Here is a 72,089-nt window from a genome sequence, read left to right on the forward strand (position 1 = left end):
AGACACAGTAATTGTGTGAACCTGCTGACATTACAAACCTTGGCACGTGGTGAGAAAAGGAGGCCCACTAAGACCACTCAGTTGGGTGAAGGCGGTGCACCATTTTTCTTAGGATATCTGCATAGATGTCTTTCATCTTTATGCCAGGGACAATTTCCAGGCCAATATTTGTGTATAAGTCCTGTTTCCCAAAAGGAAAATGTTGGACAGTCTTAACCCAACAGCGTTCTGAGTTTAATGTTGCCGTTTTGCAGTTGACCTCTTTGTGATGCAGTACAGACAAGACGCATTCACTAAACAATGATTGATCTCTTTATGCACAGAGGTAGTGATAATTTGGACAGCCCCAACCCAACACAGGAGGAGACCACAAGAGATTCGGCAACACACACTGTTGCATCCCTTGCAGAAGAATAGCTTGAGGTGGAGGGAGAAATTGCTGCAGGCAGCAGCCGGCAGACAGCAGCAGCCACAGCCATTCCTCCTGCGCCGAGACATGGAAGGCCAACAACAGCAGCTGCTGAGAATTCTGTGAACGCAAAATGCTCCACAGGACTCATCTGCTATTTGCGGGGAACATGTGATTAGTGTTCTTCTAAGTATGCCTGAAAATCTACGCATGTCCACCCAAGGCGACATTCATTTTTTACTTGAAATGTCAACTCTGCCAAACACTCCTTATGAGTTGCATTATAGTATGGACCAATATCACTTGCGCCATACCCAACGGCAACTAGCAGCCCACGCAGCTAAGCAAGCACAGCTGGGCTCACACATTCTAGAGAAAAAGAAATATTAGACAACACAGAAGACAAAGAAAATTCCAAAAGAACAAAGGAAAAAAAGGATTTTATGATAAAAAAAAAGCATGGTAACTAACAATCTTGATCTTACCGCAGGGTGAGGAGCAGACGCTCCTCTGGGGTGATGCACCGTCGCATGCTGGTGTCGCTGTACATCAAATGGGGCCACAACTGCTCCAGTAATATGTCAACACTTGCCACTGTCAGGCGGCAGAAAGCAGTAAACTTATCCTCATGTCTGTGCAAGCCAGCGTACAGACAAGCAAAGTAACCCTCTTGAGGTCGCTGCTGCACATTAGGGTGCACCCACAACCTCCACTTCGTCTTGCTTTGCATTTCCCCCTCTTCCTTATGAGAAAACATGATTTCCTGCCCAGGAGTGGAAATCAATTGCGATTTTCTGCTCGCAGTGGAGAAATCGCAGCATGCTGTGATTTTTTTGCGAGCTACGCGCGGCCGGCTTCCATTGAAGTCAATGGTAGCCATCCGTTCTGTGGCCATTCTGCAATCATCATTGCAGAATGGCTGTAGGAGCCGCGGCATCGCCATAAAGACGGTGAGGCATCCTCTCAACTGCGTAGGTGCTGGCACTCCAGCCAGCACAGTCGCAGCAGAGGAGGCTGCATCATTGCCCTAGTGACAGCGCTGCGTCCTCTGTCCTGCACATATGCTGGCTGGTACATTCGCAGCAAAGGAGAAGACCGGCGGAGTGGTAAGCTAGGGGCCACTGGCCGGGCACCGGGGTTGAACTCCACTGCAGGAAACCCGCATGCGAGATCCGACCCGCCCGTGTGCAGGAGGCCGAAGGGGTTTGGCTATCTTTCTATTGGGATTGCGTTTTTTTCAAAAACCCTTGAATCCGCAAGCAATTAAAAATCATTTCCACACTGACTCGCAGGTCTTCCGCTGCCGAAATCCGCGCTGATGGAATTTATATCTCATCCAGAAATATAGCAACAAAAGATTTCCATTAAAACAAAAACTTTCCGTTCGTGTTTGTTTTAATCTTCTTGTTTCTAGTCTAGAAAGTATTTTATCTGTTCGATGACCACAGCAGTTCATCACTAGGCATCTATTTGCTACCAGCAGTAGAACATGAGTTACTGCTAGTACTTTAAGCATAAACTGGCAATTAATGAAAGAGCAATGCTGGAGTTTCTTCTGGGATTTGATTATGGCGCTTTTTGTCGATCAATTCCAGTATCTGTTTCCAGAAAGATTTAGTAGAATTACAAGACCATATGCTATATCTCAGGTCAGTTTATGATTGCTGGCATTTAGGGCATGCACTGAGAAACTTACGTGGTTTGAAACTCCCTCTCTCAGCTTCAAAAAAGGCTAGTTATTGTCGCACCCATGACACCTTCTCTCATCTGAGTAAAGAATTGAAAGTGTGTGCTATTTAAAGGTGTTCCCCGTTAAAAGCTGAAAAGCATGTGATCAATGTTCTTTTGTCAAGTCTTATATTCTGGGTTTTGTGAATACATTGTCAATAAACTAAAGGGAATCTGTCACCATGTTTATACTGCATTATCTGAGGGCAGCACGAAGTAGTGACAGGTACATTAATTTCAGCAGCATGTCTGTTATCTAAATACTAGTAATTATTGGGAAATTATCGCAGCAGTGTTTCTGGTTGTGCAATGCACCACACAGCTCTGCTACATGCACATTACACACATAGCTCTGCTACATGCACGTCACACACAGCTCTGCTATGTTGCTTTCGCATATGAACTACATGTGAATTACAAACTTCAGCAGCTTGCTGAGGAGACATGTTCGCTCGTAGCTTTTGCATATCTGCTGCATGTGTTTTACGAATTTCAGCTGGTGGCTGAAGTGGCATCGTGGCTTGTCGCTGTGTCATGTAAGCTACATAAGCTTCATGGCAGCGTTGAACCCTCTGTGGTGAAATATTTGCACGATAGCGACGGTCTATTTCAACACTGGACAATGGTTGACGATTAGATGAAGGCTGGACTGGTGTTGGCGGTATTAGCACTTGAGATGACATGATATCATGTTCAGGAGATGTGAAGATAGTAGGGAAGGACTATGCTTCAATGTTGTTGGTCAGTATGTACCACCAGCTATGTATGTGGACATTTGTAAGGTGCCATTTTTTTGAGTCTTCACACATGTGAGCAGCTGTCTCACAACCAGCTACAAACTGCCAGACTGAGTACTGCTGCATCCATAACAACTGAGGCCACAGGGTTTTGTGGGGGATGTAGTCTGCCCATAATTCCTCATTCACTGCAGAAGGAGGATAAAGGACCTGTGATAACGTCACCATTATGTGATCAGGGGGCAGAGCTAAGAGATGGAGTGAGGCAGGAGTCCGATGTATTCATGAGACAAAGGGATTCCTTTCACCCTCCTGCCACTATGCACAGCAATAAAGAGAAAAAGGTTAATCAGTAGAGATGAGCGAACGTACTCGTCCGAGTTTGATACTCGTTCGAGTATTAGCGTGTTCGATATGCTCGTTACTAGAGGCGAGCACCACGCGATGTTCGAGTTACTTTCACTTTCATCTCTGAGATGTTAGCGCGCTTTTCTGGCCAATAGAAAGACAGGGAAGGCATTACAACTTCCCCCTGTGACGTTCAAGCCCTATACCACCCCCCTGCAGTGAGTGGCTGGCGAGATCAGGTGTCACCCAAGTATATAAATCGGCCCCTCCCGCCGCTCGCCACAAATGCATTCTGACATAGTTCAGGGAAAGTGCTGTCTTGCTGGAGAGTGTTAGGAGTTATTTTAGGCTTCAAGAACCCCAACGGTCCTTCTTAGGGCCACATCTGACCGTGTGCAGTACTGTTGAGGCTGCTTTTTGCAGTGTTGCACTTTTTTTTTTTTGTATATCGGCCATGCAGAGCATTGCGTCCTCAGTCTGCAGAAATTTTACATAGTATAGGGCCAGTAGTGCTGAGGCAGGGACAGTGAAAAAGGTGAAAGACATATACTGTCTATATAGGCAGTGGGCTTTTCCAAAAAAATTTGGGAAAAAACATTCTATTTGGGCTGCCTGTGACCCTCCTGAGTTTACTGCATCTCTGCTGGGGGTAGTAGTCCTAATTAATACGTAGCCAGCTAAGTGTTACAGCAGGCTTGCGCAAAATTCTTTCCTGGCTCTGTGTTGCCCGTTACCTCACCGCTGTCATCCTTTCCAGAGGGAAACAGTCTGCAGTAATTTTACATAGTATAGGGCCAGTAGTGCTGAGGCAGGGACAGTGAAAAAGGTGAAAGACGTATACTGTCTATATAGGTGAGAAAGTACAGGCTCATAAAATGGAAGAATCTGTCTCAAAATGGCCGCTAGATACAAAATGGAGCATTATAAGACGTAAATAAGCTTGTGTGTAGTGAAACAATTATTCAAGCAGAAATAGCTTTAGAGCAGGAGATTCGTTGCAATGCGTAATGATGTGTCTCTCTGTTCTTTTTCATGAGAACCAAGTCTGGACACAGCTGTTATCAGGAAAAGTCCTCCCACACCTGCGGAGAGACTTGGACAAGGGAACTGACTGTACTACAGCGAGCTGAATAACAAAGTGAATACAAGGGAGGACCAGGGAGGACGAGATAACGCTGAAAAGAAACAGACGCTTGAGAACATAACAGATATATTCTCACTAAACAATGCATGATTCTTAATGTTTTTCTAACCTAATGAGATTAACCCCGTGACTAATGACGTATTCATTTCCTGTATTAGAAATATACCAAAGTGAATAAACTTTCAGTGTACGCGCCTTAAGCAGAGTGGGCTGTATATACTTGCCGCGGCTCATCTCTACATATCTGTGAGAGCTAATTACTATAAATCATATAGTTTTTGGCCTCTCTGATGCATCCAGGTATGAACTAATTTGGAGCCCAAGGCTTGAAAGGTTAATGTGACCGGTCATGTGTAACGGTCCTTAACAGTTGGCGTAGTCGGCAGGATTTACTCTTGACTCTTGTGTCACTCATCGGACGACGACATCGGACTGGGAGGACATATATCCACTGTGCCAAACCAGAGGACTGATCAACCTCACACACAGCCCGGTAAGTGTCATATTTATCATATGATGTCTGCCGTTGGTCTGTTTTGGCTCAGTTGATTGACAGACTCCTAGGTCAGTCGGATGTTTGATGTTTGACATCATAGTTGTCATCGGTAAAGAAGTTTACCTCAGGTCTTGGGTGGTCTATGACACCAGGGGACAGAATCTTTTAGGACGTTATAAATTGGATTATCGAGCATACTTCTCAGGGACTGCAGATCCCGGTTGAGAGACGGCTTCGAGGGTTTAGTTTATCGAGCATACTTCTCAGGGACTGCAGATCCCGGTTGAGAGACGGCTTCGAGGTTTAGTTTATTGAGCATACTTCTCAGGGAGTGATTGAGCAGACGGCATCGGACGTGACAAGTACGATCACGTGATTGAGCATACGGCTTCGGACTCCCGGTTGAGAGACGACTAAGAGTTTAGTTTCGGAACATGTTTAAATTAAGGTACCTGACAGTGGTCTGTTTGATCCTGTCCACTTGGTGTCATGTAGAGGAGGGAAGGAGTATGTGAAGAAAGTCAAGAAGTTATGTGAAACTGTTGGTATAGTCACTGAGCAAAAGGCTCAGGCACTTAGAGATATACTTCCCAATGTGTCATTGAGCATAGGGCTAGGCATACCCAGTTGGTAGTATGTAGAGTCAATAAGTCATGTAAAGTTGAAGTAAGATAATTGCAGTTTCAAGATGGCGATTATTCATATGCTTTGAGTTGAAGACAAAGGAAGGCAGTCCTTCTTCACCACATCTGAGGGCACCGCCCCGGCCGTGTCATGGACGATGTTTTTCTCCCTTTTGTCCTGCCCCTAGATGGCCGTGTTGTTATTGGGGCCAATACCAGTCGATATATCTTGATACGTGTCTAGTATGTAGTATTCCTGGACCCTCCCGTCACCATCGCCCAGTCAGGCCACGCCTTCGGTGGCCATTTCAGTGCCAGCCATAGCCCAGCGGCCATTTTAAGCATCTGTTGTAACAATACCTTCAGCTGCCGCTCAGACGTCATCTTAGCTCCGCAGCAGAAATGAGCTGGCCTCTGACCTCCCATCTATGTATGTTTTTACCCAGCATACCAATTCTTTGAACTGCAATGACGAGTGCCTTTTCTGAATTTTGCATAGAAACGTTCAAGTCCCCTCATCCCGCCTGCAAATAGCCTCCTCCCGATTATCTGTTCTGCAGTCTGTGTTTAGCACCCCCATCCCAAGTAGGTTTGTGCTTAAAATTTCCCATGAATGTAGTTGTTGCTGGAAAAATCTTTTCCACTTTGCAAGGGGGAAAAATGGAGGAGAAAGGGAATCCTCTAGTCTGTGTCCCCCTATGACATGAAGCAAGTTCAGGCAGAATCTGTGATCTATGTGACAATTTGTATGTCTTAAGGTCCCAACATTGTGTCATTGCTGTACGTGTTGTCCATTCCTCATAAGTCAGATACTGCTGAGAAGAAAGGTCACTATAGGTGCTAGGATCGCAGACGGCAGTAGGAAAGCTTATGGAACGAAGGAGAGGGTCAATATGTGATAATATATATAGATATATAAATATATAGGAGTACATAGAGGGTTTATGCTTGATCTATTAGAATCCGCAGCTAGGCCGGAGCAGGTCCTCCCCCCTGTCTCCAATCTCCCCCCTTCCCTTTGTTTTTCTCTTCGCTCTAATCTTTGGCCTTGAAAGTTAGATGGAGAACACAGGCCACTAATTAAGTTTGCTTGAACAGAATAGAACCCGTAATGAATCCAGCGAATCTTACTGTTTTTGCTGTTCTTTGTGTAAATGTCAGTTCTGTGACTGGTCGGACGTGTGCATAATTGCTAAATGTGTGTTCCTTTAATGGGAAAATATTAGTTTTACAAAGTGGTTGTTGTGGAATCTGGTATACTTCTCTAGTATTACAGACAGTTAAAGTTTGACTGCTTCCAGGGAGAGGTGGTAGTGATTGAATGCATTTGTTTGCAAGATGAGGACAGTTGCATCATACGCGTTACGTCCTGTGTGAACTCTTACTAACATTTGAATGAGAGAGAGACAGACTTGACTGCATGGATGGATGAGAGTTAATGACCCGTGTTCAGACTATGATAAATGTAAGATGTGTGATGCAGATATTGACTGGGGATACAAGTTTTTCTCCCCCCCCCCCCCCTTCTGCATATGCAGACTGTAAATTTTCAATGTGAATAGATGTTTGTAGAATATTCTTGTCTCTATTATTGGCACTGATATCTTACAGGCCTTATCTGCATCTATCAAATTCTCACCAGATGGATCAGTACGGGTTGAGACCTTAGGTGACAGCTCAGAAGAGTTTTGTAAACTAACTGCTCCAACAAACACCCCTCTTTTTCCAGTCCAGAAAAGACGCTGAAGGGTCAGCCAGGCACCTACCGCATGTAGGTGCTGTGTGCTGTCGGCGCTGTGTGATGTAGGTGCTGTGTGCTGATGATCTGGAAGCCTGCCAACAGGCCACAATTTCACTGTTAATTTTTCTTGCAGAAAATGTCTATAAAGCCTCTAAAGACAAACTCCAGTTCTGCAAAACTAAGGTTGTTCTCCTGGGTCATTGTTTAGGCCAAGGAACTGGACATCTGACATAGGAACAAAAGGCTGCTGTCCCGGCCATACCTGTACCTATATGCGTTGCCAAACCCCGCACCTTTCTGGGCCTTGTTTCATACTGCCGACCATGAATGCACTCGGTTTCCCTACTTATGCAACCACTCTATGACTGTCTTTCAATTATTCTTTTCTCTCTCACCTCTGAAGCAGCTCCCTCGTGTGTTTGTGCGGTGGCAGCAGTACAGGCAATGGTTAACAAATCTTCGGAGTTGGTATTGAACTAACCCCCCCCCCCCCATGACATCCGGAGCGTATACACGCAAGTGCAACCCAAGCACTTATTTCTGGCCCGTCAAATCCAGCTACAATGTGCTCTTGTCATTCTTCTCACTGTTGCTACTACCTTGAACTCGGTTACTCTCCCAATTAAGTACCCTAGTTCAAAGGGGGGGGGGGGGGGGGGAGAGAAGATATAGGTGATCTAGGTATTGCAGGTCAGCTATTTTTAAATTTTAAATTTTTTCTTTTTCCTTTTTACAATAAGGTTATGATCTATTTGAAATAAAATACCAGCCTGATTGTCTAGCGGTAATCGGTGCAAGGGGTTTCAGAAGTGCCAATTCAGCTGGCAGAAACTGAACCGCTTAAGGTAATGTTTAAAGGGTCACGATTCCTCACGCGCTTCCTTATGCTGGAAGGTCCTGAAAGCATATTGAGAATTGCGTGATGGGACCCTTGGGAGGTTGTATCAAACTTCACCTGTCCGGTGAGGCTCGTATACACCCCGGGTCTGAAAGTCACCCGACCTTATATCGGATGGCAGCAAACCAAGCGACACCTCTACCCGTCCTCACTCTTATGTACGCAGAGGAACAAGCTCTTAGCCCCCTTTGGTCCGTCAGTACCCCCTGACACATGTCCAGGAAGATGCAATTGCAGACACTGTCTCTTCTTTATGTTAACTGAAAGCCCTTGTTAATAATGCATATTCTGAGTTGTTTTTGTAGATGGTACCAGGGTAATTGACGACTCCACGCTGGATATGCAGTGGTCACGCAACAAGATGTCCTAAAAGCAGAATGCCTCCGCATGTCCCAGGACAGGAAGCGGAGTTACAGGCCCTCACTGAGGCGTGTGGAGTGGTAGAAGGTAAGACGGCAAACATTTACACTGACTCCCGGTATGCATTTGGCATAGCTCATGACTACGGCCTAACATGGAAGGCCAGACAGCCAATTAAGAATGGTGCAGCGGTGACAAAGTGGAAAGCTCACACCAATTCCTACAGCAGAGAAACAAGAGGCAACGCCATCACAGATCACACAGCAAAGGCAGCGGCCCTTAAGCCGTGGAAGAAAAGAAGAAAAGAAGAATTTAACAATAATTTTGGACTTTGATATAAACCTTGGACTTTGAATTACTTTGATACAAACTTTGGACTTTGATATGCTAAAGACTTTACAGTTACAAGCCAGCAATGAAGAAAAAGACAAATGGACTAAATATGGAAGCAGCAGAAATGGGACGGTGAATGGCGAACAGTCAACAGAACTTGCCCACCACGGTCCCTGTGTCCCATGATGGCCCAGCGAATGCATGGAAAGACACACCTACCAGGGGGTCCAGAGGTCCGCCTTGAGGTCGTGTCCTCTGGCCTGCTCCGTCACCTCCGGTGCCGTCCGGCATAGCGTGCCCACAAGGGTCTTTCTGACTTTATTCCTGATGATGTCGCCTCCTGTGGCTAGAAACGCGTTGACGCCGAAATCTGCAATCTGCACGGAGCCGTCTCCACCCAGGGGAATGTTTCCAGCCTTAACATCCCTGTGGATCTGGCCGTTCTTATGCAGGTACTCCAGGCCTTCTAGCACCTCCTTCAGCATGGTGGCGATGCTTGCCTCATCCAGCACCCCGTTCAAAGCAGCAATGATGTCGACGCTTGAACAAGGACGGGTGGCTCCTGGGTTTTCTGTAGTTGCTGCATCATCACTTGTCCAATTTTGCATGATCTTTGCCGTAAGCAACAGGGCAGAAGTAAATTTGCCACATAACACTTGCCGGGGCCACTCTACCCATTTCAGGGATTGCAAATTGGCTACATTCAGCTCCCACTTGTTGGGAAGTATGAATATGTGCTTGTTGTTGTTGATTTCTTTTCAGGTTGGAGACCTACCCTGTTACCAAAGTAAATAAGCAGGTAACCGTACAGAAGCTCATGAATGAGGTAATCCGCAGATATGGGGTACCGGAAGTGATTGAGTCAAACAAAGGTACAAATGTCACAGGTGAAATAATGCAACACATCATGTCTGCTTTGGGTATATTCCAGGCTTTTCACACACCCTACCGTCCACTGAGTAGTGGGAAAGTAGATCCATGGGCAATGAAGGAAACGGGTAAATCTTGAACTGAGTGTCTTTCATTAGTTTTTCTTTTTTCCGGAGGATACATGCCACAGTAGCCAAGTTTGGGAAATGATTCTCTTGTTAATTTTGTCATAGGTCTCTCCAAGGAATTGCCAATAACGCATTCTGTGGTCTCTGTTTCTCTCTCAGGTCCTACAGACGAGCGTCACAATCTGAAACCAGGTGGCAGGTTTGATCCACATGTGTATATATATATATAGATGCAATCAGAGTGCCAAGGGGGGTGCCAGATGAGTTTAAAGCCAGGGATCAAGTTAAGGCCGGATTTGAGTCCCTGTTTGGAATAGTAACCATCAATAAGAATGTTTGTATATATATTACAACCAGCAGGGGTTCGTGAGCTATACAAGAGATGCACTTTAGGGGCTTGCTGATCAGTTGGGCCCCACGGCCACCATGGCTTTCCAGAACCGAGTGGCTCTGGATATGATACTAGCCGAGAAAAGTGGTGTTTGTAAAATGATTGGTAAAAACTTGCTGTACATATATTCCAGATAACACAGGCCCCACAGGTAAAGTGACTATCGCAATAAAGAAATTGGCCACATTGTCAGAAGAGCTGAAGCGTAATTCTGGGATAACTAACCCCTGGGATGAGTGGTTTGTATGGACCGGACAATGGAAACAATTCTTGGTGCAGATAGGTATAGGGATTCTGGTTACTCTTATCATACTCCTGCTACTTTCTGTCTGTATTGTGCCCTGCATAAAACGCTCCTGTGCTAAGCTTACAGATCAGATGGTACCTGTCGCCCCCATACACGTAGATGTAGAGACCCCAGGCGATGGCTATATGCCTATAATACAACAGAGCGATTTGTCCCCTTATGGATCTGTCTCAACAGAAACAGGGGTGACCACTCTAGTTTCCCAGCCATTAGAATAGAGTAGCATGTGTGTTGTAGATCCCTTCTGTGTCTATTAGGTCTTCGCGTTTAGTTAGCTAGGATTAGTTGTCGGGGAAGGGATTAGCCCTTGGACAGCTGACCAACAATGATAGGTAGGGCATAGATCATAAACTAGAGATAGGGAAAGCAAACCTTACCCCGCCCAGTAGAAGTTATAAAGTATCGTTTATTTTGAGACAGTTTCTAGGGGGAATTGAGAAAGTACAGGCTCATAAAATGGAAGAATCTGTCTCAAAATGGCCGCTAGATACAAAATGGAGCATTATAAGACGTAAATAAGCTTGTGTGTAGTGAAACAATTATTCAAGCAGAAATAGCTTTAGAGCAGGAGATTCGTTGCAATGCGTAATGATGTGTCTCTCTGTTCTTTTTCATGAGAACCAAGTCTGGACACAGCTGTTATCAGGAAAAGTCCTCCCACACCTGCGGAGAGACTTGGACAAGGGAACTGACTGTACTACAGCGAGCTGAATAACAAAGTGAATACAAGGGAGGACCAGGGAGGACGAGATAACGCTGAAAAGAAACAGACGCTTGAGAACATAACAGATATATTCTCACTAAACAATGCATGATTCTTAATGTTTTTCTAACCCAATGAGATTAACCCCGTGACTAATGACGTATTCATTTCCTGTATTAGAAATATACCAAAGTGAATAAACTTTCAGTGTACGCGCCTTAAGCAGAGTGGGCTGTATATACTTGCCGCGGCTCATCTCTACATATCTGTGAGAGCTAATTACTATAAATCATATAGTTTTTGGCCTCTCTGATGCATCCAGGTATGAACTAATTTGGAACCCAAGGCTTGAAAGGTTAATGTGACCGGTCATGTGTAACGGTCCTTAACATAGGCAGTGGGCTTTTCCCAAAAAATTTGGGAAAAAACATTCTATTTGGGCTGCCTGTGACCGTCCTGAGTGTACTGCGTCTCTGCTGGGGGTAGTAGTCCTAATTAATACGCAGCCAGCTAAGTGTTACAGCAGGCTTGCGCAAAATTCTTTTCTGGCTCTGCGTTGCCCGTTACATCACCGCTGTCATTCTGTCCAGAGGGAAACAGTCTGCAGTAATTTTACATAGTATAGGGCCAGTAGTGCTGAGGCAGGGACAGTGTAAAAGGTGAAAGACGTATACTGTCTATATAGGCAGTGGGCTTTTCCAAAAAAATTTGGGAAAAAACATTCTATTTGGGCTGCCTGTGACCCTCTGAGTGTACTGCATCTCTGCTGGGGGTAGTAGTCTTTATTAATCCGCAGCCAGCTAAGTGTTACAGCAGGCTTGCGCAAAATTCTTTCCTGGCTCTGCGTTGCCCGTTACATCACCGCTGTCATCCTGTCCAGAGGGAAACAGTCTGCAGTAATTTTACATAGTATAGGGCCAGTAGTGCTGAGCCAGGGACAGTGAAAAAGGTGAAAGACGTATACTGTCTACATAGGCAGTGGGCTTTTCCAAAAAAATTTGGGAAAAAACATTCTATTTGGGCTGCCTGTGACCGTCCTGAGTGTACTGCGTCTCTGCTGGGGGTAGTAGTCATTATTAATACGCAGCCAGTTAAGTGTTACAGCAGGCTTGCGCAAAATTCTTTCCTGGCTCTCCGTTGCCCGTTACATAACCGCTGTCATCCTGTCCAGAGGGAAACAGTCTGCAGTAATTTTACATAGTATAGGGCCAGTAGTGCTGAGCCAGGGACAGTGAAAAAGGGGAAAGACGTATACTGTCTATATAGGCAGTGGGCTTTTCCAAAAAAATTTGGGAAAAAACATTCTATTTGGGCTGCCTGTGACCGTCCTGAGTGTACTGCGTCTCTGCTGGGGGTAGTAGTCATTATTAATACGCAGCCAGCTAAGTGTTACAGCAGGCTTGCGCAAAATTCTTTCCTGGCTCTGCGTTGCCCGTTACATAACCGCTGTCATCCTGTCCAGAGGGAAACAGTCTGCAGTAATTTTACATAGTATAGGGCCAGTAGTGCTGAGCCAGGGACAGTGAAAAAGGTGAAAGATGTATACTGTCTATATAGGCAGTGGGCTTTTCCAAAAAAATTTGGGAAAAAACATTCTATTTGGGCTGCCTGTGACCGTCCTGAGTGTACTGCGTCTCTGCTGGGGGTAGTAGTCATTATTAATACGCAGCCAGCTAAGTGTTACAGCAGGCTTGCGCAAAATTCTTTCCTGGCTCTGCGTTGCCCGTTACATAACCGCTGTCATCCTGTCCAGAGGGAAACAGTCTGCAGTAATTTTACATAGTATAGGGCCAGTAGTGCTGAGGCAGGGACAGTAAAAAAGGTGAAAGACGTATACTGTCTATATAGGCAGTGGGCTTTTCCAAAAAAATTTGGGAAAAAACATTCTATTTGGGCTGCCTGTGACCGTCCTGAGTGTACTGCGTCTCTGCTTGGGGTAGTAGTCCAAATTAATACGCAGCCAGCTAAGTGTTACAGCAGGCTTGCGCAAAATTCTTTCCTGGCTCTGCTGTGCGTTCCGTAAGCGAAGTCAGCCTCCAACCACAGGCCAATAAGCGGCACATTTAATTACAGCGTTCTGTTTCTGCACTACTGGTAATACACCATGCTGAGGGGTAGAGGTAGGCCTAGAGGACGTGGACGCGGGCGAGGACGCGGAGGCCCAAGTCAGGGTTCGGGCACAGGCCGAGCTCCTGATCCAGGTGTATCGCAGCCGACTGCTGCGGGATTAGTAGAGAGGCACGTTTCTGGCGTCCCCACATTCATCTTACAATTAATGGGTCCACGCAGTAGACCCTTATTAGAAAATGAGCAGTGTGAACAGGTCCTGTCGCGGATGGCAGAAAGTGCATCCAGCAATCTATCGACCACCCAGAGTTCTGCGCCGTCCACTGCTGCAACTCTGAATCCTCTGGCTGCTGCTCCTCCTTCCTCCCAGCCTCCTCACTCCATTACAATGACACATTCTGAGGGGCAGGCAGACTCCCAGGAACTGTTCCCGGGCCCCTGCCCAGAATGGGCAGCAATGGTTCCGAATTCTCTCCCACTGGAGGAGTTTGTCGTGACCGATGCCCAACCTTTGGAAAGTTCCCGGGGTCCGGGGGATGAGGCTGGGGACTTCCGGCAACTGTCTCAAGAGCTTTCAGTGGGTGAGGAGGACGATGACGATGAGACACAGTTGTCTATCACTCAGGTAGTAGTAATTGCAGTATGTCCGAGGGAGGAGCGCACAGAGGATTCGGAGGAAGAGCAGCAGGACGATGAGGTGACTGAGCCCACCTGGTTTGCTACGCCTACTGAGGACAGGTCTTCAGAGGGGGAGGCAAGTGCAGCAGCAGGGCAGGTTGGAAGAGGCAGTGCGGTGGCCAGGGGTAGAGGCAGGGCCAGACCGAATAATCCACCAACTGTTTCCCAAAGCGCCCCCTCGTGCCATGCCACCCGGCAGAGGCCGAGGTGCTCAAAGGTCTGGCAGTTCTTCACTTGAGTGCAGACGACCGATGAACAGTGGTGTGCAACCTTTGTCGCGCCAAGATCAGCCGGGGAGCCACCACCACCGGCCTCACCACCACCAGCATGTGCAGACATATGATGGCCAAGCACCCCACCACCAGCCTTACCACCACCAGCATGCGCAGACATATGATGGCCAAGCACCCCACAAGGTGGGACAAAGGCCGTTCACCGCCTCCTGTTTGCACCGCTGCCTCTCCCCCTGTGCCCCAACCTGCCACTGAGATCCAACCCCCCTCTCAGGACACAGGCACTACGTCTCCTGGACTGCACCCACACCCTCACCTCCGCTGTGCTCGACCCGATCCACCAATGTCTCTCAGCGCACAGTCCAGCCGTCGCTAGCGCAAGTGTTGGAGCACAAGCGCAGGTACGCCGCCACGCACCCGCACGCTCAAGCGTTAAACGTGCACATAGCCAAATTTATCAGCCTGGAGATGCTGCCGTACAGGCTTGTGGAAACGGAGGCTTTCAAAGGTATGATGGCGGCGGTGGCCCCACGCTACTCAGTTCCCAGTCACCACTACTTTTCCCGATGTGCTGTCCCAGCCCTGCATGACCACGTCTCCCGCAACATTGTACGCGCCCTCAACAACGCGGTTACTGCCAAGGTCCACTTGACAACTGACACGTGGACATGCACAGGCGGGCAGGGCCACTATATCTCCCTGACAGCACATTGGGTGAATTTAGTGGAGGCTGGGACAGAGTCAGAGCCTGGGACCGCTCATGTCCTACCCACCCACAGAATTGCGGGCCCCAGCTCCGTGGTGGTATCTGCGGCGGTGTATGCTTCCTTCACTAAACCACCTTCCTCCTCCTCCTCCTCCTACGCAACCTCTGTCTCGCAATCAAGATGTGTCAGCAGCAGCACGTCGGCAGCAGTCGGTGTCACGTGGCACGGCAGCACAGCGGTGGGCAAGCGTCAGCAGGCCGTGCTGAAACTACTCAGCTTAGGAGAGAAGAGGCACACGGCCCACGAACTGCTGCAGGGTCTGACAAAGCAGACCAACCGCTGGCTTGCGCCGCTGAGCCTCCAACCGGGCATGGTCGTGTGTGACAACGGCCGTAACCTGGTGGCGGCTCTGCAGCTCGGCGGCCTCACGCACGTGCCATGCCTGGCCCACGTCTTTAATTTGGTGGTTCAGCGCTTTCTGAAAAGCTACCCATGCCTGTCAGACCTGCTCGGAAAGGTGCGCCGGCTCTGCGCACATTTCCGAAAGTCTCACACGGACGCTGCCACCCTGCGCACCCTGCAACATCGGTTTCATCTGCCAGTGCACCGACTGCTGTGCGACGTGCCCACACGGTGGAACTCTACGCTCCACATGTTGGCCAGGCTCTATGAGCAGCGTAGAGCTATAGTGGAATACCAACTCCAACATGGGCGGCGCAGTGAGAGTCAGCCTCCTCAATTTTTTACAGAAGAGTGGGCCTGGTTGGCAGACATCTGCCAGGTCCTTGGAAACTTTGAGGAGTCTACCCAGATGGTGAGCGGCGATGCTGCAATCATTAGCGTCACCATTCCTCTGCTATGCCTCTTAAGAAGTTCCCTGAAAAAGCATAAAGGCAGACGCTTTGCGCTCGGAAACAGAGCGGGGAAGACAGTATGTCGCTGGATAGTCAGAGCACCCTCCTGTCTATATCTCAGCGCGGTGAGGAGGAGGAGGAGGAGGAGGAAGATGAGGAGGAGGGGGAAGAGACAGCTTGGCCCACTGGTGAGGGTACACATGCTGCTGGCCTGTCATCCTTTCAGCGTGTATGGCCTGAGGAGGAGGAGGAGGATCCTGAAAGTGATCTTCCTAGTGAGGACAGCCATGTGTTGCGTACAGGTACCCTGGCACACATGGCTGACTTTATGTTAGGATGCCTTTCTCGAGACCCTCGCGTTACACGCATTCTGGCCACTACGGATTACTGGATGTACACACTGCTCGACCCACGGTATAAGGAGAACCTTTCCCCTCTCATACCCGAAGAGGAAAGGGGTTCGAGAGTGATGCTATACCACAGGACCCTGGTGGACAAACTGATGGTAAAATTCCCATCCGACAGCGCTAGTGGCCGAAGGAGCAGTTCCGAGGGCCAGGTAGCAGGGGAGGCGCGGAGATCAGGCAGCATGTACAGCACAGGCAGGGGAACACTCTCTAAGGCCTTTGACAGCTTTCTGGCTCCCCAGCAAGACTGAGTCTCCGCTCCCCAGTCAAGGCTGAGTCGGCGGGAGCACTGTAAAAGGATGGTGAGGGAGTACGTAGCCGATCGCACGACCGTCCTCCGTGACGCCTCTGCCCCCTACAACTACTGGGTGTCGAAGCTGGACACGTGGCTTGAACTCGCGCTGTATGCCCTGGAGGTACTTGCTTGTCCTGCGGCTAGCGTCTTGTCAGAGAGGGTGTTTCGTGCGGCTGGGGGAATCATCACGGATAAGCGTACACGCCTGTCAACCGACAGTGCCGACAGGCTTACACTCATCAAGATGAACAAAGCCTGGATTCCCCAGACTTCTCTTTTCCACCAGCGGACAGCAGCGATACCTAAACAATACGTAGGCTGCACCAGCGGATGGAAGCATCGTTCTCTATCACCATCAAAAACGGGGACCTTTTAGCTTCATCAATCTGTGTATTCTATTCATCCTCCTCCTGCTCCTCCTCCTGAAACCTGACGTAATCACGCCGAACGGGCAATTTTTCTTAGGCCCACAAGGCTCAGTCATATAATTTTTGTAAACAATTTTTATACGTTTCAATGCTCATTAAAGCGTTGAAACTTGCACCTGAACCAATTTTTATTTTAACTGGGCTGCCTCTAGGCCTAGTTACAAATTAAGTCACATTAACCAAAGCGATTAATGGGTTTCACCTGCCCTCTTGGTTGGGCATGGGCAATTTTTCTGACGTACATTAGTACTGTTGGTACGCCAATTTTTTTGGGCCCTCGCCTACAGTGTAATCCAATTAATTTTTTACCCACCTGCATTAAAGCTGACGTTACATCAGCTGTGCTGGGCACTGCAATGGGATATATTTATGTACCGCCGGTGGCTTCCTGGGACGCACCCATGCTGTCGGTCCACATGGACTTCCCATTAGGGAGATGTACGTACCTGTGTATACTTATAAAAAACTCGAGCCTGACTGGGGCATGCAGTGTGGCCCGAAGCCCACCTGTATTTAATCAGACGTTAACTCTGCTGTCCAGGGCACTGCAATGGGATATATTTTCGTACCGCCAGTGGGTTCCAGGGAGCCACCCATGCTGTCGGTCCACACAGACCTCACATTAGGGAGTTGTACCTGCCTGTGTCTATGTATTAAAAACCCCGGTCTGACTGGGGCATGCAGTGTGGGCCGAAGCCTACCTGTATTTTATCTGACGTTACCTCAGCTGTGCAAGGCAATGCAATGGGATATATTTATGTACCGCCGGTGGCTTCCTGGCACCCACCCATGCTGTCGGTCCACACGGAGTTGTAACTGCATGTGTCTACTTCTAAAGAACCCCAGTCTGACTGGGGCATGCAGTGTGGGCCGAAGCCCACCTGCATTAAACATGACATTACCTCAGCTGTGCTGGGCACTGCAATGGGATATATTTATGTACCGCCGGTGGCTTCCTGGCACCCACCCATGCTGTCGGTCCACACGGAGTTGTAACTGCATGTGTCCACTTCTAAAGAACCCCAGTCTGACTGGGGCATGCAGTATGGGCCGAAGCCCACCTGCATTAAACATGACATTACCTCAGCTGTGATGGGCAATGCAATGGGATATATTTATGTACCGCCGGTGGGTTCCAGGGAGCCACCCATGCTGTGGGTGCACACGGAATTCCCATTGCGGAGTTGTACCTGCCTGTGACTATTTATAAAAAACCGCGGTCTGACTGGGGCATGCAGACACCTTGACAGAATGAATAGTGTGTGGCACATAGGTTCCCCATTGCTATGCCAACGTGTGCAGCTCCTGATGGAGGTGGCACATGATTGGATTTCTCATTGCTTCTGTACAGCATTGTGGGCTATCGCCCCGCCCCTTTTAAAGAGGGTCGCTGCCTAGCCGTGCCAACCCTCTGCAGTGCGTGCCTGCGGTTCCTCCTCATGGCAGACGCACTTATAAATAGACATGAGGGTGGTGTGGCATGAGGGCAGCTGAAGGCTGCGCAGGGACACTTTGGTGTGTGCTGTGGACACTGCGTCGTGCGGGGGGGGGGGGGGGTCGGGCAGCATGTAACCCAGGAGAAGTGGCAGTGGAGTGTCATGCAGGCAGTGATTGTGCTTTGTTGGAGGTAGTGTGGTGCTTAGCTAAGGTATGCATTGCTAATGAGGGCTTTTCAGAAGTAAAAATTGTTGGGAGGGGGGGGGGGCCTACTCTTGCCGCTATTGTGGCTTAATAGTGGGACCTGGGAACTTGAGATGCAGCCCAACATGTAGCCCCTCGCCTGCCCTATCCGTTGCTGTGTCGTTCCCATCACTTTTTTGAATTGCCCAGATTTTCACAAATGGAAACCTTAGCGAGCATCGGCGATATACAAAAATGCTCTGGTCGCCCATTGACTTCAATGGGGTTCGTTACTCAAAACGAACCCTCGAGCATCGCAAAATTTTTGTCCCGAGTAACGAGCACCCGAGCATTTTGGTGCTCGCTCATCTCTATTAATCAGCCCTCAGAGGGTGGGGAGATCTCACGGCTCAACCACTCATGAGAGGGATTCATTTGAGGTAAATTATATTGTAAAGATTTTGGAAGAATTCCTCAAACATTTTTTCTATCTTGGATGGGTGATTATTTTCGTGCCATTTCAATCAGAGTTTGTATTCCTGTTTGAACCCTGTCAAGGTCTATGTTTGCTTTGGTAGATGGAAAAGGCTTTGTATACTTGTCTTAAGTTGTGATTGTGTTCTTTTTTCTTGAATTAACACTAGTCTTTTTTAGCTTTACAACATAGGACATTAAATGTCTCCTGCTGAAAGAACTACTGAGAGGGGAGTTTGCAGCAGTACCACCACACCAAGCTGAGGAGGACCACAATCCATAATGGCCAACAGACAAATAGAAGAGTTTGGAGTAGCGCTCCTGACCTTGAACAATGCCATGGAAGGGAACTGGTTGGTCAAAGCAGCATCTTCCTCACAATGAACCGAAAGTGAGGCCTGCCTCATTTAGGGACTGTAAGTGTGCACTCTGATAGAACTAGAGAGACAGTTAGGGAAGCCAGGCTTCATGCAGCATCGGTAGTACGTATAAGGACAGTGAGAGACAAGTTGCCACTACTTGAGCATTATGTACCACGACTAAGAGATTCTCCAAGGTAAAAGGGTTTCGGAGGTGTAACCACCTTTGTTCAAAGCGAGACTGTGAACCACATTCCATAATTTTTGTTTCCATTAGAGTCTACTAATCATAGTTAAAGAACATTGCAATTAGGCCTGACATATTATTACAGTATAGTTTATAATATCTAGAGTCTACCTAAATTCCAATAAAATTGTTTGCTCACTATTATCTGCTTATTTTTATTTCTGTGTCTGTAAATAAATATTGTTTACTTTGGTTACTCCATCTGCTGTATTGTATCCTGAATCCTGCATTGCTATATCTCCAACCACAAAATTATTTGCATAGTCAGCAGGATACGATTTCAGAGATTGAGGGTCACAGTTAGTGTCCAAATGGCAACAGCAGTTACCTCAGCTAGTAGCAGAACCCTTGCAAGTGCACTATGGGTAGAAGCTATTTTAACATAGTAACGTAGTATGTTAGGCTGAATGAAGACAATGTCCATCTAGTTCACCTCACTAGATTTGATGAGAGAAATATGATTTTTACAGACTGGGTAGCTAGGTTGCAGAGTACTGTTTGCCTATATAATGCCACCTCCAAGATGGAGGTAATTTTAGAAGGGAAGGAAAAAAAAGGATTACCATGGCCTGAGCTGAAGAACAAAATAATTGAGAAAATTATTAAGCACCTCAAAGATAAATATGAGAAAACTGCTAGTGCAGGCAATTTGAGAACTCAGTACCCATAAGATGAGGATTGAGGATTTTCCTGAATATGCTAATGGCGTCCAAGAGATTTTAACTAGGTTTCAAAAGAAAGATCCATATGGGTTGAATACAATGGGACATATAGATCTGGTTCTAAAAGATCAGTTTATCATTGAGATATGTGGCAGCCTTATAGGATGGGAGTTATGAGAAAGGACCTTGGTTGACCCTTTGCTTACTTTCCACAGACTGCTAACAGAAGCCATTGTAAGAAGCAAATATGAAAGTTATAGCCCATTTGCTGCGAGACCTCAGACCATGGGAGGCGACTTTATGCCAAGATGGGAGGAAGCTTGAGAGGAAATGAACTGGCAGCTGCAGTAGGACCGATGTTCCGCGAATGAAAACTGCCCGAAGTGAAGGCTCAAATAGAATCGCTTGCAACCAAAAACTTGTATTATGAAGATTCCTGATACCTGTCTAGAATGCTACCCACTGCTAGGAGACAAGAGCTTACCCAGGTGAACATGCAGGGTGGAAGGAGCCTCAATGCTGGCAGTGTGGAAAGAGAGACCATCTTGCAGGTGCAAGAATACTGATTTTGTAACCTGGGAAGTTGGTGTCCTGAAATTCAAGCATAAGTAAGGATGGACATATTGGTGTACAGATTTGTGCAATCTATTCTAGATGAGCAATTATAGGCATGTGGGAAATGGGTGAATTCTCTTCCCTCTGGTTAATCCTCCATGGATCAAAGTATTTTAGAAATTGGATCAACAACGTTTCAATACTTCTAGGGGTAGTCAATTTGCCTGAAGGGGTTTTTCTGTTTTTTTGGGGGGGCATGCCATTATGTTAAGGTCACCTAAGACAATTATAGGTGTTTTGGGTTCTAATTCAACTTGTCTTTTGGGGTTTTAAAATAACAGAACTTCCTGATAGAGGCAAGCAAATACATTTCTCCATCATGGAACAGTAAAAATGAGTTTTTGTTATTAACAGAGAAAACCTCAAACTGGTCAAACTTGATATCTATAAGAAAATCAATATACTTTATTATATAACATGTAGTCCCGCCCCCCAAAAAAGGAGAAGTAAATAATGGGTGAGATTTAGTAAGCTAAGTGCGTTGGAATTCTGCCTCAATTTGCACCAAACAGAACTGACATACATGCCTTGTACCACATTTAATTGTGTTTCGTCACTTCAATGAATGATTGTTTTAAAGGGGTTGTCCCGCGCCGAAACGGGTTTTTTTTTTTTCAACCCCCCCCCCCCCCCCCGTTCGGCGCGAGACAACCCCGATGCAGGGACTTAAAAAAAAAACCGCTCAGCGCTTACCTGAATCCCCGCGCTCCGGTGACTTCTATACTTACCGGTTGAAGATGGCCGCCGGGGTCTGCTCCCTCCGTGGACCGCAGCTCTTCTGTGCGGTCCATTGCCGATTCCAGCCTCCTGATTGGCTGGAATCGGCACGTGACGGGGCGGAGCTACACGGAGCCCCATTGAGAAGATAAGAAGACCCGGACTGCGCAAGCGCGTCTAATTTGGCCATTCGACCATTTTAGACGGCGAAAATTAGACGGCAACCATGGAGACGAGGACGCCAGCAGCGGAGCAGGTAAGTGAAAAACTTTTTATAACTTCTGTATGGCTCATAATTAATGCACAATGTACATTACAAAGTGCATTAATATGGCCATACAGAAGTGTATAGACCCACTTGCTGCCGCGGGACAACCCCTTTAAGTTAAGCTGAAAATTTCATGGTCATACATTCCATAGAAGTTTACCCTCATGATATGCAGAGGTGAATTGTCTTCCCAGTTTGGAGAAGCTTTATTCTCCATCATGTTGGCACCCTTGGCCACTGCACTGAATGCTTTTGCTTAGAATTTTAGCTTGCTCTGATTCCTCTTTAAGTACAAACCAGACCATACACGTTTTATGCCTACTGCAGGTCCTGATCCTGTTCATGAATGTTGATTACAAGATTTGCTGGGAGGTGGTGATATACAGAGCTAACAATATGTGCAAGCTTTACATGATGGCACTTAAATGGGAAGTCCTGGTGATCACTTACAGTACTGGGCAAAAGTTTACAGCAGGTGTGGAAAAAATGCTACAAAGTAAGAATGCTTTCAAAAATAGAAGTGTTAATAGATTTTTGGCCAATTAACAAAATGTAGAAGGAATAAACAAAAGAGAAATGTAAATCACATCAAAATTTAGTGTGACCACCCTTTGCCTATTATCCCTCAATGTTGATCCAGAGGAAGGCAAAAAAAACCCAATGTGGTCGAAGCCAATTTTCCCCATTAAAGAGAAAAAATGCCTTCATGACTCCAATCTGGCAAATGGAATAATCTCTGGATAACCAATCCTTCTGAAGTTAATAATGATTGCAACATATAATATTGTATCACTCAAGAAAGGCATCCAGGCACCTCTGTGTGTTGTGAGACGCACAAACTTGCACTAATATGAACTCCATGCACTTGAATGGACTTACTCATATGAGCATTTTTTTCAAGAATATAAATCGCAGTATATCGTATCTTTGGGCGTTCCGCGGAAAGCCTCACCCATTGTACCTTAAAGACATTGCATGGCACTTGCATGCTGTGTGATGTGCACACGGGTGTGATGCATAGTTGTCCATTGAAATAAGTGAGAAACACTTGTGATTCTCTGACGTGCATTAAACACGTGCCAGAGGATCGCAATTTCACATGAATGATCGCGATGTCTGGCCGTGAAACTGAGCCTGATATCGCGCTCGGGAACACCTAAAATGTGTAAAAAAAGACTTCAGACTGCTGTTTGGTTTGAGTTTTTAAAGTTATGATTTTTTGCTTCTGCAACCTACATACTGTGTTTCCCCAATAATAAGACCTACCCCAATTTTCAGGAGGGGGAGCTTGAACTATAAGCCCTCCCCCGGAAATAGGCCCTAGCTAGGCTACATGTAAAAAAAACAAAAAAAAACAATACTCACCTAGCAGCCGGCAATCGGGTCCCCATGCTGGGCTGCGGCTCTGCTGCAGGCTGCCGTGTCCTCCTTTACCCCGACAGAGCAGTTCTTCCTGGTAGCAGGGCTTGAATACCCGGCTTCCAGCAAGCTACTGCTCTGATTGCTAAATCCAGCACTGTGTCAGCCAATGAAATCTGGTGCTGGATTAACCAATCATAGCCATTCAATGATGTCATTCAATGGCTGTGATTGGTTAATCAAGCGCCGGTTCTCATTGGCCGTTATGGCACTAGATTAACCAATCAGAGCATTAGCTTGCTGGAAGTGGGGTATTCAAGCCCTGCTTCTAGGAAGAACTGCTCTGTTGGCGTGAAGGAGGACTTAGCAGCCTGCAGCAGCACCGCAGCCCAACGCGAGAGACCTGAACGCTGGCTGCTACGTAAGTATTATTAGACATGAATTGAAGACAGTGTCTTATTTTCAGGAAAACACGATAGTAGCTGAACCCAAATCACTTACTCTTCATTTGTTTACTAAAATATATCAGTCTAGAAAGTTTACAAATTCTCTTTAAAAGTCGCTTCCACTCAAAAAGCATCTAAATTGAGAACATCTTTTAAGATTCACATCTAAATGCCAATTATAATGCAATGTTTCATAGGAAATACTATATAGCCTTAAATAATTGTAGCAATTAATTAACTACAAACTCAAAGGTTAAAATGTCTGAAATGATTTCACACTTTATATTTCATGTAAGTTTACCATCTGCCAATACTACTGATCTGAAATTTTTAGTGCATCATTTTTCTCAGCTAGATATCAGCATATTCAGTTCAGCAATCCCAAAGGCACATGGAACAATTTTAATTACCAGCCAACTTTCTTCTGTGTTTACTTAATAGCAGCTCTTAATGACCGAAGCAACTTTCTACATTTTCGAGATACATCTGTTATCGTAAACACACATCAGGAGCTAGTTAGCGCTCCTTTTTAGGCCAGATTCACACAGACAAGTGTGATATCGGTCTGAGAAACTTGAACCGATATTGCATTCTTTAACATGCAATTTTCTATGCGGGGGCAATGCATTTTTCAAGAAAAACATATTGCATTGCATCGCTCTTCATGCGATTTTCACATGTGTTTTACATGTGCGTAAACATTGCATGTAGAAATGAGCGAGCGTACTCGGCCACGCCCCTTTTTCGCCCGAGTACCGCGATTTTTGAGTACTTCCGTACTCGGGTGAAAAGATTCGGGGGGCGCCGTGGGTGAGTGGGGGGTTGCAGCGGGGAGTGGGGGGGAGAGGGAGAGAGAGGGCTCCCCCCTGTTCCCGCTGCTACCACCCGTGCCGCCCCGCCTCCCCCCGCCCCCCGGCGCCCCCCGAATCTTTTCACCCGAATACTGAAGTACTCGAAAATCGCGGTGCTCGATCGAGTAATTACTCGAAACGAGTACGTTCACTCATCTCTAATTACATGCTATTTCAATAGGAAAGAAAATTGCACTCTCACGAAAATAACATCTGCAGGTAAACCTAGCATAGATAATAATTGGCAAGATCACTGCCACAAATTTCATATACTGCAATCTTTCTATTTCGCAGTTTGGCTGTGGGAGAAAAATCAAATAATAATAATCATGTTTAATGGATTTTATTTTTGGGCGCGTTTCATGTGTCTCACAATGCTCAAAACTTGTGAGATTAAAATGCTAATGTGAAGGAAATTTTCAGGTGCATTCACATGAAGGGGAAGGGACTTGCTACTTGTGAAGCACCAACTAATTCTGCAGTGCTTTCAGGTAATTTATTTATTACCCCTATCAAGCTGGGTACTCATTTTACTGACCTCAGGGGGATGCAAGGCTACCTGAGCCATGTGGAGATTGAACCCACAACCTTCAGGACTGCATACTGCTGCCTTAACACTCAGAGCCACACAAGGCCCCAGTTGTGTGGATCCACAAGAGTGGATTCACGGGTGCATTCACATGTTGATCGGTTGGGGTTCACCACTCAGGACCCAGGCTGATTAGCTGTCCCGCTGTCAGCAGAGGTAAGTACTGGGGTCAGAACAGAAGCCACTGCTTCAATCAGAGCCATGCCTGAAATTACAGTCTTCGGCCATTACACAGAGGTTGGAGGAATGGCTTCCACTCCAATCCTCTGTGTCCTATGAGGAACGGTTAAAGGAGCTGGGAATGTTTAGCTTGCAAAAAAAAGGCTGAGAGGAGACTCAATAGCTGTCTACTAGGGATGAGCGAGTATACTCGCTAAGGCACTACTCGCTCGAGTAATGTGCCTTAGCCGAGTATCTCCCTGCTCATCCCTAAAGATTCGGGGGCTGCCGCAGCTGACAGGTGAGTTGCGGCGGGGAGCAGGGCAGAGCGGGCAGGAGAGAGGGAGAGAGAGATCTCCCCTCCGTTCCTCCCTGCTCTCCCCCGCAGCTCCCCGCCCCGCGGCGGCACCCGAATCGTTCGGGATGAGCGGGGAGATACTCGGCTAAGGCACATTACTCGAGCGAGTAGTGCCTTAGCGAGTATACTCGCTCATCCCAACTGTCTACAAATATCTGAAGGACTGTCACAGTGCAGAGGGATCATTTGCACAAAAAAAGACTAGAAGCAATGGGATGAAACTGAAAGGGAGGAGATACAGATTAGATATTAGAAAAATTTTCTGACAGTGAGGGTGATCAATGAGTGGAACAGGTTACCACAGGAGGTGGGGAGTTCCCCTTCAATGGAAGTCTTCAAACAGAGGCTGGATAGACATCTGTCTGGGATGATTTAGTGAATCATGTATTGAGCAGGGAGTTTGACCAGTCCCTTCCAACTCTACCATTCTAGGATTCTATGTGCAATAAGGGGCAGGAAGGAAGAAAACTTGTCACAATCATTTATTGTCAATATTGTGATTTTATGCTAAAATGGCAAGTGCATATTTTGAGGGCTCAATGACCAGTATGGAAAGCTAAAATACTCCACATTTTCTTAGGAACATAGTGTTACTTTTGTGTGAGCAAACAAACACCGTGCCCACATGAACGTGTCCAAACATGGGGGTATAACAAACAAGGAAACCTAAGACGGACTTCAGACTGGACGTGCTGACGGAAACACCAACTGAACAGAGAACTACATATTGCGGACTGGACTGACGGACAGACATAACATAGAGACTGACAAAAAAGTATTGGTTCGTATATTGGCCAAAATGCTTAAGCTCACAAGCCGCGATCAAGGCTCCTCGTTGTCTTGCGGGTCCCAAACACACAGCAAGCTGCAACAGACAAGGTCACTAAACACACAGCAAGCTGCAAATCATTTCCCACCTGTGGGCTGCTAGAAACCATAGTACTACAGGCTCCAGCAGCACAACCTAACAGTACCTCCCCTTTAAAAAAGGGGCCTCTTGCCCCTTTAAGCATAAAAAAATTATGCAACGCCTGCAAACCGCACACGTGTACAGAATTTATCTATGAAGTCCTTGAGACCAAGGCAAAGATGGCAAAATGGGAGAGTAACAACTATTCCACCTAAAACAAGGACCACTGTGCCTTACACTAACAGCCTCAGTCAAAGTAGCCTGCAAGGAAAAATACACTAGTCCAGAGGGGAAACATGGCAACCCTCCTACTGACACAATGACCCATAGGACTTATGCATATGGGACTATTACCAGACGTACAGCAGGAGAGGGCCAACAACACAGGTACATACAACAGGGGTCTGCAGCAAACGGTTAGGCTGGTCCTTTTTATTACATCCGCTGGGCGCACCTCACCACAGCACGGACACTGGGACAGAATTCAAGCTGCAAAATGCAGGATGGGTAACGGACAGAGCTGGAACTCAGAACACAGAATGGGAGACTGACCCTAGGCTGCAGGGAGAATGGCAAGGCCCTAGTTATAGGAGGAGGAATCGCCTCGATAAAGGCGGCACCGCACTGGAACCTCAGACCTGAACATCCCTGAAAGAGTGATACATGGAACAAAGCCCTAACATCCGCCTACCAATGGACAAAGGGATACAGATCGGGTGGAAACAGACAGGGCCCTAAAGTCCGCCTACCAACGGACAAAAAAAAATAATGTGTTACTTTGATATAGCAGACTTTTATGGATGCAGCCTTACAAAATATGTTTTTTGTGTGTTTTTATTTAACCTTTTTTATTATGAATATGGGAAATTGATTTTTTTAACCTTATACTACCTTTTATTTTTTAATAACTCATAAAACTTTTTAAAATTGATCTTCAGCTCATTCACAGTGTAATTTAGCCAAAATTGCTAAAGCGTTCAACACTGCTAGCATGACACTTGGAGGTTACATATTGCATCTTCAAAGGTCTACACGTATAACCGTGCACAACTCATGCCAAAGGCTAGATTACTTATTTATTTCCTCAAACCATATGGATATGGTAAATAAAATTGAGATAGGTCCCACAACTATTTCTGATCATGCTCTGGTATTTGCAACACTTCATTTTAATACCTTACCAAGTAGGGACTAGATTTGGAAACTGAATGAAACATTTTTAGATGACCAGGCCACAATTAATTCCTTTAATGAAAAAGTGAAGCTCTACTTCACCACAAATGAGACAGAAGAGGTGTCTCAATCTATAATATGGGAGGCACATAAAGCCTTCATTAGGGGAGAATTTATTGCTCTGGGAGCTCAAAAAAATGAAAAAGCCGAAATATTAAACTCGTTCCTTGCTCAGATATATGCCCTGGAATTTATTAATAAAGGACTAAATCTCTACACATCCAGAGTGAATTAAATAACCTCCTATGCCAGTTACACAATCATTTGAACTTTAGAGCAGCAAAACTGTTTCAGATTGCCAAGTTTTGATATTATGCCCATGGTGATAAGGAAGGTAAAATAATGACTTGGTTATGGAAAAAGGAGAAAGATGCTTCATTCGTTTACAAATTAAAAAATGCCTCTGGTAGTGTGGTTTTGGAAATTGCACCTGAGTTTAGGAAATTCTATCATGCACTTTACAATTTTGAGTCTGAGGTGGAGGGTTGTTCACCTAAATCCATGCAGGAAATTGATTATTTTCTAAACGACCTTATCCTTCCAACTCTTGATGAACAAGATTATCTAATGCTTTTATCTTCAATAACTGAGGCAAAGATAAGGGAAACTATTTTTTCTATGAAAATAGGTAAAAACGGGTCCAAATGGACTCTCGATTTCTTACTCTAAAAAATGTATCCCACATTTCTTGCCACAATTAGTTAAATGGTGTGCAGCCCTTAAAGAAGGTATCAACCTCCCTTAATTCATCTCTAGAAGAAATATATAGCTATCATTTCTAAGGAGGGAAGATTTAGAAAACTGTGGAAATTACTGGTCCATGTGAATGTTAAGATTTTGGCAAAATTACTGGCCAGGCGACTCAGCAAGCTCCTGCTCAGATTAATAAACCCAGAGCAAATTGGATTTTTTCCACATAGGGAAGCATAATTCTAATAAAATTATCCACTCCATTCATTACGCTATTAAATACAGAATCCCACTAATAGTCCTAAAAGGCTTTCGATACAGTGGCTGTGATATATAGGAGGCAAACACTGAAATTTGGTTTTCCTACCACGTTCAACTTTTCTCTTTACGACAACCCAACAAAGAGAGTCAGAGTAAATGGCTCTTATGGACTCCAGTATCTTAGCAGGTCCATGGGGAATTAACAAACTAGTAAAAATACACAATTATATCAATAGCATGTTAAGGGCATTCTGGAAACCAAACTCCTCACATAGGTTAATATCTAACCCTTCATCCCATGTTCCAGCTAGTCTTATTCCCTGTTTGCTGAGACTATCAGCCATTCTGGAATAACTGTTTCTCACTAAAAATTGAAAAATCATTTAACTTTTAGCAATTTGCCGACTTCAACTAGTCATGCAAAGCTTTTGTGACTCGTTTCCCAGCTGCACAGGACCTGACTTGGTTGGAAAAGCTCATGGATAAAGATAAAATACCACAGAAATTGATGTCCTTGTTTTACAACCAAATTACTACTTTTCATCTTTCTGGGAGTCCTGTGTTCATTAGAGATTGGGAAAGAGACTTGGATAGGAAATTATCAGAACCAGAAATTACATGTATTTTGTCTCGATTCCAGGGATTTTCTAGATGTGTTCGTATCCAGGAACACTCATACAAATCATTGACTAGGTAGAACAGCACGCCTCCTTTTTGAAATCAATAGGATTATCAGACACAGATTTATGTTGGCAATGTGAATTGGAGGCAAGTTCTCTGAAACCCATTTTCTGCTTATGTGCGAGAGTTAATCCCTTTTGGAAATAGATTGAGATATATATATATATCTGCTCACTCTATCCAATTAACTCCTGAATCAGTGTTGCTCTGGCTCCCATCTCTTCCCTGGATCCCCAGAAAAAATAACCTTGCAATGCAATTAATTGAAGCAGCAAAACTGCTTATCCCTTTGAGATGGAGAACAAAAGAATCTGCTAAAATCAATGCTTGGATAAAGACAGTGGAAGAAATTTACAGGTTTGAGGAACTGGTCAGCTGGGAACTGAAAATGCATGCTCAGTGTCTCAAATTATGGAAGCCATAGAAAGAGTTCAGAGAAAATGGAAATAATGATGTGGCATAACACATGTTACAATATTTCTGGCTATCCATGGAGATTCATTATAGACATGCTAATTTATAATGGTCTACCTGCTTATTTTTCATCCTCCTCATTTTACCCCTTTTTTCTTCTCTTTTTGCCCTTTTTTCTATCACATTTGAATCTATTCTTATTCTTTTGACTGTTCAACTAAACAATGGTTGTAATATTGGTCTAGACTCAAGACTCCATCAGACTCCATTGTAATGCAGGTTGGACCTTAAATTTTGAATTTAAAAAAATTTAAGAAAAAGAGAAAATGTCCAATTAAGTTTGCTAGGTCTGCATATGTACCATGCACACACATAGGATTTTCTTCTGTGAATTTTTTTTCAAAGTATAAAGAAATTCTATGGCAAAGTACATTCACTTATCATTTCTTTTCTATATATAAATCAGTAGTACATATAACTATATAAAACTGAAGTACAGTACATCCCGTTAGGTGCAAGCAACATCTTCATCATCTTCCAGAAGCCTGCAGTTCCTTTTTCTCTGCCCTTTTTCTGTAATTGTTTAGAAATTTTCTTAGTCACCAAATGTAATGTTAAATACTCTCATAAAAAAGATAAAAAATATTATAGAGGTGATACCATTATTAGCTAAGCCCTCTCCCACAGGTGCTTTTTACCACAATTAATGCAGCATTTTGAACACCGTGGTCATATCGGTATAATGCTCCCACTGAAATCAATAGGGCCTTGTAGATGTGCTTTCGATTGCGGCACTGGCCATTTAGTGCACCTCATCACCCATCACAATGATGGCCGGCCAAAAACAAAAGGTGCTTTCCTGTGTCTATGTGTGAAAGAGGACTAACCAGAAAAATTATATATGCAAGCCTTCAAGGCTATTAGGATTTTTTTCAGGCAGGTGCAACAACATATATCTGAAGACATATATCAGAGTAGAGACATAGTGTGGTTAGTGTCAGGTTGTACTGCTGGGATCTGTTATTCTATATAGGTTTCCAGCAGCACAGCTCCTTGGTGTGGGATAATTGAGCTGGCTGGGGGTGGTGTTCTCCAGCTATCTAATTCTCCTGGTCTGCTGCTCATATATGCCAGCCCCTCTGGCTAGAGGATGCTGGTTTCCCTTCACTCTAGGGTTTTGCTTTCTTGCATATTTGTTCTGTGTGCGTCAATAGTAATGTGTTCGTTAGGTCTACATGGGTGGCTAGACTAGGTGTATGAACAGTCTTGTTCTGTGCTGTGTATGTGTGTGTGTGAACAATGAGGTGTTCGCTGGGTCTACACAGGTGGCAATACTAGGTGTATGAACAGTCTTGTTCTGTGCTGTGTGTGTGAATAATGATGTATTCGTTGGGTCTGCACAGGTGGCCAGACTAGTTGTATAAACAGTCCTGTTCTGTCTTGTATGCAATCACTGGTGTGTTGCTGTGAACTGTGTCCTTTCTGTTTGGAACATTTACCATCAAGGACGAGGTAGGTCTTTAGGTTCCAGCATGGAGCCGTCACTATCAGGACGATCACCCCATATGCTGGCAGGTTTCATGTAGAAGTTGTATTGTGAGAGTAGAGACCCACAAGACAGTGAGAACCCTTGTTTACGGGTTTATGTGCTTAGGTGTCTTGTCCAATTCATGAACCAATGCCTTGTACTAGCAGTAGCTAGTATAACCATCAGGTTATGTGTGCAGATTTGCTTGGTGCATGTTTTGGTCATCAGTTCAGTCCTTATGTTATGTCTGCCCATGAGTCCAGTACGCAATTGTTCCCTTTGGTGTTCCAGTGTACATTTGTGTAGTATCTTTAGTCTCCAGCCAGCGCGTCCTGTTTGGATGTGACATCATCTTGTATCCTTGCTGAGGCGATGTGTGCTCAGTGGACGTAATAGTTAGTTTGCATTAAAAAAAATATGGAGAAACCAAAGTCAAAGGACTAAGGTTTGTATATAAGAAGAAAGGGGAAGAGGTAATGACTAGGGAATGACAGCTAAGGTTATGGGTGGGAAGTGTCCAGGTAATGAGACATATACCCAGGTGCAGAATTTATACCATGTATTAATATTTAGAATTTTCTTATCAGTTTGAATTTTCAGTCATCAAATAAATTGTTGAGCAATACAGTAAATAGAAGACAGTGAGGAGGAGAATGGAGCTGCAGTAACTCTCTGTCAGCCCATGTTTGAGATTCCTTGCTGTGAAGGACGAGGAGGAGCAGTAGGACATCCAATTGTCTTAGAGCACATGGCACAGCTCTTACAAAACACCAACTCAGCAGAAATAGAGAGAAAATGTGCAGAAGATCAAGGAAGAATATCCAAAACATGCAATAACGATCCGGGGCCTAATTTGATAACCCTAATTAACTCTACTTTATGAAAGTATTAAGTTACATCTCTAATTAGTACTACTTTATGTCACCATTAACATTTTTTACCCCACTTCCCCAATAGGAATAATTGAGAATGAAAAGATTATAGCAAGGAGCCCCATGCTGGGAACATTTATGATACTTTTAATATGAATTAATTCTAGATGGATTTTTATTTATAAAATTCAAAAATGACTGTATGCAGATATAATAAAACTGATAAATGTGAATACATCTAGCAATCACTGTAAAACTAGCTAATTATCCCTTTATTCTAATATTTTATTAGATTACAGAATTATTCCTGTAATGATTATTTGGATTTTATATAATAGAATTCTTCCTGTAATGCTGGCATTTAGATGGATGTACAATATCCTAGAGTCTGCTTTATAAAGCAGGGGACATTAGCAATAAGGTCAAGCCAATCTAATTATGGAAATTGTTTAGAAAATTAGAAGTTAGCATCACTAGAATCTCTTATTCTCCTATTATACTCTGTTAGTTCATTCTTACTTTACCTTTGCAGTCATTATAGCTTTTGATTAGATGTTCATGAATTTAAAGCAATTTCGCTCTTTCATCTATTATGTGTGACAAAAACTCCCTTTTCTTGAAAATGAATGGGAGGCTGTCACTGGGTCACCTCTGTTACTAGCATTAGTAGTAAGACCTCTTATATAAACACATAATTACAAGTTAATTACACCCATGAACTTTCATCTCAGTAATGCTCAATGTCCTTCTACAAGAGATGAATGAGAGCAACAGATCAAAAAAGCATGTGATTATCTATATGGTTATTTATTACACTAGCCTAACATTAACTCAACTGTCATATGCTATTAAAGGTCTACATATTATTAATCTACTATGTCACATTGAGAGCAAATGGACTAACACAATACACATTCTCCTCATATATAAAGTCTTGTAGTCTCAGGGTTACTGTAGCTATTTGTTTGTAGTCTATGCATTTATCAATGTACTTGAAGGCATTGTCTCATCGGAGACAATCCCAGGAACTCCTGGAAACTCCAGCCCCCACCCCAGCAACTACAAGGGAAATGTAGTATTACAAGATGGCTATCCAGATGAATGGCTATCTTGTAATAGAAGGGTAACTCAAAGTCCACCATAAAGGGAGTGGTTCTCTGTTCCAGGTTATAGAGGGGGTGTTTCCCCAGTAGAGAACTCTAATCTATGACACTCATATGCCCAACAAGCCATATGAATGGGGGTGGGGGTGGGGGTTGGCACTACCTATTTAGGCATTAGTTAATTTATTTAATTATGGCGATATTCATATAGTACAGTGGATATAAAAAGTCTACAGACACTTGTTAAAATGCCATGTTTTTGTCATGTTAATAAATCTGACAAAGATGAATAATTTCAGATGTATTTCCACCTGCAGTGTGACCTATTATCTGTACAATTCCATTGAGAAACAAACTGAAATCATTTAGAGTGAAAAACAAATCTTAAATAATGTAGTTGCATAAATATGCACACCCTAAAACCAATGCTAGATTGATGTAACCTTTGACTTTATGACAGCATTCAATCTTATTGCTGATAGGTGTCTATCAGCATGGCACATCTTGACTTGACAATCTTTGCCCACTCTTCCTTGCAAAATTGCTCCAAATCTGTCAGATTGTGAGGGCATCTCATGTGTAGCTTCCTCTTCAGGTCAACCCACAGATTGTCAATTGGATTTAGGTCTGGGTTCTGGCTGGGCCATTCCAAAACTTTGATCTTCTAATAGCAAAGTCATTCATTTGTTGCCTGGGAAATATGCTTTCGGTCGTTGTCGTGCTGAAAGGTGAAATTCATCTTCATCTTCTGCTTTTCAGTAGAGGTCTGAAGCTTTTGTGGCAAAACGGACTGATATTTGGAACTGTTCATAATTCCCCCCATCTTGACAAAAGCCTTAGTTTAAAATGCAGTTAAATAGCCCCAAAGCATAATTCTGCTTCCACCATGCTTCACTGTGGGTATGATATTCTTTTGGGGATGTACAGTGTTGGCTTTGCACCTAACATACCCTTTGGAATTATGGCCAAAAAGTTCAACCTTGGTCTCATCAGACCTTAATACATTCTCCCACATACTTTTGGAAGACTTGATGTAGATTTTGGCAAAACATAGCTGGGCATGGATGTTTTTCTCTGTTAGAAAAGGCTTCTGTCTTGCTACCCGACACCACAACCCAGACATATCAAGAATACGGAAGATAGTTATCACATGAATACACAACCAGTACTTGCCAGAAGTTCCTGCATCTCTTTAATGTTGTTGCAAGACTCTTGGTAGTTTCCCAGACCACTTTTTTTCTGGTATTTCCATCAATTTTTGAGGGATGTCCAGTTTATGTTCACTGTTGAGCCAAATTTAATCCACTTCTTGATGACCGTCTTCACTGTGTTCCATGGCATATGTAATGCCTTGGACATGTTTTGGCTCCCTTTTCTTGACTGATACCTTTTAACAATCACATCCCTTTGAGGTGTTGTAAGTTCCTTATGGACCAACTAGGAAAATCCTACTTGAAGAGCTGAACTTTACATGAGGTAAATTCGAATCCCTTTAAATAATGGCAGCAGACTGCTGACTACTATTTAACATGAGTTAGAATGTGATTGGCTAATTCTGAACACAACCACATCCCAAATATAAAAGGGAGTGTATATTTATTTATGCAACCACAATATTTTGTTTTGTTATTTTTATTTTTTAACCATAAAAGATTTTAGTTTGTTTTTCAATAGAATTATTGAACAGATAACGGGTCACATTGAAGGTAGAAATCTGGAATTATTCATTTTGTTGGATTTTTTAACATGACAAAAAATGGCATTTTAACAGGGGTGTGTAGACTTTTTATATCCAATTTAAGTCTATATAACTCTGACTCCTTTTCATTACTTGTTAAAAGGATTGTCTAGGATTTGAAAAAAGTGCCCACTTTCTTTTCTAGAAACAGCTCAATGCTTGTTGGCTGTGTCTAGTATTTTAGTTCGTAGCCTATATAGTTTATTAGACCTTTCAGCCAATTTTGCAATGAAAATGGTCAAGGGCCCCATGTTCCGTTTGTATCTTTTGCTTTATCCTAGTTCCAAAAATATGAAAAAGGTATAGTATTAAATATACCGTGAACACTGCGGAGCTGTTTAACACATTGTTGGGCCCAGTATAAAGTTTAAAGTGTTCTTATCTCCGCACAAGTGTAATAACTTACACCACAAAAACATGTAAGTAGCCAATTTTGTGGTGGCATAACAGCACTTAAAGGGGTTGTCCCGCGGCAGCAAGTGGGTCTATACACTTCTGTATGGCCATATTAATGCACTTTGTAATGTACATTGTGCATTAATTATGAGCCATACAGAAGTTATCAAAAGTTATTCACTTACCTGTTCCATTGCTGGCGTCCTCGTCTCCATGGTTGCCGTCTAATTTTCGCCGTCTAATGGCCAAATTAGACGCGCTTGCGCAGTCCGGGTCTTCTTATCTTCTCAATGGGGCTCCGTGTAGCTCCGTGTAGCTCCGCCCCGTCACGTGCCGATTCCAGCCAATCAGGAGGCTGGAATCGGCAATGGACCGCACAGAAGAGCTGCGGTCCACCGAGGGAGAAGATGCCGGCGGCCATCTTCAGCCGGTAAGTAAGAAGTCACCGGAGCGCGGGGATTCAGGTAAGCGCTGTGCAGATTTTTTTTTAGGTCCCTGCATCGGGGTTGTCTCGCGCCGAACGGGGGGGTGGGGGGGGGGGTTGAAAAAAAAAAAAACCTGTTTCGGCGCGGGACAACCCCCTTAAAATACACCATTGCCAGGTTTAAAGTTTTCTTAATAATGCCTATTCCTTAGCAATTCCCTTTTTCCTAATGTTTCCTTAACAGTGTGTGCCAACTATATATGCCCATAGAATAGTGTTTTGGCTTTAAATGTCCCCATATGGTAACTATCCCTCAAATGCCTCTTCAAATTTCACTAAGAACAGAGTGCCTGCCACAGACACATCATCTGACCCCTTTCCTGGTGGCCTGCAATGCATTTATTGCTCCGGAGTGCCTATCATGAATGTATCACTTGAGTGCCTACCACAAATTCACCTTCTGCAGAGTGCCAGACACATATATCACTTCCCAGAGTACTGTTGCAGGTTACCCCAACCTAAGACTGATTACTTATGGTTACGTGTGGAATTCACAGGATTTAGTAATCCTCTATCTCTGACCAATATTATGTTTTTGTTGGTAGCCACTTAGTCCTTCACAACCCTCGGTGACTCTAAAGGCGAGCTCCCTCGATGTTTTTTGATTTTGTACTGCTTTTTTTCAGTTGTTTGATATCCATGCCAGTATCAGTTTTGACAGTATCAAGTCATCATATTCTTTGATGGCCAAGTCTTCTTTTGCCGCTGATCTGTCCAACCATTAAAGATTTTTCTGGTGACTGTTTGGCTGGTCATCTTGCCCTCCAGTGATATATTGGGTCTTATACAATTCAGGACTTCTCTGTTAGTTACTCTCACCGTTTTTTCTATCCTGCGTTTAGTTGCTATGTCAATATGCCTACTTTTCAAGACTTTGTCCAAGTTTAGCATCGCGCTTCACCCCAATGCTATCCTACGTTATATCTCTGACATAGATTCTCCAGCCTAGTCAATTTTTGAACCAAGGAAGATGAAATTCCACATAAATTCTATGGCCTCTTTGGTAATTTTGATTTGAATTTGGCCATTTTTTGCAGTTGTCATAATTTTTGTCTTCTTTAAATACAGTTAGAGGCCCATTTTTTTCATTTTACGTTTTCATCTTACATATCAGCTGCTTCAGACCTGCTTATGATTCTGAAAGCAGAGTTGTGTCATCCATCTAATGGAGATTGTTGATGTTTCTGCCACCTATTTTCACGCTTGTTTCCAAATCGTCAAGTTCTGTAGGTTAAACAAGAAGGATGAGAGAATGCAGCCCTGTCGGACGCCTTTGCAGATTCCAAACCAGTCTGTGTCCACATACTGTGTTCTCACAGTGACTTCTTGAGATTTTATCAGCTTGGCTAGATGTGCTGATATGCCCAGCTCTTGTAGAGCATGCCATAGTTTGTCATGATCAACGCAGTCAAAGACCTTGATGCAGTTGATGAAGCACATGTAGATATTCTTTTGGTTTTCTTGAGCTTTTTCCATGGTCCATCACAGGCTTGCAATATATTCGCGGGTGCCACGTCCTTGCCAGAATCCTGCCTGCACATCAGGGAGCGCCACTTCAACTACTAATCTCAAGCTTTCCTGTATAATTTTGAGAAGTATTTTCCTTTTATGCGGAATTAGGGCTATTGTTTGGTAGTTGGAGTAATCCCGGGAGTACAGTCTAGATCCACAAAACTACCAAATAAACACAACTACCCCTTTAAATGATATTTGGACAGACATAATAGGTTCAAGTCAATCTATTTAAACACTGGCAGTTAAAAAAGTTATGTAAGTTATAATTACTTTTACTAAAGTAAATTGCTGGTACAGAAAAAGCCCTCGATCTAATAGGCAGAATAATAACACTTGCATAGAGAAGTATGGTAATCCTGCACTTTTGTGCAGTCCATTCATCATATTTCATTGTAATAAATCTAATATTTTTTAACAAAAGTCATGACTTCCAAGCCACATTATGATACATTCAGGAAATTACACTCTTTGTAAAAAAAAATCAAACACCTAGGAGGAATTGTCATTTTGCTGCAAAACTCTATCAAGCAGAAATGCAAATGATTAAAGTTGTGGTGTAATGTGAGGAACGGTATTGCCACCTGAGGCCCTTAAAGTGGTTCCTCGCTTGACCTATAAAAAGGCTCTCGGAGGCTCCTTGTGTGTAGTGACCTCTTTTTCCGCTTGTGTAGAGCTTGTTGACCACTAAACATGGCTCTACGATGCAATCAAAGAGATTTCTCCAATTTGGCAGAGAGGGGGCGTATTATTGGAATCTGTGAAGCTGGATGGTGGTATCTACAAATTTCCTACAATCTGGGCCATTCTGACCAGACTGTTATGAAGAGTTGGGACCAGTGGTTGCATGAGGGTGTGAACACAAAGTGATTGGGCTTAGGATGCCTTCAATGGACTACCAGTAGAGAGGATTGTCTGATCATCTGACAAGCATGAGCAGCTCCAACAGTTTGGTTGACCACCATCTATAGCCAGGTGACACCATTGTTACACGCCCTTTTGTCTGTCAGAACAATGTCCAAGCGTTTGACTAAAGGACATTTGGTCTCATGGATCCATTATATTTATTGCCTTTGACACCCACCATCACCTCCATTTGCAGTAGTGTCATAAACGATGAAACTGGACTGCTACGGAGTGGAAACGGGTTGTCTTCAGCAACAAATACAGGTTTAGTTTGGACACTACTGATGGTCATGTTCGTGGCTGCATACGTAGGGATGAGTGCCTCAATCCTGCCTTTGTCGTAGAGTGGCTTACTGCCCCCACTGCTGGTGTCATGGTGTGGGGCACTGGTGTACCACTAGAAATCAGTGAACAGGTGCCCATGGACCGCTGTCATATACTGTTTTATCGTCCCAGTGTTCATCTCCCTGTTTGTAGTGCTATGGACCATGCTGGTATAACCTGCGTATCTCCTGTATATAATTACTAGCGTACCCGTCGCGCGTTGCTGCGAAGACAGACAGACATACATACATTCGTTTTTATATATCTAGATGACGGCAGCAGCGACCACTGAGGTTTTGTAGGCCGCTGCTTCCCCCTTGCAGGCTGAATAAAATAGCCGTTGTGTGGAACATCCAATTTATCCGGCTGCTGTGGCTTCTTGGGAAGATAGCCTAGTACATGTTTGCCCACTTCCAACTCCAATGGAGACTGACTGTAAATGGCTGGCGTGCTCTAGTATTTATGGTTTCAAGCTGTACGTGTCATTGCATACAGTCTATCTATCTATCTATCTATCTATCTATCTATCTATCTATCTATCTATCTATCAGGGTTATTGCATACAGTCTATCTATCTATCTATCTATCTATCTATCTATCTATCTATCTGGGTTATTGCATACAGTCTATCTATCTATCTATCTATCTATCTATCTATCTATCTATCTATCTATCTATGACATCAGGAAATGAGAGAATTAGATTCCGTACGTAAAATTTGAACGCTAATTCTTTGGCGCTTTGAATTGAATAATCGAGTTGGGACCCATTAACTTTTCCTATTTATGACATAATCAATGCTCGAGCCAAATTTCAAGTTTCTATGACATTGGGAAATGAGAGAATTAAATTCCGTACATAAAATTTGGACGCTAATTCTTTTGCGCTTAGAATTGAATAATCGAGTTGGGATGAGACATAAGGCCTTGCCCATAAGCATTCCCCAACCTCCAAGAACTGAACCTACCTACCTGAATGAGATTTTGTAGGCCGCTGCTTCCCCCTTGCGGGCTGAATAAAATAGCCGTTGGGTGGAACATACAATTTATCCGGCTGCTGTGGCTTCTTAGGAAGATATCCTAGTACTTGTTTACCCACTTCCAACTCCAATGGTAATTGGCTGGCGTGCTCTAGTGGTTCCAAGCTGTACGTGTCATAATAGAGCCTTAATGACATCACAATGCAGCTTATGAGAACATGTTGGGGCATGTTCGCGCGTTGCTGCGAAGACAGACATACATACATACTACGTTTTTATATATCTAGATGACGGCAGCAGCGACCACTGAGGTTTACCGCTGGGGTATGTCACTCTTATTACTAATGGGGGGAGTGTCACTATTATTACTGCTGTGGGATGTCACTATTATCGCTGGGGTGAAGGTGTCACTATTACCGCTGGGGTATGTGTACATGTGGCAGAAATGGGCAGGGCTCTTTCAGAATAGACCGGGTGCAGATTTTGACTGCTTTTTAGATGCGGAAATGCTGCAGAATTTTCCACAGAAATCTCCGCTGAGCACATTCTGCAGTATTTCCGCGTCCAAAAAGCAGTCAGAATCTGCACCCGGTCTATTCTGAAACAGCCTTGTCCTTTTTAGAACGACGGGGGTAAAATCATACGTTGTGATAAGCCCCGCCCCCTGACGTGTTGGCACTTTGCGATACATAAGTGGGTTTTGGGTTGTAGTTTGGGCACTCGGTCCCTAAAAGGTTCGCCATCACTGGCCTAGTACATGTTTGCCCACTTCCAACTTCAATGGAGACTGACTGTAAATGGCTGGCGTGCTCTAGTATTTATGGTTTCAAGCTGTACGTGTCATTGCATACAGTCTATCTATCTATCTATCTATCTATCTATCTATCTATCTATCTATCTATCTATCTATCAGGGTTATTGCATACAGTCTATCTATCTATCTATCTATCTATCTATCTATCTATCTATCTATGACATCAGGAAATGAGAGAATTAGATTTTGTAGGCCGCTGCTTCCCCCTTGCGGGCTGAATAAAATAGCCGTTGGGTGGAACATACAATTTATCCGGCTGCTGTGGCTTCTTAGGAAGATATCCTAGTACTTGTTTACCCACTTCCAACTCCAATGGTAATTGGCTGGCGTGCTCTAGTGGTTCCAAGCTGTACGTGTCATAATAGAGCCTTAATGACATCACAATGCAGCTTTATAGAACATGTTGGGGCATGTTCAAGGGCGTCCGATGTTGATGACATCAGTGATGACATCACAATAGCAGGTGGCTTACTTATTCGATCTACGTGGGGGGGGGGCGTAACTTTCGACGACGCTCGCGCGCCATTTATCGTAGGATATTTGTACTATGCCTATAATCTTCCCAGGAGTGTACTCAACAACTTCCCAAAGTTTCATGGCGATCGGATGAATGGTGTAGTAGCGCATAAAGGACAAACACGCACGCAGACACGCACGCACGCACGCAGACAGACATACATTCAATTTTATATATATAGACTAGCGTACCCGTCGCGCGTTGCTGCGAAGACAGACATACATACATACATTCGTTTTTATATATCTAGATGACGGCAGCAGCGACCACTGAGGTTTTGTAGGCCGCTGCTTCCCCCTTGCAGGCTGAATAAAATAGCCGTTGGGTGGAACATCCAATTTATCCGGCTGCTGTGGCTTCTTGGGAAGATAGCCTAGTACATGTTTGCCCACTTCCAACTCCAATGGAGACTGACTGTAAATGGCTGGCGTGCTCTAGTATTTATGGTTTCAAGCTGTACGTGTCATTGCATACAGTCTATCTATCTATCTATCTATCTAGGTTATTGCATACAGTCTATCTATCTATCTATCTATGACATCCGGAAATGAGAGAATTAGATTCCGTACATAAAATTTGAACGCTAATTCTTTGGCGCTTTGAATTGAATAATCGAGTTGGGACCCATTAACTTTTCCTATTTATGACATAATCAATGCTCGTGCCAAATTTCAAGTTTCTATGACATTGGGAAGTGAGAGAATTAAATTCCGTACATAAAATTTGGACGCTAATTCTTTTGCGCTTAGAATTGAATAATCGAGTTGGGATGAGACATAAGGCCTTGCCCATAAGCATTCCCCAACCTCCAAGAACTGAACCTACCTACCTGAATGAGATTTTGTAGGCCGCTGCTTCCCCCTTGCGGGCTGAATAAAATAGCCGTTGGGTGGAACATACAATTTATCCGGCTGCTGTGGCTTCTTAGGAAGATATCCTAGTACTTGTTTACCCACTTCCAACTCCAATGGTAATTGGCTGGCGTGCTCTAGTGGTTCCAAGCTGTACGTGTCATAATACAGCCTTAATGACATCACAATGCAGCTTTATAGAACATGTTGGGGCATGTTCAAGGGCGTCCGATGTTGATGACATCAGTGATGACATCACAATAGCAGGTGGCTTACTTATTCGATCTACGTGGGGGGGGGGCGTAACTTTCGACGACGCTCGCGCGCCATTTATCGTAGGATATTTGTACTATGCCTATAATCTTCCCAGGAGTGTACTTAACAACTTCCCAAAGTTTCATGGCGATCGGATGAATGGTGTAGTAGCGCATAAAGGACAAACAGACACGCACGCACGCACGCAGACACGCACGCAGACAGACATACATTCAATTTTATATATATAGATATATGTACAGCTGGCATAAGTTATACATCCTGTATATAGTGACAAAGAGCACGCTGGTATAACCTGAGTAGCTCCTGCACCCTTTACACACAATTAAAAAATGCATCAAAAACCTGCACTTAGTTTTTAAAAAAATGCATGTATTGTTTAAATTCACATGCGTTTTTAATAGCGTATGCAGTTTCCTAAAAACGCATTTGGTTTTTGAATACTGCATGCAGGTTTTTGTGTTTTTTAATTGTGGTTTAAAAATTCAACAAAAAAACATCAACACAGCCAGAGGGGCTTCAAACAAATTTTCATGTAATCCAGGAAATTAGTCATTTTTGGAAAGCTTATGCCAAATAGCTAGATTATATATGTATAATATGCAAAAAGTCAGGACAGCGCTTCCAGAGTATATCGGTGCATCATATCATACTCATATAAATTATATTAAATCGCACTCACCCGGTGCATAGTGAATATCCTGTTTGTGGGATCCTCACTTACACCCCTTATCCGGCTCATCTTATATGTGCTGTGCCTCTGTTTCCCTGGTGTCCTGCTGGGCCAGTCAGCTGGGGAGCCGCGTTCGTCCTCCGTCTCTCAGCCTGAGAGCCGCTCAGTAAAGTCCGTGTATACAAAAAAAATGATCCGCGCTCCGAGAATAGGCACTTACAACAAGTTTTATTTACACAACGCATTTCATCCCTACGTGGGGACTTTTTCAAGTGTCTTTCAACACTTGAAAAAGTCCCTATGTAGGGACGAAACGCATTGTGTAAATAAAACTTGTTGTAAGTGCCTATTCTCGGAGCGCAGATCCATTTTTTTGTATACATAGATTATATATGCATCAAAGAATAGAACATGTATGGGATCATCTATGACATGGACTTTGACAGCCTACAGGTTTGCACAATCTAGAGGCTCAGTTACAGCAAATGTGGACAGATATGCCACAGAATACTATACGGAACCTGTATACCTCCATGCCTTCCCATATCACATCTAGTATCCAAGCTAGAGGCGGTACAACAGGGAACTAAAGCCTTCATGCCCCCCGTATCACATATTGTATCCAAGCTAGAGGCAGCCCAACAGGGTACTAGAGCCTCCATGCCACCCTCTTCCCCCCCGTATTACATCTTACATCCAAGCCAGAGGTGGCACAACAGGGTACTAGAGCCTCCATGCTTCCTTGAATCACATCTTGTATCTAAGCTACAGGCAGTACATGAGGGTACTGGAGACTCCATACCCCCCGTGTCACATCTTGTATCCAAGCTAGAGGTGGTACAATAGGGTACTACAGCTCCCCCCCCCTCCTCCCCACACATATTACATCTTACATTCACGCTAGAGGCGGTACAACAGGGTACTAGAGCCTCCATGCCCGCCTGTATCACATCTTGTATCCAAGCTAGAGGTGGTACAATAGGGTACTACAGCTCCCCCCCCCTCCTCCCCACACATATTACATCTTACATTCACGCTAGAGGCGGTACAACAGGGTACTAGAGCCCCCATGCCCGCCTGTATCACATCTTGTATCCAAGCTAGAGGCGGTACAACAGGGTACTAGAGCCTCCATGCATCCCCTGTATCACATCTTGTATCCAAGCTAGAGATGGCCCAACAGGGTACTAGAGCCTCCATGCCTGCCTGTATCACATCTTGTATCCAAGCTAGAGGCGGTACAACAGGGTACTAGAGCCTCCATGCATCCCCTGTATCACATCTTGTATCCAAGCTAGAGATGGCCCAACAGGGTACTAGAGCCTCCATGCCTGCCCGTATCACATCTTGTATCCAAGCTAGAGGTGGTACAAGAGGGTAATAGAGCCTCCCTTCAAGTGTTCAGTTTTTCACAATAAACGATCCTTTTGCTCCTATATTGTAATTAATTAATTATATCAACGTTACAATCACACACCTAAAGTTTCATTTGATTTGGTAAACTCCTTTCGAGTGCTTGAATTTTTTTTCACAATGTGTACTTGCAATGTTTTTTTCCCCATTAGTAGAATTTGATCATGAGAGGTTGGCAGTATGATGTAAAGTTCATTTCCATAGCAATACATTCATTGGAAAGAGTTTAACATTCTTCTAACAGTTACATATGAAAATTACTGCATCGTTATAAATAACAAACTAAAGACACTTTCACATATTTTTGGTTAAAGCTTTTAAACAAACCTAAATAAATTGCTATATGTCTGCATATTAGAGTTAAAAGTATTTGCTTGATATTCCTTATTTTAACATATTGTAGTCACTGAATAGAAAAATCGTCTCTCTGCACCCACATGCTGAAAATGAAGCCTGAGAATGTCCTAACGAAGACACATTGTAAGGGGCAAGTTGGACCACAATGGGCATTTTCTCCTCGTGGAATATATGATGTGTTCCCCCCCGCTCCCCACTCACCCCCACCCCACTGCTGGGAACCCCCATCCCAATCACTAGAATGGGAGACCTGAGCACACTTTTAAGGAGGAGTATGAATGGAATGGTGGTCGAGCATATGTACTGCTGCTTTCTTTAAACTCTGTGTGACAGTGTGAGGTGGCCTGGTATCTGGCTTGCGGTTTCTCCGGTAATCTGAGATCGCTCACATAGGGTTCTGGAGCCAACATGCAAGCTTGCAGTAACAAACTTTAATGAAATGTAAAAAGATAACAGAGCCTCTGCATTAGCAGTATGGTGTTTAAAGTCCAGAACCCATATATATGGCTTCATCAAAATCCTTACTAGGTAACTAGGGTTTTAATCTTAAAGGGGTTGTCCCGCGCCGAAACGTTTTTTTTTTTTTCAATAGCCCCCCCGTTCAGCGCGAGACAAACCCGATGCATGTGTTGAAAAAAAAAAACGGATAGTACTTACCCGAATCCCCGCGCTGCGGTGACTTCTTACTTACCTTGTGAAGACGGCCGCCGGGATCTTCACCCTCGGTGGACCGCAGGTCTTCTGTGCGGTCCATTGCAGATTCCAGCCTCCTGATTGGCTGGAATCGGCACACGTGACGGGGCGGAGCTACAAGGAGCAGCTGTCCAGCACGAGCAGCCCCATTCAACACGGAGAAGACCGGACTGCGCAAGCGCGTCTAATCAGGCGATTAGACGCTGAAAATTAGACGGCACCATGGAGACAAGGACGCCAGCAACGGAACAGGTAAGTGAATAACTGCTGTATGGCTCATAATTAATGCACAATGTACATTACAAAGTGCATTAATATGGCCATACAGAAGTGTATACCCCAACTTTGTTTCGCGGGACAACCCCTTTAAGTATTATTTTTCTTATTTAAAATGGGTTTCTCAAAAGTATATGCATTGCTGACATGTTTTTCAGGAGTCTATATAGTAAGAGGTTCATTGCTATGTTTATAGTATTTTTTTTGCTTTTGTGTACATTTATACATTTGCACTAAAAATATATTGCATGTAGCCTCTGTTTCTCTATTTACTCTATATCTTATATGAAAAATAAAATAAACACAAACTTATTCCGCAACGCTTTCAGGTAATTTAATTTATTACGCCCCACCAAGCTGGGTACTAATTTTACTGACCTCGGAAGGCTGGAAGGCTAAGTCAACCTTGAGCCAGCTACTGGAACCATTCAGGGATTGAACTCGCAACCTTCAGGTCGTAAGTGAGAGTTTAGGACTGCATTTCTGCTGCTGTAACACTATGCACCACGAGGCTCTATGTGTATTGTTATCCTACCTATGATTGATTTTTTTTAAACTATTTTTTTAAATATGTTATTTCTATATGTGATTACAGTGTATTCTGTCTTTGTATAGTACATAATATGTGGTATGTAGTCATTTCACCATTCTTTGGTGCTGTAATTTCATATCCGGTGCAAGCAAAGACTTTAACCGCATGCAAAAAACAAATAGTTACATGAAATAGACTCATGCTAAGCCGGGTAATCCTGCTAGTGAACAACAAAACAGTTAGCAGCAATCATACCTCATTTACAACAGCATAGGCAGAACAGTGGCTTAGTGGTTAGCACTGTTGTCTTGCAGCATTGGGGTCCCAGGTTCCAGTCATTTGTATGGAGTTTTTATGTACTCCCCATGTTTGTGTGAGTTTTCTCCTATACTCCAATAATACGCTAATAGGTGAATGCAAATATAGTGAGTCCCAATGGGAACTGAACCCAATGTAAAGTGCTGTGTAATATGTATAGGCTATATCAATAAAGGTTATTACCAACCTGATGGAGACTTCAGAATACAGTGCTTAGCTGTCTATGTCAGTCCTATAGACTTTGAGTGAGGGAGCAGCATGAATGCTTGACTGACACTCCATTCAAATGCCTCTTCACCTCAGTTATACAGTAAAGAGGAATGGGGGGTGGAGGTGGGGATACAGATCTCCATTTTAGTGATTGTGGAGGTTCCAACATTAGGGTCCCCAGTAATCAGAGATTTGTCCCCTATGATGTAGATGCTAAATGTTGATTGTGGGAAAATTTCTTCAAATATATTTTTAAAAATCCTATTATGGGGCATATGGGAAATTTCTGTATTCAGGAGAAATAGCCATAGGGCCCAAAGCTTATAGCCTTTATGGAAATGAAACATTTTGGGCTAAAATAAAATATTAGTGGGAAAAGAGTATTTTCCACAGAATATGGGATAACTTTCTGCCTAGTTGTGGGCTGACCGCAGAAAGCCCTACCAATCCCAAGAACAAGTATATGGTTGGTCCCCAAGTAAATGGTGCAAAGACAGTGAAAGGAGCAGCAGCGCACCAGCATGGCCTCCCATCTATTATCTGGAGGACCGACTGAACCCCATTCTCGGGATCAGTGGGGGTGTCAGCAGTGAGATGCCCAACCTATCACAACGTTATTTTCTTTCCTGTTGATAGGGGATGACTTCATAACTTGGCACCACTCCTTTAAAGATTTACTGACTACCCTAAATGTATAATATTTTTGTTAGGCGGGTAGAGAGATAAGACTGGGAGTCCCTAAAAACTACCCACACCTCTGACCCTACCTACTTGCCTCGCCCTGGCTAAACCCAGGGGGACAACTGGGCGGCGGTCCCTATACTGTCTAGGGATAACCTGATACTATAGGGGAAAAAAGGAGCACAAAAACTAAGGAAGATACTACCAAGGAGAAACCCAAAAGGCTCAATAAAACTACAGCAAAGGAAGGCAAGGGTTAAAGCACCAGGACTAAGAGGACCAGAGAGACCTAGTTAACCTCACTAGATACAAACAAACACTGGCAATGAAACTTGCCAGCTGCTGCCTATTATCCCTAGCAAAGGGGTGGAGCCAATGACATGCTGGTGGGTGGAGGAAGAAGACCCACCCACTCACATCAGAAAAGGCTCCCAGAGCTGCGCGGCCACCCTAAGGGAATCGGCGCCGGACCCGGAAGGAAGAACGGCGTGCCTGGACCCCCACAGCTGGACTGGCGTGCTGCCGAGACCCGACGCGCTGCTGGTAAGTTTCCTCCTAACAATTTTCTTCTAAGTTTAACTATAATTAACTGCTTGCTCACATCTATGCTTTTTTCTTCCATTTCCCTACCCTGTTATGAAAGCAGAAAAATGACACCCAGTTGCCAAATGAAAATGTCATATGAAGAAACCAAATGGTGCCAAATTGACCCCATTGACTAATGGCATCTATTTGGTTTCCAGCCATTCAGCATTCTACAAGATGCAATTGTGCTACATTTGGCACTATTTTCTCCTTTTTTTAATGGAATTCAGAGCCAGGTTCCAAATGGAACCTCCAACGGTGATGTGAACGTGCCCTTAAAAAATTCTTGTAAAGAAATAGGAGTTACTGTATGGAGTTAATCAGTGCACTTTGTTTGTCCAACTAGAGTCCTGCAAATTCTTTGGTATTTACTGTCACATCCGCTTTGGAGACTCCTGCTTTGTTCGATTGCACATTGACTACTTCATCTTGTTTAACTTTTTACATGCTCATTACCTCCAACTTTGGTCCTGATGTTTCTTTGTCCACTTCAAGATTCTGGTCTCCAACTGTCCATAGCTTTATCCTTTGTCATAGCATACTATTGGCTGTGACCTGCAAAATAACATATAACTAAGCCAATTCCCTCTTACCAGGATCCTTGATAGAAACCCAATACCAGCTGTTAAAACGTTGCTGTAAGAAGAATCTGTCCTTATTGCTATTGTCACATGTACCTTGGGTCTACATGGTATTCTCACACAATTACACTATAAATGGTTACGCTGCCAGGTGAGCAATGCTTTTCAAAGCATGTTATTCTATTCGATGTCTCAGTGTGCCTTTTATCATCACATTTACTCTATTGGTCTCACATAGCCAACTGTGAAGGCTTTACAATGGATGCAGTATAGAAGAAAGGTTAACAGGTTCTTCTCAGATTATCAGGATTGCTTTCAGTCCCTTAAAATATGTGAAAAATGAAACATTAAATCACTAGTAAAAGTTTGAGCAATCTTTTTTATTCCAAATCTAATCATAAATAATTCTGGGCATGCATCTGTTGGATGCGCTGTGACTTGGCCCTATTATCGTGTAATGCAGCCAAAATGTAGAAGACATTTGCTGATTGCCGGCTGCTCAGAGCATAGAACAAAACAACAACAGAGTGCCTGTTTTTGAGTGATTGGATTGCTGCTATTACTTACCAGTTTTCAAAGAACTGTTTTTACATTTGTAGATTAGTGATGAGCGATTAGTGGAATAACCGGTTTGTTTCAGTATCAGGCCGATATCCCATTAAAGTCAATAGGAGAAAAATAGGGTTCAATAATTGCCCTGCAGAAGGTACCCAATGCAGGAGCCCCTCGAATTGCATGGGGAATATAGTCACACATCTGTGGAGTATTCTGGTCCTCCCAAAAATAAGTCAAAATAGTATAAATTGATGTTTGGGTCAGTCGTAGCACAGGGGTGTAACTGAAAACAAAATAAGGCCCACAAAGGGTCTTCTAAATCAAAAATTGCATTATTCTAAGAATAAATTCTCTTGGTTGCAAACAACACTCAAACAAAGGCCTGCTCCAAGGAACAGCTGTACAGCGACCAAAAAGTTTGCTACACAAGACAACAGGCGTGCTGCTTGTTTTTAAAACCATGTCATAAATTTGGCAAGGAGAAATTCTGCCAGGTGAAGACAACACTCAAGCAGGAGCCTTCTCCAAGAAACAGCTGTGATAAGTGTGATACTTGTTTTAAAAGCCATGTCATAAAGTTTGTAAATGACAAATTCTACCAGGTGAATAGAATAGTCAAGTATGGGCCTACTCCAAGGAAAAGCTGTAGAGCTACAGCTGTTTCTTATGCTTTAGAAAAATTTTATTTTGGGAGAAGGAGGAGGAATCATGGCGGAAGCATAAGAAGGAGAGCAGCAGCAGTTTCAACAACCCCAGCAGTAACAGTACCTTGAGAGTAGAGCATGGACTCATGGAAGCATGAGAGCTGTAGCTCTGTATTTCCATATAGATATATTTTGTATTTGGGGGGGGGGGGGGAGTAGGAGGAGGACACACAGCTGTGGCAGAGGATTCTTTCATCCCCGTGGTCCCGGCGGGGATGAAGGAAACTCCTGCCACAGCTGTGACAGAAGTCCGTGGTATTCTCCCTATGTTTTCAATAGGCCTAGCGCTGCTGCCGCTGGCCCCATTGAGAGCACTAGCGATATGCCGGTTCTATTTCGGCGTCTTTCTTGCACTGCGAGGCGAGAGTTTTGTCGTGCTCTCGCAGTGCAAGAAAGAAAATATCGCCAGTGGGTGTCCAGCCTCAGGAATGAATAAAGAGCATTAAATATTGTGTTTCAGAGTGCATGAAGGATCAGCATCACAAATACAAATTAGTATGGCTGGTTACTAAAATAGCTGCCATCAACGTGCAAGAAAAGATGGTTGTTTTCAAGGAAGTCATGTTTAAGGTTTATATAAATGAGCAAATAAAAATGGTCAAGGTGTCCATATCTTCCAATCAGATTAGGGCTAGGACTGCATGGGTGTTGCAACCAAAGATCATTTTGTAGCTTTCTGACCTCGCATTCTCTTTGAAGTCAATGTAGTCACGGTGCGACTCACAATGTTGCTGTGACTGCAGCCTGCAGATCAAAAAAAAATCCAACCTTTATAGATTTTTTTATGATCTAGGTTACTGCTATAACAGTTTGTGCCCCATGGTCTCATTGCTCAGTAACTTCAACAAGCGTAAAAGGTCACAGAGGTGCACAGCGATCTTTGGTCATGCAACCTGTGTCATGACCAAAGTTGGAAATGCTATCTTTTCTCCTTAGGGAGAACACCTAGACAGTATAACCAAAGTTGTCATGTAGCCCTAGCTTAAATAATTATTTTTCTCAATTCAGGATAGAAAAAGAGAAATCCACTATGCCTGATAGTCAGATCAATAAACACCATTTTATTTTTTTCCTATATATGTATATGGTTGAGGTATAGGACTGTATAAAGGCTTTAGGCAGGTGTGGAAAAAATACTGCAAAGTAGGAATCTTCTTCAGAAATAGAAGGTGTCTGATTGATTCCACATTTCTTCTGCAGCAAACGTCGATTTGATTTGGATTTCCTATTTTTTCATTCACTTTACATTTTGTTAATTGACCTAAAACTATTAACACTTCTATTTTTTGAAAGCATTTTAGTTTGCAGCATTGTTTCCTCACCTGCCTAAAACCTTTGCACAGTCCTGCACACATGCTACCATTTGATTTCTATAACTTTCTATAAACTACAATTTGGTGTAAATGATAAGAAAATGCTATTTGTCCCGGACCTGTAATACATGTTATATAGCTGATATGGATTTTGTAAGTATTTAATGTTATGTGGTTTATTTTAGCTATTATTTATTTATTTATTTAATGCAATACTCCTATTTATTAAAATGCCTTTTTAATGGTAAATTGGTGTTTTCTATGCTTTTTTAAAAACGTGTTCATACCACTTTTACTTACAGCACTTTGTAATATTTTTGTTGTTTCATAACTTTACTTTTTAATTTTGAACTGCTAACTTAATGGCATTCGTTTGTATGTCAGCGCATTATGGCTATGTATTTAAATATGCACAAGCATCTGTTAGGGTATACTCTGAGTATTTGAAGGGGAAAAGAAGAAATTCCTGCATTTATCTTGACAATGAAGATAAAACCTTCAAGCTTTATTCCACCTCTTTAAACACATTGCAGTAGAAACGTCCCTTTGAAAAGCTTCCAACGCGTTTCAGGCCTGCTGATTAAGAGCCCATGCAGCCGACCTGATATACATAAGCATCTCATATTGTAGGTAGATTTCTACTGCTGTGTTTTGAAAGAAATTGAATAATGCTTGAAGATTTTATCTTCATTGTGAAGATGAGTATGGGAATTTCTTATTTTCCCTTTCATGTAGTCACTGATTCATCGTGAATGCAGCAACTCTTTTAGATTCTAGTAAGCTGGGTTACAAAAAAGCGTCTTTCTATTTATACTCTGAGTAAATCCAACAACTATCCACAAAAGTCAGGCCATGACTATATCATTGGGACATCCCAATTTTGGTTAGCACTGCGATTAACACTGATTATCATGCTGATGGAATAGGGGCTTTTACCATGCGCTAATAAATCAATTAGATTCCCACATTCAACAAGAATTTGAACGATTATCGTTCAGTCTAAATGCATGCACTGACCAAACAATCAACAATAATAATTCATTCTATTATCATTCTCTCATGCATAATGATCAGCCTGTGTAAACAGGCAGTTGTTCTTTACTTTTAATTTGGGTTCATAGAATCACAGAATAGTCGAGTTGGAAGGGACCTCCAGGGTCATCGGGTCCAACCCCCTGCTCAGTGCAGGATTCACTAAATCCTCCCAGACAGATTTTTGTCCAGCCTTTGCTTGAACACTTCAATTGAAGGAGAACTGACCACCTCCCGTGGTAACCTGTTCCACTCATTGATCCCCCTCACTGTCAGAAAGTTTTTTCTAATATCTAATCTGTGTCTCCTCCTCCTGGGTTTTATTGGTTTCTCAAAACCACATTCCAAAAAATATTCTATATAAATTCAACAATAGTTGGTCCAGTACAGTCTGGATCTTAGTTCTTTACCTAGACTCATAGAGCAACCATTTAATTCAACCTATTAGAGACCGTGCTATGTCTATTTACTGACATCACTAATGGGCTTTAAAACTGCACATACATCTTTTTAAGACAGTGGCTTGACTGACTACTGACAGCCAGGCTCCTGCTCTAACAGCCAATAGTGAAGAAACCTGAGATCCTGGCTATTTAATCCCTTTCATGCCACAATCAATAGCAATGGCAGTATGTAAGCAGATAACCAGGAGAGAGGGCTCTTTCTGTCACCCATTGGCAATCCACAAAGTGATCGCAAAGTACAAATGAGTTCCCATAGCAGCAGGGAGCTTGAAAAGGCCTCCATGTCTGCCATGTACCTCAGCCTATTGGGACTTTCTTTCTGCAAAGTCTAATAGGCTGCTGTCATTGGCTTAGTAGAATGCACTACATAAGTAATGCAGTGTATTATTCTGGCAATCGAACAATTGCATCTTCAAGTCCCCTTCAAAGACTAAAAAAATTATTTAAAAAATTCAATAAATTTTAATTTTAAAAAATCCAGTATTCCTGGGATACCCTTGCTGTGTGCGACCGATTGAGGCACGTACCACTAGGTCTCCAGACATGAACATGACTGTCATCAGTGCCCAAACTAAACCTGGATTAATTAGTGAGGACAAACCAGTTCCACTCCGTAGAAGTCTAGTTTCATTGTTCACAACACCATTAGAAATGGAGGTGACAATGTGTTTCAAAGGCAGCACTGTAGCGGTGCTTTACTCAGAATGACCAGCAGAGTGTGCTAGTCAGGCATTCTAATACCTGCAAGAGGAAAAGAAAGGGTTATTACCTAGTTGTAGCAAGAGTTAGCTACAAAAGAGGCAGCTGTGCAGGAAGCAGGAGAGAGAGGACCAGCGCAGCAGAGTTGAGGTGCTGTGGGCTGGTGGCCTAGCAAAGGCCAGAGTCCGACAGGGACGACAACCCTGAACTCACACCCAAGGTGGGGTGCATATGAACTGTGTTTTCGTTCTATGCTGTGTGCTGTGAAAATAAAGTCTGTCAGGAGCCAGAGATAAAGAAAGCCACATCTCTGGAGTTTCTATATGTGTGGTGCGCCATTTCCATATAAGAGAGATCAGCGATCCCGAGGCGAGTGCATCCCGCTTGCTACAGCACACATAATGGGCAAGTGTAAAAAGAGTTTCACTACACAAAGGTAGCCTCTCAGAGCGTTTTTATAGGCCAAGGGTGGAACCACTTTTAGGGTTTTAGGTGGGAAGAACGTTCATCTAATCATGCCACAACCCAAATTCTTTCCATATATATCTGAGATGTAAGTGCATGCCGAGTTTTGAAGCAAAACGACAACTCCTTCTAAGCACTTCATTTATTAATATTAAGAGTGTATTTTGAGTAAAAAAATGCCTTATCCGCATCTGAGGATGAAATAGTTTGACCACTATCTGGCTCCAATACTAACATGAAATGAAAGGTTTTAGATGTCTGGTATTCCAACTGATAGATTGTGAAAACAACATGACGTGGAGTGCTAGACTGAGTGCACAAGTTCTCAAACGGCATGCAGGGCCTTGTCAAGGCCTCCAGTGTAGAAGATAACCTTAAAAAATGGCTTAACTAAAATTAGGAAAACCGGGCTCCATGTGGAATAGGATTATCTCCCAAGATAGTACTCAAAGGCTTCAACCCTCTATTTTCTTGGATCTCTCTCAAACAAGCCCTTTATTCCTTGGTCAAATAAAAGACACTGATCTCAATATACAAATGGGAAACAATGGCATTTCAAATATGGGAATCTGCTCCCCGGGTAGGTCTATTAATACAGAACTTTTTGCATACAGGTTTCAGTAACGGACCAACGTAGGAAGTAGAAAAGAGGTTAACTTATAGGGTCCTCTGTCTGGTGGTTTAAGCCAGAGATTTCATCAACAACTGAGACTGATGGGTCTCAACCAGCCATAATTTAGATCTATTATTGTGGATAAGCTCAAGGACTCAATTGAATAATCTAGCTCTATAAAATAGCTTTAGGTCTAGAAGGCCTGTACCCCCTTGATTCGGCCTTTAGTCTGAAGGGAATAGCTCAGACAAGAAGAAGAACCTTTCCAGATAAAGTTTTGCATCAGGACTTGTATCTTTGCAAAAAATTGTGCAGGTATTTGTATAACGAGAGTCAGCAAAAAAAGGATCCTAAGAAGGATATCCATTTTAATTGTGTTAATCCTACCAAACCAGGAGAATTATAACACATCTTTCTCTATAGTTTGCAAAAGAGGTTCAAAGTTTAAATCATTTATTTTAATCGAATCCATAGGTATTTGTACCCCCAAGTAGCGAACATCCCAGGAGCACCATTGGAATTTGAATGATGACTGGAAATCAGAGATTTCCTTTGGGTAGATTGAAATATTTAACATTTCTGTTTTCTGCACATACACCTTAAAATTGGCAAGAAAGCCAAATAGTTAAAATTCACATAGAATAATAGGGAGTTCAATCCTAGGATTAGATACATATATTAGGTCATCCGCAAAGAGCTAAATTTTATATTTCCAAGCGCCCACACTTATGCCTTGGATAGAGTCATTTGATCTCAAGGCATTACCAATATTTCCATGGTAAATAGAATGTACAAAAGTGGTGATAACGGACACCCCTGTATAGTTCCATTAAAGATTGGGAAAGGTTAGGACAAGCTTCCGTTAACTCATACCTAGGCCAATGGGAAACTATATTGGGTAATATATATTTTAGCATAATTGCTCCCAGATTTTTGAGAGTCGTCTGAAGACACTTCCAGTTTACCCTGCCAAATGCTTTTTCAATATCTACTGAGAACAAACATAGGAGGACTCCCTTAAGACAATCTAGGGAGGCTAAAGGCAGCATTGTTATTAGCAGAAATCCCATTATATCTATGAGCTGACTGGCCTGGTCGTCTAAAATATTCTGATGTTCGCTCAGATGTTTATCTATACTATCCTGTGATGTTTCCCCCTTTATCATTCTCTGACCTATTTGCTGTATAACTCTGCTCAATGTCTGCTTCTCCCGCTTCTGAGTCTCCTCTGAGTGCACAAAATAGAATTCAATCTCCTCCTTTGTGGAAAACATATTGAAAGTGGGATTTTCAATCCACCGATTCATCTATAATGAAAAAAGTTTGGTACAGTGTTAGCCAGTAGAGCAAAATGTGATTGTTCCCCGCAAGAGAAACCAAGTAATCTTGTAGATATGATACCTTTTAATACCTAACAAAAATACATGATGTTAATGCGAGCTTTTGAATCAGCACAGGGTTCTGCTTCAGGCTGAAGCAGAACCGTAAGAGGCTTGAAAGCTTGCTGTAACATCATGTATTTTTGTTCGGCATTAAAAGGTATCAAATCTACAAGATTACATGGTTTATCTTGCTGGGAACAATCACATAATCATTTATTTGAAACAAGGGTAGATATTTCTTTCTGTTACCGTTCATGACACATGATAGCATAAGAGGAAGCAGACGATATCGCACTTTTACTATAAACAGGTGCCAGTACCATCTTGTCTGTCTTCTCTGTCCACAGCCCTGAGCTGAAGAAATGCCCTATGCCGCTTAGATTTCTTCCTGAGAACTTTTCCTTCTTTTTTCTATTTTGCCTGGCATTTGGTGATGATTGTGTATGATGTTTATTGGCTAATTGCTGTAATTAGGCTGGGTGGTGTGGGAGTTCAGCTATTGTGCGGCTCAAATACCATAGGCAAGTCATGCCCTCCTACGGGCAGTGAACAACTATGAAGGACTCCCTGTTTACTGTGAATGGAGGCGGTCGGGCTTGAATGATCCCCGGCCCCACTCTGACCCAGTGATGATCGTTCCTGTGTAAAAACATAGGAATTATTATCGCTGGGATGACCTTACTAAATATATTGGTGTTTTGATTATGGTGCTGATAATATTAGATGTCCCTTGCAATAATACAGTCATATAAAGTTGGCAAAAATGTATTAATAGTGAGTCTCTGTAACATTATAGCCTAAGTTATGGCATAGACCTAATGAAGATTTCTTCTAACATAAGTAGGTCACACAATTTGGGATGCACATTGTGACTGCCTTATATATCACAAAAACATAACATGCAACACCAAACCGCACCAAATAATTTTGTAGTAAGTAGATAAATATATAACAATAGTACCTGCATCAGGTATAGGTCCCATTGCTCATATCAAACTGGTATATACTCAACTCTCCCCACTGCCAGTATGTCCCGAGCTGTTGCTCAGTCCTCTGCTACTTTGTTTATTCACAACCTTCAGTCCCGCCCAGTTTATGGGACTACAGGCACTGCAGCCAATAGCAGAGCTCAGTGATTGAGTGCTGAGGTCTGTTATTCGCTGCAGTGCCTGTGATGTACCGTAAACAGGCTGAGGCAGCCTGTGAATGGGATGTTAGAGGGGAGTCCAGAAGTAACAGCTCAGGACACAGTAGTAGCAGGGAGAGATGTGAGTACATATATGCCTATTACTTATTTTGCTGCATAGGATTGTCCGACTTCTAGGCTTTTTACTAAAAACCTAGAAGTCGGACAACCCCTTTAACACGACATGGAAAATGGATCTATATTTTGTAAGTAGAGTATAGACTGCTCTTTATGGTTTATGGAGTAAATTAGAACATAGCTTGTGAAGATGCAAGGTACTGTAAATTGCAATCTACAGAATATATTAGTTCAGTACAAACAATTGTATTTTTGTTGACTTATTTAGTAAAATAATAAGGGTAAATTGAAGAAGTACTATCACCTTGATAAAGTGGAATTCTTAAACTCAGGGGAACAGCATTTCAGGTATTTTATTACGATAGGGAAATAAACTGCAAAAAAGGAAAAAATGAAGTAGTACTAAAAGAGGCAATTAGTGCAAACAAGGTTGTTTTATAATACTTCTTTTTCATTAAGGGAGAAAACAACTAAATATACACTACCATATCAATTCTCAGTTGTTCTCTCAATTTACTAGACCATATTGAATAGCTGCAAGCCATGCATTACACTTGAAATCATATCTGTACCTTTTAACACCATTTTATTTTGTGTGTGTGTGTGTGTATATATATATATATATATATATATATATATATATATATATATATATATACATATACTGTACATAACACTGCAAATCTGCACAAAAGCTCTGAACAGACATTGAGCCAACAAAGCCTGCTGGGATATTTAGGTGGGGGGATAGGATGGTGTGCATAAACAGGTTTAGCCAGAATTCTGTTTAGTTCCACATGCACACAATTGTTGTGATTTTTTGTCTGTTTTTGCCACTTTTGGAAAATTGGGCAGGGCTTGGTGCAAGAGGGAGGGGCTAGCAATCCATAAAAATCACTATAAATAAGGCCAGATACTAGCGTAAAGTATAATGCAAATCATTAGCAAGTTTAATCTGCCATAAATGGGGGGCATGGCCTGGCCATGGCGGAGAGCAGTCGCACACTGTGAGAGCTCCTGCTACCGGGGGCGTCGGAGGCTCGTAGCGCAGCTACTTACCCAAGAAAAGAGACCAGGATGGGCAGCAGTAAGAAGGGAAGACCCCAGCGGCGCCCTACAGCACATTCCCGGACCTCCACGGACCGGGGGCTGGAGGCCTTCATGATCGGCGGGTGGCGGAGGGAGCCCAATGGTGGGAAGGTACAAGATGGCGCTGGCAGAGGAGCGGGGGAGGATTCGCAAGTCCACAGCAGGCACGAGCAGCAGCGGCCGCTGAGAAGAGTCTCCTCCTGTCCCAGCACCGCGGCCCCTGCCGATACGAGCGGTGACAGTCGGTGCACAAGCCCTGACACACAGGCAAGAGGCAACGAGCCCAGCACCTCACCGGAACCCAACACCACTCACTTCATGAGGCAAGGAGCGGCCATAATGGCGGGAAATATGGCGCCCGGGGAATCCAGTCATAATGGAGAAGGTACTGTAGAGGAGATGGAGGGGATCAGCCACTCACCCCTAAACCCCCCCGGCTGGCCTCCTATGGCACCAGAGGCAACCCAAACAGGGACACTGTCACCCACCACCAGGGGGATCTGTTTACCCTGCCCTCCACCAATGCACAAAATGGAGGCTATATCCTGCACAGAACCCTCTCCCAGGCAGACAGCCCTATACCTTCCAACCCTGAGCTCATAACCGGGGGGTCGCCCCACACGCTAACCGAAGGAAGCAGAGCTGACCTACTGAGCTCTGGAAACGAAACCGCATGTCAAGTGCTGGACTCCCAGCCCCAATTTGAATCTCAAATATACAAGGGTATGAGAGACCTGACACCGAAGGCCCATTATCCCAGTAGGGAGGAAATCATAGGCACCATCCAAGCTCCTGGGAAGAGCCCACCCAACCACAACATAAATACCGCTTTCGAACACAGGCATCCCCCACCTTATTCACCTGGCAGCGACTGCAGCCCCATCTGGGTGACACAAGCACCGGTGGGTAACGGCATTACTTTAAATACAGTCATGAAGGAGTCCGGAGGCGCAGAAACACCACAGGGGGCGAAGATTGCGGCAAACAAACCACAAGCACTCAACACCTCCCCCCCCGAAACGAGAGCCATAATTATACGATAACAGAGTTCCGTGAGCTACGTGCCCAACTCCAGTCCATTCCCACCAGAGAAGACATGAAGACTTATCACCCACTTAGAATCAGCATACAAAGCTGAGATTTGCTCTGTCCGACAAGATGTTCACCACTTGGGCGAGAGAGTGTCAACAACTGAGGGCGATGTGGCATCCCTTACTAATAGAGTACAAAACTACGAAGACGCCCTAGCCACAGTATCCCACCAACTACACTTTCTTATGGACTCACTTGACGACATAGAAAATAGAGGCCACAGGAATAACATCCGCATCCGAGGCCTCCCTGAGGAGGTGGATCCCGCTACCCTAGAGAAGACCGTCCGGAACATCTTCAATAACCTACGAGAGGCACCACCTGATGCCCCATTGGAGATGGATAGATGCCATAGGGCCCTTGGCCCAAGACCTGCAGATCCCAACAGACCACGCGACATAATATGCAGAATCCATAAATTCCAACTGAAAGAAGCGATAATGAGAGGAGCACGTGAACGTCGAGACATACAGTTTGAAGGATCAAGCCTCCAAATCCTACCAGATCTATCCAGATTCACACTAGCGAAACGACGCGCCCTCCGTCGCCAAGACATTACATACAGTTGGGGGTTCCCCTTCCGCCTTCAGGTCCGGCACAGGGGGAGCCTGAGAGAACTGAGACAACCTGGGGAGATCCCAGCCTTTTGTGAGACTCTCAATATACCGGCCCCAGACATTCTGAGTTGGCCAACTCTACCCTCATTGCCTAGAATTAATCTCCCTCAGCAGCCTTACAGAGGCCCCAGAAGTAGGAAAAGATGCCGAGAAAGACAAGACAGAGCACACTCCCCACTGAACCGCTTCCGGGACTGATTTAAACCGCAGGGACTACGCGCTTATTCTTGCTTTACGTTAGCTCATAAATCGTTACCAACTCAAACAGGCTGAATGTTATACTCTAGATGCTGGTCTCCCAATATGTTACATAATGAATAGAGATGAGTGAACGTACTCGGATAAGCACTACTCGTCCGAGTAATGCGCCTTATCCGAGTACCGCTGTACTCGTCTTGAAAGATTCGGGGCGCTCCGCTGCTGACAGGTGAGTCGCAGCGGGGAGCGGGGCAGAGCGGGCGGGAGAGAAGGAGAGAAAGATCTCCCCTCCGTTTCTCCCCGCTCTCCCCTGCAGCTCCCCGCTCCGCAGCGCGTCCCAAATCTTTCAAGACGAGTACAGCGGTACTCGGATAAGGCACATTACTCGGACGAGTAGTGCTTATCCGAGTACGTTCGCTCATCTCTAATAATGAATATTGTTGCTGCGTGGCGGGCCGAAGGCGCCTCCCGGGGCGATCTTTCCGCCTACGGAAAGCGCGTTCCTGATCGGGGAGCCCTGACCTGACCCTAGGTCACTTCACGGGCACTTAGTAAACTTTAAACCTTCCCCATTGAGACTCTTTATGTACCATATTGATACCTCATTAATACTCTGATTTCTTCAAGGACGCAGGTGCCTCCCTCACTGAAGGTGGGAGACGGGTGCACCCCAACTACTTGACAGTTCCGGAGTCACCAAAGAAGCAACCGATATCGTCGCCCCGTGAGGGCTGAGTATCTGTGTTTTGTGTTTAACTTTTTGTCTAAAGCTCTTCTTCCCATCTCTTCTTTCCTTGTTCGCTGGTCCAACCTCTATACCCTATTGTCCCCCCCCCCCCCCCCACCTCCCTTCTCTGATCAGGGCCTAAAACCGGGAACTCAAGGAGGTTACTTACAGATCCTGGCTAAGTCCCATCTTTACATATACCTCTGGGTTCATTGCTCCCAACCTAGCCACACCCTATGAGACGCGATAAGCACAGCTTCACCAGAAGCCAGCCAGTTGCTGATAACCATGCCTAAACTAAACTTCTGCTCCCTAAATGCCAGAGGCCTTAACGTAGCGCAAAAACAAAGCCAAATTCTCTACCAAATGCATAAACTAAAAACACATGTTTTATTTTTGCAGGAGACGCACTTTCGGGCAGGACATGTCCCGACAATGAAGGGCAGGCGATTTGTAGCATGGTACCCCAGCACGAACCTCGCCTCCAAGTCGAGAGGAGTCTCAATCGCGATACATAGAACAGTGCCGCACGAAATTCTAGACACAGAGCTGGACCCAGAGGGACGGTTCGTATTCCTCAAGATCCATATGTGGGGTAAGCTATTTACTCTGGCATCATGGTATCTTTCCAATCGGAGCCCTGCTCAGGTGGGTAGGGCAGTGTTGGGTAGACTGGCAGCCTTTGCAGAGGGAGTGATAGTTTTAGGGGGCGACTTTAATTTCCCTCTAGACCCTGAATGAGACTGCTCTTCTGGCTGTGCCTTAGTCTCGGCATCACAACTCCACGCATTCCACAGGGCCCTTAAACAGCTCCAGCTAGTAGATGTTTGGCGACTGACCCACCCCACGGAACAAGACTATTCCTACTTCTCCCCAGCACACCAATCGCATAGTCGCATAGATCTCATAACCACATGTCACCATGCCCTGGCCTGGAACCCAGAAGCCTCAATCGGGCCAGCGCTTTGGTCAGACCATGCACCTGTCCTCCTCTCCCTATCAGTACCTGGGATACAGGAGAGAACATGGTCATGGAAACTAAACGATAATCTTTTGAAGGACTCTCTGTGCTGTTCAGATATACGCAGCACTATTGAGAACTTCCTAGCTGACCACTCCGCTGATACTACCTCCAAACCGACCAAATGGGAAACGCTTAAGTGCGTCCTGAGAGGGGTTATTATCAAACACGGGGCGCGGTTGAAACGGGAAAAAGCGGACAAGATAATCTCCCTATCAGACAAGATCACAAACCTAGAAAAAATATCTAGGAACCCTGCCATACAAAATGAGCTAATAAACACAGGTGAGGAATTGAGACACTTACTAGATCAAAAATACCTAAGATTCAGAGACACCATGAAGAGATACTCCTACGAACACGCCAACAAATGCGGATGGTCCTTGGCACGCTTTCTCCGCAACAGAGCCAACGCAGCCTACGTACCCCGCATAACAGATAGAACTGGCCAAAAGAACCATGACCCGAGGGGAATTGTTGAGGCCTTCAGGACCTACTACCAAGACCTGTACAACATACAGGGCGAGTTGGCTGACATGACCCCCTCCAACCGTTAAGCTAAAATTGAAGCCTACATACAAAAAACGGCCCTCCTGGGCATCCCGACTGAGATTGGGGAATCCCTAGACTTCTAATTTACAGCAGAAGAAATCAGTGAGGCTATCAAGGACTCGCCAGCTGGAAAGGCTCCGGGACCGGATGGGTTCACCCCCCGGTTCTTCAAACACTTCAGAGAGATTCTCACCCCTGTCTTACTTGAGACGTTTAACCAAATCTCACTGTCGGCCCCATTTCCCCCACAATCCCTCATGGCCCACATCACCGTTCTGCCCAAGCCGGGCAAGGACACAGAACTGTGCTCTAGCTACCGCCCAATCTCACTCCTTAATTTAGATGTAAAGTTATTCTCCAAGGCACTAGTGAACAGATTGACACCCATACTCCCTTCCCAGATACATAACGACCAAGTGGGATTCATAAAGGGGCGCGAGGCTAGAGTCAACACTAACAAAACTCTCCTCCTAGTAAGCCAAGCCCACCGCCTGCCAAAGCCATTTTGTCTCCTGTCCGTAGATGCCGAAAAGGCTTTTGATCGAGTGAGTTGGTAATTCCTGAGCGCCTCATTCGCACACCTAGGCCTGGGACCACGATTCCGTAACTAGGTTTCGGCGCTATGTGGAAGCCCATTAGTGCAGATCTGAGTGAACCGCCTACTGTCTGGTCCAGTGCAAATTAGAAACGGGACGAGACAGGGTTTCCCCCTATCTCCATTATTGTACGCCATTGTCATGGAACACTTGGCTGTGGCACTGCGAAACAACCCAGACGTTCGGGGAATACAGGTCGGGAGCCAGACATGCAAAATGGCCCTCTACGCCGATGACCTCCTCCTATATGTTTCCCAACCACGGGTTACATTCCCAACTATCATACGAGAATTCACTCTATTCGGCCATTTGAGCAAGTTTAAAGTTAACTTACACAAAACAGAAGCCATGAATATCTCCCTCCACCCTGATGAAGTGGCCCACCTAGCCGATCAATTTAGCTTTAAATGGCGCTCGTCCTCCATACAATATCTAGGGGTTCAAATAACAACAGACACTGCATCACTATACCAACTTAATTAGGTCCCTCTCCTGGAGAAGGTGACTAAGGAATTAAAAAATTACGCTACCAAACAATTGAGCTGGTTTGGGCGGATAAATGTGTTAAAAATGGACGTGGCCCCTAAATTCCTCTATCTAATCCGGACCCTGCCAATTAAGTTACCAGTTAAGTATTTTAAACAAATATAACAGGTGTTTCACAGATTTGTGTGGGGCACGAGGAACAGCCGCATCAATTTCAGAACCATGTCGCGCCCCAAATCCAGGGGTGGAGTGGGCCTCCCAGACTTAAAAATCTACTATTCAGCGGCGGTCCTCACCAGATTGATAGACTTGCATCACCACGCACCCTCAAAACAATGGGTAGGATTGAAAACAACTATGATATGGCCCCACTTGAGACAGCTTCCCTGGATTAAAAGGGAAGACAGACCCACAGCCCTGCCCCCATACCAATGACTCTAAACTGTCTGGAGGTTTGGGACAGATTAAGTGCCAGAGGGGAGGTAACTCTCCGTAGAGGAGCCCTTACCCCCAATATTTCACAATCCAGCTTTTGCACCAGGGTGAGAGAGATGGAGCTTTTTAGGCTGGCAGGAGGAAGAGGATATAAGATGCTACCAAATTTTGGGCCCGGGTGGCCTACCCTCATTTAATTACCTACAGGCATCCTGCCCTGGATAGAAGCTGGCATGGTTAGAATACTTACATCTAGCTTCATTCTGGAGGACCCAGCTAGGGTCCTGCACCATAGGGAACTCTCCTGAGCTGTTTGAAGAGCTGTTCCTGAAGCCCGAACCACTGGTCCGGGTACTCTCGCAGATCTGCAATATCATCCTGGAAGGTCTCACACGAGGCCTACTGGAATATGCTGAGAAATGGGGCAGGGAGTTGTTAGATCTCCAGGGCTCCGATTGGGAAAAGGTCTTCACGTTTGCACACAAACTACCCCTAGCCTGTGCCGCACAAGAAAAAAACTTCTAGATACTCTCTAGATGGTACAGATGCCCCGACATACTTCATCGCATCTTCCAGTCAGTTCCAGAGGAGTGCTGGAGGTGTGGGTCCGGGCGTGGTACCATGCTGCACATTTGGTGGGACTGCCCACTAATTCAACCCTTTTGGAGCAAAGTGTTTGAGATCTACAAAGAAGTCTCGCACTGCCCGCTGGAAACCTCCCCACAAATGGCGTTACTGTCAATCCTACCAGGCCCATACACCACCATCAAAAAGGGGTTATTGTGACATTTTCTCACAGCAGCCAGAGCTGTGATCCCGCGTCACTGGCGCAGCAACATACCCCCTACCACCCTAGAATTTGTCCAAGAACTGAACCAACTAATGTACATGGAGGAACTTGGCGATGAGGGAACCGAGAGCTCCAGACAAAATGTCCAAGCCTGGGCAGTATGGAACATGTACCGTGACTCTTCACAATTCCAACTGAAGATGGGGTGGTGAGGAGATGGTTGCGGTGAGTCAGGACGCCAGACATACGCCACAAACATAACCACTCGGTGAGCCCTAATTGGAATCAGAGAAGCCCCCCCCCCCCCCCCGCCCTACTGTGCTCCCTCTCCCCTTCCCCCGTGAAGCTTTTTCTCCTTCTCTGTTTATTTTTTTGTTTATGCATAAGTCTCTTAACTTGTTTGACCCGCTCTGGTTACTCCATGGTTGGTTCCCTTCTTGTATTGCGAAAACTTAGATCCCGGGGAGTAAAGCGTCAAAACGATCAGCCATGGAGACTCAGACCCATACCATGGTTGGTATGTTAAGAAAAGTTTAAGTTCTTTACGTGTTGAACTCAAGGCCCCATGAGGGAGAGCTTCAAACCAGTTTGGACTTTCAAATTACTGTCTTATTTGTATCTCTACATACTACCTCTAAATAGGGGCCCTGCGTGGTCGCCACTGAACAAATGCCTTTTTCCCTTTCCCTTCCACCCTTTCCCCCATACCCCTTTACATTTGGTTTATTCTGTACTAGCTTACCCGTCGCGCGTTGCTGCGAAGACAGACATACATTCGTTTTTAAATATCTAGATAACAACCAATCACAGCGCAGCTTTCAAGTTACCTCAGCGGTATACTATATAACAACCAATCACAGCGCAGCTATCATGTTACCTCAGTGGTATAATATATAGCAACCAATCACAGCACAGCTTTCATGTAACGTCAGTAGTATAAAATGTAGCAACCAATCACAGCACAGCTTTCATGTTGCCTCAGCAGTATAATATATAGCAACCAGTCACAGCACAGCTTTCATGTTTCGTCAGCAGTATGAGAAATAGCAACCAATCACAGTGCAGCTTTCATTTTACCTCAGCATTCTCAATATGCAGCAATTGTCAAGCGAAACGTTCGGCGGATGCATCATTTTGTAGTTGAACACACTTTCTCGTAATGCCTTTTGCTTTCGTGCTTGAGATGGAAATCAAACGATCTTTGTCTGGGGGGCATAAGTGTCGATGATGCTCGCACACGCGCGTGCCACCTATCGTAGGATAGTTGTACTATGCCAGTAATCTTCCCAGAAGTGTACTCAACAACTTCCCAAAGTTTCATGGCGATTGAATGAATGGCGTAGTAATGCATAAAGGACAGACAGACAGACATACATTCATTTATATATCTATATATATAAAATTGAATGTATGTCTGTCTGTGTGTCTGTGTGTCTGTTTGTCCTTTATGCGCTACTACACCATTCATCCGATCGCCATGAAACTTTGGGAAGTTGTTGAGTACATTCCTGGGAAGATTATAGGCATAGTGCATTTATGCTATGATAAATGGCGCACGTGCGAGCGCCGTTGACAGTTACGCCCCCCCCACGTAGATGGTTCGATTTCCATCATTGCCACTAATTCTCTCACTTCCCGATGTCGTAGAAACTTGAAATTTGGCACGAGCATTGATTATGTCATAAATAGGAAAAGTTAATGGGTCCCGACTCTATTATTTAATTCTAAGCGCCAAAGTATTAGCGTCCAAATTTTACGTACGGAATCTAATTTTCTCACATCCCGATGTCATAGAAACTTGAAATTTGGCATAAGCATTGATTATGTCATAAATAGGAAAAGTTAATGGGTCCCAACTCGATTATTCAATTCTAAGCGCCAAAGAATTAGCGTCCAAATTTTACGTACGGAATCTAATTCTCTCACTTCCTAATATCATAGAAACTTGAAATTTGGCACGAGCATTCATTGTGTCATAAATAGGAAAAGCTAATGGGTCCCAACTCGATTATTCAATTCTAAGCGCAAAAAAATTAGCGTCCAAATTTTACGTATGGAATCTAATTCCATCACTTCCCAATGTCATAGAAACTTGAAATTTGGCACGAGCATTGATTATTTCAGAAATAGGAAAAGTTAATGGGTCCCAACTCGATTATTTAATTCTAAGCACTAAAGAATTAGCGTCCAAATTTTACGTAGTACGGAATCTAATTCTCTCACTTCACGATGTAATTTGGAACGGGCATTGATTATGTCATAAATAGGAAAAGTTAATGGGTCCCAACTCGATTATTCAATTTTAAGCGCCAAAGAATTAGCGTCCAAATTTTACGTACGGAATCTAATTCTCTCACTTCCTGATGTCATATATATATATATATATATATATATATATATATATAAATGAATGTATGTCTGTCTGTCTGTCCTTTATGCATTACTACGCCATTCATTCAATCGCCATGAAACTTTGGGAAGTTGTTGAGTACACTTCTGGGAAGATTACTGGCATAGTACAACTATCCTATGATAGGTGGCGTGTGTGCGAGCATCATCGACACTTATGCCCCCCAGACAAAGATCGTTTGATTTCCATCTCAAGCACGAAAGCAAAAGGCATTACGAGAAAGTGTGTTCAACTACAAAATGATGCATCCGCCGAACGTTTCGCTTGACAATTGCTGCATATTGAGAATGCTGAGGTAAAATGAAAGCTGCACTGTGATTGGTTGCTATTTCTCATACTGCTGACGAAACATGAAAGCTGTGCTGTGACTGGTTGCTATATATTATACTGCTGAGGCAACATGAAAGCTGTGCTGTGATTGGTTGCTACATTTTATACTACTGACGTTACATGAAAGCTGTGCTGTGATTGGTTGCTATATATTATACCACTGAGGTAACATGATAGCTGCGCTGTGATTGGTTGTTATATATTATACCGCTGAGGTAACTTGAAAGCTGCGCTGTGATTGGTTGTTATCTAGATATTTAAAAACGAATGTATGTCTGTCTTCGCAGCAACGCGCGACGGGTAAGCTAGTATATATATATATATGACATCAGGAAGTGTGAGAATTAGATTCCGTACGTAAAATTTGGACGCTAATTCTTTGGCGCTTAAAATTGAATAATCGAGTTGGGACCCATTAACTTTTCCTATTTATGACATAATCAATGCCCGTTCCAAATTACATCGTGAAGTGAGAGAATTAGATTCCGTACTACGTAAAATTTGGACGCTAATTCTTTAGTGCTTAGAATTAAATAATCGAGTTGGGACTCATTAACTTTTCCTATTTCTGAAATAATCAATGCTCGTGCCAAATTTCAAGTTTCTATGACATTGGGAAGTGATGGAATTAGATTCCGTACGTAAAAATTTGGACGCTAATTTTTTTGCGCTTAGAATTGAATAATCGAGTTGGGACCCATTATCTTTTCCTATTTATGACACAATGAATGCTCGTGCCAAATTTCAAGTTTCTATGATATTAGGAAGTGAGAGAATTAGATTCCGTACGTAAAATTTGGACGCTAATTCTTTTGCGCTAGAAATGAATTACCAAGTTGGGACCTATTAGCTTTTCCTATTTATGACATAATCAATGCTCTTGCCAAATTTCAAGTTTCTATGACATTAGGAAGCGAGAAAATTGGATTCCGTACGTAAAATTTGGACGCTAATTCTTTGGCGCTTAGAATTGAATAATCGAGTTGGGACCCATTAACTTTTCCTATTTATGACATAATCAATGCTTATGCCAAATTTTAAGTTTCTATGACATCGGGATGTGAGAAAATTAGATTCCGTATGTAAAATTTGGACGCTAATACTTTGGCGCTTAGAATTAAATAATAGAGTTGGGACCCATTAACTTTTCCTATTTATGACATAATCAATGCTCGTGCCAAATTTCAAGTTTCTACGACATCGGGAAGTGAGAGAATTAGTGGCAATGATGGAAATCAAACCATCTACGTGGGGGGGGGCGTAACTGTCAACGGCGCTCGCACGCGCGCCATTTATCATAGCATAAATGCACTATGCCTATAATCTTCCCAGGAATGTACTCAACAACTTCCCAAAGTTTCATGGCGATCGGATGAATGGTGTAGTAGCGCATAAAGGACAAACAGACACACAGACACACAGACAGACATACATTCAATTTTATATATATAGATTATTATGCATGAAAATTCAATAAAAACGTATTAAACATAATCTGCCATAAATTTCAGTCAATTTGATTACGACTCATTAGTAGCAATTTTACCTGATTTGGTGACTTCTTTAACATGAGAGATCGTGAGGAACTGGTCTGATGGCCGAATCCAAATTTGGTTAAATACTTTAATGCCTATTTTTTTTGCCAAAAAGCCAATTGTAGCAATCCTGGTCATGATCCTTTGGCTCCCTCCATATTATAGTTATCACAAATAGAAGTTCCACCCCTGAAGTCAATCACACAATCCACTACAACATGATAAGCAAATAACGTGCGGAGCCCATGTTTTTTTCTGATCACCTAGTGCACACCCAGAATTAACAATTTATTGATTTTTGAAAGATTTGCAGTAATTTTACGCCGCCGTCGGATGAAAAAAGTTTGTTGACTAATAATATCTGATAGATGCAGGTCCCATCCCTTTAACTCACATCTATTGCCAGAACCAGGGTCCTTTAACCCTGCCGTCATTCACTTCATGGTCACCATTGGCTGGGATTATGTAAACGGCTGAACTGGCTGTTTACACTGTTGCTGTAAGTCCCATTCATGTCTACAGAAACGGTGAAACTGCTAGTTCTGCTATTTCAATAATGGTGGTCTGGCAGGGAATCAGAGCAATGAGTAAAGCCTCATGTCCATCGGCACACATGGATTCTGCATGGGAAATCCCACACAGAATCCGCCCGTGGCCGGCGGCCCTGCATACCTGTCTGTGTCTTGAAGTTCTGTCCTGCGGATGTGTGCAGCAGTGCCGGGCAGCACAGATTTTTTTTTTCAAACTCCTGCTTTCCCATGGAACCCGCGGCCCGTCTGCAATGTCAATTGTGGGCAGGCCGTGGATCGGATAGCTTCCATTGACTGCAATGGAAGCTGGCCGTGCAGGAATGATACTAAAATGGAATATGCTGCGATTTTTCATCTGCAAGGGGAAGCAGCAATTGGTTAGCGCTCATGTGCATGAAAAATCATTTTTTTAGCATTGTAGGAAAGGTAATTGCTGCGGAATCCGCAGCAAAAATCCGCCTGTGGACATGAGGCTCAAAACGTAACGCTGTGGAATATGTTGGCGCTATATAAATAAAGATTATTATTATTGTGAGGCTTTTTTAACCCTGCCTTGCCCTCTCCCCAATTTTTTAATAACTTGGAAACCCCCTTTAAAAGATTCCACCTTCTATGCAATTTCTAAGCACAAAAATATTGGAGCGCCTTACAATTTGCAAGAAGTTAGAAATGAAGCAAATCCGCCCTCCGAACACTTGAGTCATTCCTGTTTCTGTCATTTGCCAGTGATGTGAAGTGGAAATGCATTTATAATGATATACTGATATTTAACTGTAAAAAAACCACATAATATTCTTTATCAACATATAATTAGATGTATTATTTAGACATGAAAACACTCAGTGGAATTGTTTTCTGCTGCATCGGACTGTAGATATTGAAGGGCAAACAGAAAACTTTAAAGCTGAAAAGCTTGGAACGGCAGCAAAAAATGTGCAGATTTAACTTGACCAGGAGCAGGAAAAGGTCAGACAGCTTGAATAATGTCTCAGCAGGAGCTCATTACCACTAAGATGTCCAAGTGCCATAACTGTGACACAAATAGATGAGTCATATAATCTAGCTGATAAACCAACGGCTTATTAGGAAAACGGCAGGAATTAGTTCATTGCTTTTTACTGTATAGAATGAGCCAAATGGCTTCAAAATATATACGTAATATGCTTCACATTGCAGAGGTCAGTGCAATATGATAATCCTAGTGGGGGATTTAAAGGGGTTGTCCCGCGGCAGCAAGTGGGTCTATACACTTCTGTATGGCCATAATAATGCACTTTGTAATATACATTGTGCATTAATTATGAGCCATACAGAAGTTATAAAAAGTTTTTTACTTACCTGCTCCGTTGCTGGCGTCCTCGTCTCCATGGTTGCCGACTAATTTTCGCCCTCCGATGGCCAAATTAGCCGCGCTTGCGCAGTCCGGGTCTTCTGCAGTCTTCTATGGAGCCGCTCGTGCCAGAGAGCGGCTCCGTGTAGCTCCGCCCCGTCACGTGCCGATTCCAGCCAATCAGGAGGCTGGAATCGGCAATGGACCGCACAGAAGAGCTGCGGTCCACGGAGACAGAGGATCCCGGCGGCCATCTTCAGCGGTAAGTATTGAAGTCACCGGAGCGCGGGGATTAAGGTAAGCGCTCCGGTAAACTTTCTTTACTTCCCTGCATCGGGGTTGTCTCGCGCCGAACGGGGGGGGGGGGTTGAAAAAAAAAAAAACCCGTTTCGGCGCGGGACAACCCCTTTAAGAAGAACCGTGCCTTAGAATTCTGGCGGAAGGAAGTAAAAGAATTGTATGCAAACTAAAATACAATGTGGAGGAGAATAAGTGTCCTTCTTTACTCTTCTTGCATGAGATGCAGAACTCAGCAGGTCATAATTAAAGAACATCAGTAAACAGTTATGACATAACTGATATTGTTTTAGTAAATATTGTACTTTTATTCCCCAGAATCCAACAATTCCGCAGCATCTTTCCTTAAAACTCTACTTTGTGCTGTTCCTCTATCATTCCTCCTAGAGAACAAATGGACAACTAGGTGTTTTCAGTTTTGGATGCTTATTCAGATGGGCTAAGTTCCTCCCTGTCGCCCCCCCCCCCTCCCCTATTGCAAACAGTGGTGTGGGGTGGAGAGGGGGCGGGAGCTCGGTGCCCGACTTATATGAATAAGCCCTCAAATTGTGTAGGGACTCATCAATTTGCCAAGGAGAATGAAAACACACAGTTGTCAATTTATTAAAAAATGTTAAGGGGGGATAACAAAGGAACAGCACAATGTAGTGTTATGAGAAAAGATGGTTCAGGTGGTCTATTTCATAATGCTTGAGGAAGAATACTGAGAGGTTCGAAAGCTCACTACTACATCATGTATTTTTGTTAGCCATTTAAAGGTATCATATCTACAAGATTACTTGGTTTCTCTTGCTGGGAACAATCACATTTTACTAAAACAGACATTTCAATAGTACTGACAGGTCCCATTTAAAGGACCACTTAGGCGAAAGCACATTTTTCCATCCCTGCATCCCTTCACTTGATTGGCTATTACACTCTGCAGGTTTCCTTTGTGTATTGCAGCAACTTCCATGCAGTGCAGCCTCCTGCTGTCTGATGCCTATTCGAGACCATTTTGATGGTGAGATTTTTGCTTTCACTTTCACATCAATCCTATGATACATCAGCACAGCATTAGCTAGAGGCTATACCATTTCTGCCTGCTGGCAGTTTAATTATCCTTACCTTCTATATTGACCTAAATGAGCTGAAGACCATAAATAT

Source organism: Eleutherodactylus coqui, chromosome 12 (genome assembly GCF_035609145.1).
Source record: "Eleutherodactylus coqui strain aEleCoq1 chromosome 12, aEleCoq1.hap1, whole genome shotgun sequence".
Taxonomy (NCBI): Eukaryota; Metazoa; Chordata; class Amphibia; order Anura; family Eleutherodactylidae; genus Eleutherodactylus; species Eleutherodactylus coqui.